This window comes from Glandiceps talaboti, chromosome 4 (genome assembly GCF_964340395.1).
Source record: "Glandiceps talaboti chromosome 4, keGlaTala1.1, whole genome shotgun sequence".
NCBI classification, from domain to species: domain Eukaryota; kingdom Metazoa; phylum Hemichordata; class Enteropneusta; family Spengelidae; genus Glandiceps; species Glandiceps talaboti.
In genome coordinates, this window is record NC_135552.1 from 2,112,320 (window position 1) to 2,184,408 (window position 72,089).

Genomic DNA, 72,089 nt, shown 5'->3' on the forward strand with positions numbered 1-72,089 from the left:
GGACTTTTTTGCCCGACTTGCCATATCATAACGGTACTCGGTATATACCAGTTAATCTAGATGAATGAAATAAATGAAATAAAATATACCATAAGTTCTATAAATAGTCTATACATATAATGACCAACTGAAAGTACTATCGTCTGGCTTTTGTGGCTGTCATTCAAGGCAATTTCTATTACATCTACAAGATATCAAGTGTACATCACCTACATCTGACGGCTTAGAGTGTTAAGTGTCTTCTCTAGGGTACTTACTTTTTATTATTCGTCTACATTTGATCATGATGTGTGATGATGATGAACGTAAGTGTAGTCTGTAATGTACGCCGTGATGGGGCGCCCTCACACTTCAGCCAACCCCTCCCACGCCGGTGAGGGCGGAACGTCAGGACGTATCTTACAGTCTAACGTTAAGTGACACACAAAATTAATATGTATGCGTAAGAGCAAATGACACACATCTTATGGCAAATGACTAGCGTATGGAAATAAATGACACACATAAGGCAAGTAATGCACGTATGACCACAGGGGCGTGTAATATTTCTTAGATTGTTGTTTTCCTGGTCTACAGACTAGATATAACAACCTTTTGACTATATATTCCTACCTGTAAGTAAGGAAAAAACATTTCCGCTACTTTAGAGATTGACACATTTGTAGCAGCAGGATTCGTACGATATTTTCCTAAGAAAACGGCGATCCAGGGCGGCAATCTAAGCAATAATACGTGCCCTGTGCTCGTGACTATAAATGACGCACACACAAGGCGAATGATGCACACATGACAATAAATCTAAATGACACACATGACTACATGAGATGACTACATGCGATATGACTACATGAGGTGACTACATGCGATGTGACTACATGAGGTGACTACATGCGATGTGACTACATGAGATGACTACATGAGATGACTACATACGATATGACTACATGAGGTGACTACATGCGATGTGACTACATGAGATGACTACATGCGATATGACTACATTAGATGACTACATGCAATACTGCGATGCGAGATGATGACATGATATGCGGCGATTTTGTAATGACGTTATGCCATTCGTAGATTATTCAATATGCATAAGGGGTAGACCATTCGATATCCTGGGGGGCTTGGAAGATTGGTGGAGAGTCATTATTTTTTTTCCCACCTGCTTGCCTGAGAATTATTTTTTTCTCCTTTTCCTATGCTGGCAACTTTTTTTTTCTTTGCTTCTTTGAGATATCCGGATTTTTTTTTTACGTCAATGTTGAACACCTACATTTGTTGCCACAATTTTCTGTTGGGTTTTGGCACACGGTAATAGAGAGAGTAAAAAGATGCTGTTCTATCACACACATATTATATTTAAAAAACTACATATTTCATACATGTTTGATTTTCAATTAAATAAGCATGCCATGGTATGGTGACACACTGAAAATACAAATCGGAAACTTGATTGGTGAGCTCAAACATTCAGATAGACCGGTCAGTTTCTCCAGATTGGTGGATGGGGGGGGGTGTCAGTGTTTTTTTTCCATTGGGCCGACAAAAAGTCACTGACCCCCCCCCCCCCCTGAATAAAGTTTCATAGCATCTGACAGTAAGTTGTAGAGGGAAGAGCTTTGAGACTGGGATATGTCCACCTCTTGTGCGAGTGTCTGTGAATGGGGGGGGGGGGGGGTTCTAGCCGGTCTCCCCCTAGAAAACGGCCTGGATGATTTTTACTTCTAAAGGCAATGTTTAGGCTATTCACAGACACTTTCAGACAATAATTTACAAATTTTACAAGACAGCTCTAACATGTAAAAAGCAACTCTGTGAGGTTGAAACATTTTTGAAATAAAGTTTCATAGCATCTTGACAGTAAGAGTTGGAGGAAAGAACTTTGATTTGAGACTGGAACATGTCTACCTCTTACGGGGGGTTCTCGGGGGTCCCCCTAGCAGCCCTCGAGGTTTTTTACTTCTCAAGCAATGTTTAGGCTATTCACAGACACTTTCAGACAATAATTTGCAAGCTTTACAAGACAGCTCTAACATGTAAAAAGCAACTACACATGGTTGAAACATTTTTGAAATAAAATTTCATAGCATCTTGACAGTAAGAGGTGGAGGGAAGAACTTTGATTTGAGGCTTGGACATGTCTACCTCTTATGGGGGGGGGGGGTCCTAGGGGATCTCCCCTAGAAGCTTTTTAAGTTTTTTTTTTACCAATTTTGGTGAATCTTATTGTTGGTTTAACGAATGAGTGGCCTCTGGGGTGATGGAGTCCAAGGCCCCCCCCCCCCCGCCAGATCTGCAGTTTTTTGTTTCTATTTAGGCGATTTTTAGGTTATTCATAGCCTCTGAGATATATATTGCCAAACATCGAAAAGCTAAAGTAAATATAACTTTTTACATAAGTTTTCCATGTTATAAAAGTGGGCCTGTGACATTGGTATAGGGTCATTGATATTGCATTTATAGTAAAGTTACTGATGTGTTAGAGCACTTTAGGAGGTCATACCTAGTGTACAATATAAACTTGAATTTGAGTTGTGGTGTCGATACATGTAGTGTCTGAAATAGGAAGTATAGCATCCCTTTTGACAAATTCATACTGAAGAGACTAGAACAATTTAGATTAAGTTCTTTTATAAACTATCCAATAGTATGAAGGTTACCATTACAAAACCTTCAAGTTCACTTTTGCCCCAAAGTGTAAGATAAGTGAAGCACTGATTGTGAAACAGCCAAACACTTACATGGCATGTTCTGTAACTAGTGTTGTAGCTAGGTAATACATGTATTATATGTATATTTTTTATGTATAGTTATGTTTGAACCCTTACATGAAGTAATATGTAAACCATTTACGAAAGAAACAGAGACAAGAACAAATATTATATGTACCACAGGCTAACGAAACTGACTGGTCCCTGACATGTGTTTGAAACTGTTTGTCATGATTTGACAAGTGTCCTGGTTGGAGAGGTACGAGCAATTTGAACAGTATACTCGAACCTGTGCATCATTTCCCTGCCAAGACATTTTTTTTCTAGCAGCAGTGGTCCATCTTTTTTTTCCATAACCCTCTCATATCCGGATTTTTTTTTCAAGCAAATCAATTTGGCATCTTTTTTCCCCCAAAATCTTCCAAGCCCCCCCCCCAGGATATCAAATGGTCCACCTCTTACCACGTGCAACATGCTGAGGAGTACTCCCTAGCCTGTTTCATATTAATACTCGTATTATGCATATTGAATAATCTACGAATGGCATAACGTCATTACAAAATCGCCGCATATCATGTCATCATCGCAGTATTGCATATAGTCATCTCATGTAGTCATGTCGCATGTAGTCATCTCATGTAGTCATCTCATGTAGTCATATCGCATGTAGTCATCTCATGTAGTCACATCGCATGTAGTCACCTCATGTAGTCATATCGCATGTAGTCACCTCATGTAGTCATATCGCATGTAGTCATCTCATGTAGTCATATCGCATGTAGTCATCTCATGTAGTCATATCGCATGTAGTCATCTCATGTAGTCACATCGCATGCAGTCACCTCATGTAGTCATATCGCATGTAGTCATCTCATGTCATATCGCATGTAGTCATCTCATGTAGTCACATCGCATGTAGTCATATCGCATGTAGTCACCTCATGTAGTCATATCGCATATAGTCATCTCATATAGTCATATCGCATATAGTCATTGCAGTATTGCATATAGTCATTGTAGTATTGCATATAGTCATTGCAGTATTGCATATAGTCATTGCAGTATTGCATATAGTCATTGCAGTATTGTATTTTCGAATATTGGCAGGCATTCTACGCCATACACCACACGTGACCTATTACTCGTAGTTATGAAATCACAGTTTATATGTGTTCTAGAGAAATCAGTTTGTTGGTAGTCAAAATTAGGGGAGAATCATTTGATTTCTGTGGGGGGGTTCGGAAAAAAATTGTCGGCAGGTGAAGGAGAAAAAAAAATATTTGATCCCGTAATGGCTTGAGAAAAAAATTATTCCAAGACAGAAATAAAAAAAATTGTTGCGATGTGCTAAAATTAGCAACATTTGGGAATCCGATTCTTCCATTTTGTAACGTGCGGTTCATAACTATACCTACATGTCACTGGTTCACAACTAACTTGAATTCTGTGTAAGTAGCAATATAAGCAGTAGTTTACAATCCATGCTTCTGCTATTTAAATTTTGTACAAGATATAGTTGGTAAAAATGGTGAGTGACTAACGAAGTCCAAGTTAAATCCTAATCTATCCAGAGATATGATTCGTTTTTTTGACGTAATTTCAAACCATGAATACGTTTTTAAGAATCAACCTTTAGAAATACATGTAATTTTGAAGTTGGTTTTTGGATTCTGATATCGAAATTCGTCGAAAATCAAAACATGAATAATGTTTCACTTTCTTGAGCTGTTAGGGGGCACTTTTTATCGCTACATTATTGCAACATTTGTGCCACTGGCAAAGAGACATTGAAGGGAAGGGAAACGAACAACTAAACGTCTTCGTTAGTATCCCGGGGATGACGTGGCACAACAAATCGATAGAAAACCGGTTTATTGACAAAGGACGTCCATGTGTTAAAATAATAAAAAGACTTTTCTTTTCTGAGGTGAAAGCACATTGTTTTCATAATTTAACATTTGCTCACAGATTTCTATTGGACGGTGTGTGAACGAAACCACGGCCTCGTGGTGCGTCTTTACGTCACAGGCACTTGTTTCCGATCCTAGATATATATGTATCAGAATTTTTCTGTCAGAACAATGTGCAACAAAATATTTCGCGGTGACTGGACTTGCACGATCACAGAAACACGTTGTGTTACCCCTTTCATATACAATTGGCTAAACACGTCAACATTATCGATATTACCAACATTTTATTTATTCTGATAGAAACATGTTGATACATAGCCCGGGTACATACAAATAGTAACTCGGCCTCGGGAAATAAGTGCCTGCGCGTCTTGGACGGTGCCGCAAAAGAGGCTGTGGTTTACGACGATGGCAGTGCATCTTGGACGGTGCCGTAAAAGAGACTATTATGTTTTACAACGATTGATATCTATATATATATATATATATATATATATATATATATATATATATATATATATATATATATATATATATATATATATATATATATATATATATATATATATATATATATACGAACGCTTACAGAAGAACAAACGACGGTAAACATAACCAAAAAAGTGTACAATACATCGGATTTTATTTAACCCCAGATCGGTGCATGTGGACGTGGTCACAGGGGCGTGTAATATTGCATAGATTGTTGTTTTCCAGGTCTACAGACTAAATATAACAACCTTTTGAATATATATTCCTACCTGTATAGGGAAAGAGATATTTATAGTATACGTAGTACTATAGATCGATACATTTGTAGCAGCAAGATTCGTATGATATTTTCCTAAGAAAACGGAAATCTAAGCAATAATACACGCCCCTGTGGACGTGGTACGCACGACCAGCGACCCATTCTATGCAAATTAGGTTATTGTTCAACACAGCCCCGCCTTTCAATATGACTTGAGCCAATGAATCAGGCTTTGGCTGACCTAAATCACATTAATCATTATCAGATTTTGATAACATAGGCCACGTTATCTGCATCTGGCGCATCTGGCCAGACAGGTAATGCGAGTGTGCAGTTAGTGTTGATCACTCTAGTACTCTCGTACCAGTGTTGTATGACATCACCTAATGAATCGACATGTCGATTGTTATCGTGTTTGTAGTATTGGGCTTGTTTCAAGTAACTGATCAGGCTGGCGACGATCTTCAAGTTCACAGTGTCGATCTCTCTCCGCAACATACACGTCTTTTACCGTTACCCGACGTATTTCTCGACAATCTTGTCAATAAGTACGGTACAAACGGTAAGCTATCTATGTACCAACTCCAACAATTACTGGAGAGGCTAAGTCTGAATGGACAACACAATACCAACGCAGTTCTCGAAGATGGCGAACACTTTTCCGTGAACAATATGAAAGCCATGGAGCACCCGAACCATCTAGGAAAGTATGATGTCAAGAGAAGCTATGAAGCCAATACGGGTGAAATTGCCCGTACAGTAGGCGAAACTGTCGTCCAAAGCAGCGTACAAGACATAAGGGAGAACACGGTGAGTTAGGATTTGTATTTTAAAATTTAATATAATATTAATCAAAACGTGTAGTGGTCGAACGCGACTGACCATAGCTCTCTCACCGCTGGGGGCTCTTCTAACGAACCATGTTCCAATTAATTAACTACCACGCGACGGAAGTAACAACGTACATTTCTTCCAAGCATAAAAATAGGCTTTATAGGCCAGAACAAATATTTAAAAAAAGCTGTTGAACCTACGAATATTTTTGGAATTTCAATTTTTTTTTTTGATGATGAGCAATATATCCTCACTGGGGTTTAGCATGTTTGTTTTACTTTGAATGTGACATCTTTTCGGCAACAAAACATGCTGCAACTAGAAAGTACAGTAATTATCAGATATATTGAATCATTATGATAGAGACAGCAGTTCCTTGAGTTAAGGGAAGGAGGTACTGAAGGAAGCTTCAGGAATGTGATTTATGATAGGAATGCTCCATAAAAAGTGCACTTTCAAAAATAATGCATACACTCTTTCAATGTGTGTACATGTTTTGGATATGGCGGAGGAGAAAGCCAAAAAAGTACCAAAAACTAAATTTTCTGACCCTTAATTTGCATAATAATAGCTTTACATACAATAATCAGCGAAAATTCAAAAAAGTATCACCCAAAAATTTGAAATTCCCTCTTTTCAGGACCTACACCTTGAACGAGAGGTCTAAAATGATTCCTTTAGGTTATACCGCAACCTAGTACACCAAGCTTTTGTGGCCGTTGCCATGCACAACAGATCATTGATCAGTGACGAGTACATAATCCTAACGTTCTAATACATATGTCTAAAATTGAATCCTGTCCGGAAATTAATGCAAGGGCTACTTGCACAGTTAGTGCACGGGTGCCAGTGAAGCTTGGTGAGATACAATCGGACTAAAAATAAAATCTGATGTAGTATACACATGTACAAGTCACAATTGTTTTGGCTGTTACTTTTACTGTCATTTGTTATTTTGTGAGTGCTTGTTACATACATCTGACACAATACCATTTGTTTTCCAGAACCCAATTTCATACTTGCGAGATTGCCAACCACAATCCATCTTACAATATAACACTCACTGTTCGAAATTGAAAGAAAGAGAACCACCAAACAATAACGATAACGTCATTGTCTGTGTTCCATACTCATTCTCTTTTTGAACAGAGTGCACTGAAGTACTGTACTCATATGTTTCAACATATTACACATTTTCATTAGTTGAGTGAATTCAATCAGCGATCTTGTGTGGCTTGGGGAAAACCTATGGTATTGTGTCAGATGTATGTAACAAGCACTCACAAAAGAACAAATAGCAGTAAATGTAACAACTAAAAACAAATGGTGATGTGCATACTACGTCAAATTTTAATAATATTTTTAGCTGGTATTGGTGATGGTGGTGATGGTGGTGAATACTGTATTTTTCAAAGTGAACCAACACCAACATAATATAATGTTCACTACTTCATTAAACTCCTGTGAATTAGATTCATATTTCACAGTTCGTATGAAGTTTAAATATGTTTTGCTGGTTTTGTTCTGTAGCGTAATTAAATCAGGAATGCATTGTACATCATGTTTTGTTGTGCTTGGGATGAAAATACCAAAAGGGATATTTTTGAAAGTAACCTCTGCCTCACCATGATGTCAAGTGAAGTTTGTAAGAGTGACACTTCAAGTGATGGTTTGAAAAGATTACCCCCCCCCCCCCACCTAAATGACTGGCCTCTTAAAACTCATATTGACTTTTAATAAAATTACTTTATTTCCAATTTGTGACTTGATTTAATCAACTTTGCTCCATTCAAAGTGTTGTTAAAATGATGAAGTTTTACTGAAAGAGGGCAAAATGAAAATTTAAAGAAGATATGGAAGCGGCCAAGAATAATGCTCAATTGGTAACATTTTTAGCACAACTGAACTGAGGTGCAGTAGTGCAATAGCATGGTGAAATGTGTGCTTGTGCGTGTGGGTTTTTGCATGTGCATACATATAACAATCATTTTTAAATTTCTACATGTACATGTATAGGCATGGTGCAGTGTGTGCGTGCGTACACGTGTGTGTGTGTGTGTGTAAATGACTTCAACATCAAAAAATGCCAGCCCGATGTCTGAAATTTCAGAGAGTACTGCTAATGGTACATTTTGTTGTACAATGTAGATGTGTTTGTCCCCAAGACATCATTTACATACAATGCATTGACAATTTACATGTGTGACATGTAGTACTTGTAAATGTAAACAAAGATAAAAATCAAAACTTGCTAGTCACCAAAATTAAAATTTCATTGACTAATCACAGAATTATAAAAATATTTGTAACTAATTTCTAAAACTTTACAATATCAGCCCCTTTTACAGTTTATATTTTCATGTGCCATTCTTCTAAACAGTGTGTACTCTTAACTTCTAAGCCAATATGACACAACATTGATATGCTTGTCTACATGTAAAGTTAGTGTTCCCTTTTGCCTTGCCATTTGATGACTTACAAGACAAACATTTCAGTTTGACTTACAGCAAAAAATATGTTTTTGTTTGAGGGGAATGTACATTTGTAATTGTAAAGCGCTTTGAGCATGGTGTGGGAAAGCGCTATATAAGAACCAACATTATTATTATTAATATTATTATTTGAACATTGTAATGCACTGTGTGTGTGACCATACATGTACATGTAAACATGCTCATGCATTACTTGTAAAATAAATAAAAAAAAAAAAAAAAAAAAAAAAAATGTTCAGTGTAACAAAGTTCAAGTATGTATTGTGAACTGAATTTATTTTTGCAAAATGTAGAGTCTATAGTTGTCTAATAGAATTAATGTACAATGTAGAGTCTACAGTTGTCTAATAGAATTAATGTACAATGTAGAGTCTACAGTTGTCTAATAGAATTAATGTACAATGTAGAGTCTACAGTTGTCTAATAGAATTAATGTACAATGTAGAATCTACAGTTGTCTAATAGAATTAATGTACAATGTAGAGTCTACAGTTGTCTAATAGAATTAATGTACAATGTAGAGTCTACAGTTGTCTAATAGAATTAATGTACAGTGTAGAGTCTACAGTTGTCTAATAGAATTCATGTACAATGTAGAGTCTACAGTTGTCTAATAGAATTAATGTACAATGTAGAGTCTACAGTTGTCTAATAGAATTAATGTACAATGTAGAGTCTACAGTTGTCTAATAGAATTAATGTACAATGTAGAGTCTACAGTTGTCTAATAGAATTAATGTACAGTGTAGAGTCTACAGTTGTCTAATAGAATTCATGTACAATGTAGAGTCTACAGTTGTCTAATAGAATTAATGTACAATGTAGAGTCTACAGTTGTCTAATAGAATTAATGTACAATGTAGAGTCTATAGTTGTCTAATAGAATTAATGTACAATGTAGAGTCTACAGTTGTCTAATAGAATTAATGTACAATGTAGAGTCTACAGTTGTCTAATAGAATTAATGTACAATGTAGAGTCTACAGTTGTCTAATAGAATTAATGTACAATGTAGAGTCTACAGTTGTCTAATAGAATTAATGTACAATGTAGAGTCTACAGTTGTCTAATAGAATTAATGTACAATATAGAGTCTACAGTTGTCTAATAGAATTAATGTACAATGTAGAGTCTACAGTTGTCTAATAGAATTAATGTACAATGTAGAGTCTACAGTTGTCTAATAGAATTAATGTACAATGTAGAGTCTACAGTTGTCTAATAGAATTAATGTACAATGTAGAGTCTACAGTTGTCTAATAGAATTAATGTACAATGTAGAGTCTACAGTTGTCTAATAGAATTAATGTACAATGTAGAGTCTACAGTTGTCTAATAGAATTAATGTACAATGTAGAGTCTATAGTTGTCTAATAGAATTAATGTACAATGTAGAGTCTACAGTTGTCTAATAGAATTAATGTACAATGTAGAGTCTACAGTTGTCTAATAGAATTAATGTACAATGTAGAGTCTACAGTTGTCTAATAGAATTAATGTACAATATAGAGTGTATAGTTGTCTAATAGAATTAATGTACAATGTAGAGTCTACAGTTGTCTAATAGAATTAATGTACAATGTAGAGTCTACAGTTGTCTAATAGAATTAATGTACAATGTAGAGTCTACAGTTGTCTCATAGAATTAATGTACAATGTAGAGTCTACAGTTGTCTAATAGAATTAATGTACAATGTAGAGTCTACAGTTGTCTAATAGAATTAATGTACAATGTAGAGTCTACACTTTATTACGTAATTACTTCGCTAAAACCAAAACTGCATAGTGGAAGAGCTGAACAACAGAACTAACTTCTACACATTACAAACAAACAAAACAGCAGAGCTATTCTGACCAATAGGTCACTTGTTCACAAACGTGATTCAGTATTTGTTAGTGGTTTAAGACAATCGTTTAAAAAATATTGACATTGAGAGATGTCAATGTCATTGACAAACAAATTTACTGCTCATCAGAGAAACTTGACTAGTGTTTGCTACTACGTAGTAGTGTCGTAGTGCGCACAATGTATGTACTTTGGATCAACTCACTGTCTCCAAAGGCCTGATTGGGAGTATATTCATAGGAGCACATGTGGTGTGATTATATGTTGGCGACAACAAAGACAGTCAAGGCCAATTGTTCTCTCCAAAATGTAATAAATAGTACCAACCTGTGAACCTTTATTCAATAACAGAATCGTGAGAATGGTATGAAACAATCAGTGAATAAGTGTAACACTTGTTACAAGCTGTGACAGCACTATACAAGTACACTTGACACAGATTGTATTTGCCAGGCCATAAACAATAGAGATTTCATTTTACAACAACATCCACTAAAAGTATATGTTAAACCATGCCATGCTGTCCCCACGTGTACATGTATACCAGCCATTCATTAAATCTATGCAAATGTATTGATGGTGATATACAGCCAGTAAGGTATACTGTATATTTATATGGTGAAAGAAACATAGTTTGCAATATGTGAGAAAATAAATTGCAAAAATTGTATGCAGTTGAACCACAGAATGAGTGGTTGGCAAGTACAATTGTATGCCAACTATTAAAGTGATAGTATTAATACTACTGTATGTACCCAAGGTGCAAACAGGCTATATTGTAGGTGTCCATGCTACAGAAGTATTAGGTTTGTGCGGATATGCAACAGAATAACGTTGTTTATCTGGGAGGAGCATTTGACCCAGGTAGTTTATCATCATATAAGCAGTGGTTCACACATATCAGTTACATAGTCTTACAAAACTGTACCTAATCCAAACACAGGGTGCTCTGGCTCAGTTAGTTTTGTTTACAAATACAAACAAACAAAACACAAACAAGTGTAAATCAAACAAATAACTAAACAAACAAACAAAATAAACCGACAAATAAGTAGATACATACATGAGTAAACAACAACAAACCAATGAACAAACAATCACTACTTTGCTGTCAATTTTGCCTCGTAAAAATGTGAGTTCTAAGCATATTTGTTCTAGTGAGGTGGATTTTTGACTGATCTGAAGTGAAGTTATGGCATTTTTTTCAGGATATAAAAATTATAATAGTACTCGCTTTTGGGTATGGATGTTGATCAGTCTCAACCCTTTTGGGTTATTTCCAGATGTGACCATGGGGGGGGGGGCTTAGTGTTTGTTTGTTTGTTCATTGGTTTGTTGTTGTTTACTCATGTATGTATCTACTCATTTGTCGGTTTATTTTGTTTGTTTTTGTTTGTTTGTTTACTGGGGGTAGTGTTTGTTAGTCGTCTGGATGGGGACTTATGAATTGGGTTCCGTCTGTCCGTGCGTCCGTCCATCCGTCCGCAGCCGTTTCTTGGAGATTCCTGGACCGATTTTTTTCAAACTTGGTACAGGGGAACATGCTATGGCATACATATGCACATCAATTTGTTTTATGATACGATCCAATATGGCCACCAAGCAGCCATTTTGTTTGCGAATTTTCCATGGCCAAAGCCATAACTCAGACATGCTTGAACATATCTCATTCAAAGTTGGTATTAGGACAGTGTTCTATGATATACATGTGCATATCCATTTTCATCGTGATACGATCCAATATGGCTGCCTGGCAGCCATTTTGTTTGCGAATTTTCCATGTCCAAAGCCATAACTCAGACATGCTTGAACAGATCTCATTCAAAGTTGGTATTAGGACAGTGTTCTATGACATACATGTGCATATCCATTTTCATCGTGATACGATCCAATATGGCTGCCTGGCAACCATTTTGTTTGCAAATTTTCCATGTCCAAAGCCATAACTCAGATATGCTTGAACAGATCTCATTTAAAGTTGGTATTAGCACAGTGTTCTATGACATACATGTGCATATCCATTTTCGTCATGATATGATCCAATATGGCTGCCTGCAGCCATTTTGTTTGCGAATTTTCCATGTCCAAAGCCATAACTCAGACATGCTTGAACAGATCTCATTCAAAGTTGGTATTAGGACAGTGTTCTATGACATACATGTGCATATCCATTTTCGTCATAATACAATCCAATATGGCTGCCTGGCAGCCATTTTGTTTGTGAATTGTCCATGTCCAAAGCCATAACTCAGACATGCTTGAACAGATCTCATTAAAAGTTGGTATTAGGACAGTGTTCTGTGACATACATGCGCATATCCATTTTCGTCATGATACGATCCAATATGGCTGCCTGGCAGCCATTTTGTTTGTGAATTTACCATGTCTAAAGCCATAACTCAGACATGCTTGAACAGATCACATTCAAAGTTGGTATTAGGACAGTGGTCTATGACATACATGTGCATATCCATTTTCATCGTGATATGATCCTCCATACCCGACCAATCCTTTATTGTTGTAGGCATGTTCCATGTCCAACAAGCACACACAACATATCTAAGTCTGTTTGATTTAGGTTCACAAGTGTTGTTGCGTGATCAGAGTAGTGATAATTCCTTAAAACCCAATCATAGCGGGGACTATGTCATTCTCAATGACTTGTTGAATTGTAAACTGATATTCTTGGTTAGAAACGAACTTCGTCATAATATGTTATTTGTATCATTTGTACAAGGGCTCAGATTTGATGAGAATGTTCTAAAGGGGTAGGTAGATTACGATGTGTTCTTGATATAATGATCTCATCAATGATATGCAAATTAGGACTGAAAGTGTGTCTTTTTTGTCAAAAAAAACTACTGTGCAGATTTGATTGAAATTTGGTGCGAGCATTCTTATCTATAGGGGTGTTTAGCTTAAGAATTGATGACGTGATGATCCCATCAGTGATATTCAAATTTGGGCTAAAATGTGTGTGTGTGTGTGTGTGTGTGTGTGTGTGTGTGTGTGTGTGTGTGTGTGTGTGTGTGTGTGTGTGTGTGTGTGTGTGTGTGTGTGTGTGTGTGTGTGTGTGTGTGTGTGTGTGTGTGTGTGTGTGTGTGTGTGTGTGTGTGTGTGTGTGTGTGTGTGATGAAAGATTTAAAGTCAAAAACTTCTGGACTGATTGGCCTGGCATTTGGTAGGGACATTACTTAAGGTGTGTAGATGGAAAACACTTAAATTCAAAAAACTACTTACTGGGCAGATTGGCGTGAATTTTAGTGGGAACATTCTTAGGGGTAAGTAAATTAAGATTTGTTCATGACATGATGATTCCCTCAGCAATATGCAAATTAGGACTTGAAATGTTTCTTTTTGGTCAAAAACCTATAATTCCAAAACTACTCAGTGGATTGGGCTGAAGTTTAACAGGGATACATCTGTGGGTGTATTGATGAAGAAATATTAAGCATATAATGATCTCATCAGTAATATGCAAATTAGGTGTGAAAATGTGAATTTTGGTCAAAAATATATTTCTCTATAAGTCAGTGAGACTGAAACTTGGCGAGATGTTTCTAGAAGTGTTATTCTGCAGATTTTCTTCACAATGGACCCTAACAACCATAACCATAACCATGCCCTACAACCAAATGGCAGTATATTTTGGTAAAATAACAACATTATCTGGTAGGCAAGTGAGTAAACATTCAAAAAGTGTATGCAAATATCCCTAGCAACCATGACCATGCCCATAACAACAGCAAAATGGTCGTATATTTCACAAAGATAACAGGGATTAATAGACAATTGAATAAACATTCAAAAAATGTATGTAAATTTGCCGAGCAACAAGGCCACGCCCATAGCAACAGCCAAATAATCATGTATATTGCAAAGATAACAGGAATTGAAAGACAAATGAATAAACATTCAAAAAATGTATGCAAATGTGCCTAGCGAGAAGACCACGCCCATAGCCACAACCAAATGATGACATACATGTATATTGCAAAGATAAGAAGAATTGAAAGACAAATGAATAAACATTCAAAACATGTATCAAAATTTGCCTAGCAACAAGACCACACCCATAGCAACAACCAAATGATCACATACATGTATATTGCAAAGATAACAATGGGGATTAACAGACAATTGAATGAAACATTCAAAAATGTATGTAAATTTGCATAGCAACAATACCACGCCCATAGCAACAGCAAAATGATCACATACATAACAAGAGGGTTAATAGACAAATGAAGAAACATTTTAAAATGTATGCAAATGTGCCTAGCAACAAGACCACGCCAATAGCAACAGCCAAATGATCACGTATATTGTAAAGATAATATCAAGAAGCCATACACAAGTGAACAAAAACATTCTAAAATGTATGTAAATATATCTAGCAACATGACCATGCCCATAGCAACAGCCAAATGATCTCGTATGTCGCAAAGATAGCAACATGGTTGGATAGCCAACTAGATAGTCATTCAGCAAATGAACACATTGTTAGTATGGACTAGCATACGGATAAACATTTAAAAAACTGTACAGTTGTGCTACAACGCCATTGGCGGTATTTTTCAAAACATGTTGACACAACTGGCCCTAGCAACCATGGCCATGCCCTTAGCAACAGTGAAGGGATAGGTATCAGTACATCTATTGTGTTGAACTACTGGGATAGGTACCAGTACATGTATTGTGTTGAACTACTGGGATAGGTACCGGTACATGTATTGTGTTGAACTACTGGGATAAGTAGCGGTACATGTATTGTGTTGAACTACTGGGATAGGTATCAGTACATCTATTGTGTTGAACTACTGGGATAGGTACCGGTACATGTATTGTGTTGAACTACTGGGATAGGTACCGGTACATGTATTGTGTTGAACTACTGGGATAGGTACCGGTACATGTATTGTGTTGAACTACTGGGATAGGTACCGGTACATGTATTGTGTTGAACTACTGGGATAAGTACCACTACATGTATTGTGTTGAACTACTGGGATAGGTACCGGTACATGTATTGTGTTGAACTACTGGGATAAGTAGCGGTACATGTATTGTGTTGAACTACTGGGATAGATATCAGTACATGTATTGTGTTGAACTACTGGGATAGGTACCGGTACATGTATTGTGTTGAACTACTGGGATAGGTACCGGTACATGTATTGTGTTGAACTACTGGGATAAGTACCACTACATGTATTGTGTTGAACTACTTGGATAGATACCGGTACATGTATTGTGTTGAACTACTGGGATAAGTAGCGGTACATGTATTGTGTTGAACTACTGGGATAGATACCAGTATATGTATTGTGTTGAACTACTGGGATACAAATGTAGGTACCGGTACATGTATTTTATTGAACTACTGGGATAGGTATCGATACATGTATTTTATTGAACTACTGGGATAGGTATCGATACATGTATTGTGTTGACATAATGTCATTAATATACTTCTATGTATTTCTAATTTCTGTAGTGCTATTCTTTTGTGGAAATGATGCAAATTCACAATCTGGACAGTGGGGCAGAAATCGACAGATACACGTTGTCAGAGATGTGTCCACTGATTCTCCATCAAATTGAGAAAGAGGATTGTACTGTGAAAGATGAAGAAAATGAAGATGCGACTGAGATACTTGAGTTTGAAGAGTTTTGGTCACGAAGAGTTCGTCGTAGTAATTCCAATGACACTGATGATGATGGCCCAACCACTGCCCAAGGTTTGTACATTGTTTATTCAGATTTTATCCCCAATGTCTTCAGTCCCCAACAGGCACCATCCGTATGTCTATACCCAAAGGTCATCTTTCTTTTCAAATCTTGACCTTTCACTTTGATCTCCATAATCAAGGTTAAATCATAAATTGGTCAATAAATTATTAAGTTTTATTTCTAGAGAAACCATTCAAACATGCACAATAACTTTGCCGTATAACATACCAGCTGGAGACTACATGTATGTCTTGACTAGTGACAATAGCCCAATAGGTACTTTCTGATAAGTAGTGACAATAGCCTAATAGGTACTTTCTGATAAGTAGCGACAATACCCTAATAGGTACTTTCTCATAAGTAGTGACAATAGCCTAATAGGTACTTTCTGATAAGTAGCGACAATACCCTAATAGGTACTTTCTCATAAGTAGTGACAATAGCCTAATAGGTACTTTCTGATAAGTAGCGACAATACCCTAATAGGTACTTTCTCATAAGTAGTGACAATAGCCTAATAGGTACTTTCTGATAAGTAGCGACAATACCCTAATAGGTACTTTCTCATAAGTAGTGACAATAGCCCAATAGGTATGACGATAAGTAGTGACAATAGCCCAATAGGTACTTTCTGATAAGTAGCGACAATACCCTAATAGGTACTTTCTCATAAGTAGTGACAATAGCCTAATAGGTACTTTCTCATAAGTAGTGACAATACCCTAATAGGTACTTTCTCATAAGTAGTGACAATAGCCTAATAGGTACTTTCTCATAAGTAGTGACAATAGCCCAATAGGTATGACGATAAGTAGTGACAATAGCCCAATAGGTACTTTCTGATAAGTAGTGACAATAGTCCAATAGGTACTTTCTGATAAGTAGTGACAATAGCCCAATAGGTACTTTCTGATAAGTAGTGACAATAGCCCAATAGGTACTTTCTGATAAGTAGTGACAATAGCCTAATAGGTACTTTCTGATAAGTAGTGACAATAGTCCAATAGGTACTTTCTGATAAGTAGTGACAATAGCCCAATAGGTACTTTCTGATAAGTAGTGACAATAGCCTAATAGGTACTTTCTGATAAGTAGTGACAATAGTCCAATAGGTACTTTCTGATAAGTAGTGACAATAGCCCAATAGGTACTTTCTGATAAGTAGTGACAATAGCCCAATAGGTACTTTCTGATAAGTAGTGACAAAAGCCCAATAGGTACTTTCTGATAAGTAGTGACAATAGCCCAATAGGTACTTTCTGATAAGTAGTGACAATAGCCCAATAGGTACTTTCTGATAAGTAGTGACAATAGCCCAATAGGTACTTTCTGATAAGTAGTGACAATAGCCCAATAGGTACTTTCTGATAAGTAGTGACAATAGCCCAATAGGTACTTTCTGATAAGTAGTGACAATAGCCCAATAGGTACTTTCTGATAAGTAGTGACAATAGTCCAATAGGTACTTTCTGATAAGTAGTGACAATAGCCCAATAGGTACTTTCTGATAAGTAGTGACAATAGCCCAATAGGTACTTTCTGATAAGTAGTGACAATAGCCTAATAGGTACTTTCTGATAAGTAGTGACAATAGCCCAATAGGTACTTTCTGATAAGTAGTGACACTAGCCCAATAGGTACTTTCTGATAAGTAGTGACAATAGCCCAATAGGTACTTTCTGATAAGTAGTGACAATAGCCCAATAGGTACTTTCTGATAAGTAGTGACAATAGCCCAATAGGTACTTTCTGATAAGTAGTGACAATAGCCCAATAGGTACTTTCTGATAAGTAGTGACAATAGCCCAATAGGTACTTTCTGATAAGTAGTGACAATAGTATATAGGTAATTTCTGATAAGTAGTGACTATAGTCCAATAGGTACTTTCTGATAAGTAGTGACAATAGTATATAGGTAATTTCTGATAAGTAGTGACTATAGCCCAATAGGTACTTTCTGATAAGTAGTGACAATAGTATATAGGTAATTTCTGATAAGTAGTGACTATAGCCCAATAGGTACTTTCTGATAAGTAGTGACAATAGTCCAATAGGTACTTTCTGATAAGTAGTGACAATAGTCCAATAGGTACTTTCTGATAAGTAGTGACAATAGTATATAGGTACTTTCTGATAAGTAGCGACAATAGCCCAATAGGTACTTTCTGATAAGTAGTGACAATAGCCCAATAGGTACTTTCTGATAAGTAGCGACAATAGCCCAATAGGTACTTTCTGATAAGTAGTGACTATAGCCCAATAGGTACTTTCTGATAAGTAGTGACAATAGTCCAATAGGTACTTTCTGATAAGTAGTGACAATAGTCCAATAGGTACTTTCTGATAAGTAGTGACAATAGCCCAATAGGTACTTTCTGATAAGTAGTGACAATAGTCCAATAGGTATGACGATAAGTAGTGACAATAGCCCAATAGGTACTTTCTGATAAGTAGTGACAATAGTCCAATAGGTACTTTCTGATAAGTAGTGACAATAGCCCAATAGGTACTTTCTGATAAGTAGTGACAATAGCCCAATAGGTATGACGATAAGTAGTGACAATAGCCCAATCGGTACTTTCTGATAAGTATTTTAAATAGAAAAGGCGCTTTAGAAAATAAATAAACTTAAACTTAAACTTAGTGACAATAGCCCAATAGGTACTTTCTGATAAGTAGTGACAATAGCCCAATAGGTACTTTCTGATAAGTAGTGACAATAGCCCAATAGGTACTTTCTGATAAGTAGTGACAATAGCCTAATAGGTACTTTCTGATAAGTAGTGACAATAGCCCAATAGGTACTTTCTGATAAGTAGTGACAATAGCCCAATAGGTACTTTCTGATAAGTAGTGACAATAGCCCAATAGGTACTTTCTGATAAGTAGTGACAATAGCCCAATAGGTACTTTCTGATAAGTAGTGACAATAGCCCAATAGGTACTTTCTGATAAGTAGTGACAATAGCCCAATAGGTATGACGATAAGTAGTGACAATAGCCCAATAGGTACTTTCTGATAAGTAGTGACAATAGCCCAATAGGTACTTTCTGATAAGTAGTGACAATAGCCCAATAGGTACTTTCTGATAAGTAGTGACAATAGCCCAATAGGTACTTTCTGATAAGTAGTGACAATAGTCCAATAGGTACTTTCTGATAAGTAGTGACAATAGCCCAATAGGTACTTTCTGATAAGTAGTGACAATAGCCCAATAGGTACTTTCTGATAAGTAGTGACAATAGTCCAATAGGTACTTTCTGATAAGTAGTGACAATAGCCCAATAGGTACTTTCTGATAAGTAGTGACAATAGTCCAATAGGTACTTTCTGACTGAATTAAAATTAGAGATTAGATGGTTATTCCTCTGCAAGCATAATTTATGGCAAATAAAAAAAATAATATCAATACTCAATATTTTGAGCTCCATAACACCAGTGCATTGTTAGTCCCTGCCGAACGTAGTCTGGACAGGGACCTATGGATTGGGTTCCGTCTGTCCGTGCGTCCGTGCGTCCGTCTGTCCGTCCAGAGCCGTTTCTTGGAGATGCTTTGACCAATTTTTTTCAAACTTGATACAGGGGCAACATACTATGGCATACATATGCATGTCAATTTGTTTTATGATACGATCCAATATGGCCGCCTAGCAGCCATTTTGTTTGCGAATTTTCCCTGTCCAAAGCCATAACTCAGACATGCTTGAACAGATCTCATTCAAAGTTGGTATTAGGACAGTGTTCTATGACATACATGTGCATATTCATTGTTGTCGTTATATGATCCAATATGGCTGCCTGGCAGCCATTTTGTTTGCGAATTTTCCATGTCCAAAGCCATAACTCAGACATGCTTGAACAGATCTCATTCTAAGTTGGTATTAGCACAGTGTTCTATGACATACATGTACATATCCATTTTCATTGTGATACAATCCGATATGGCTGTCTGGCAGCCATTTTGTTTCACAGTTTTCTATGTCCAAAGCCATAACTGAGACATGCTTGAACAGAGTAGTGATATCAGAAACAACCATATGAGGCCAAACAACATTAACCAGGTTTGAAAATGACAACATAAACTGCCAGTTCCTTAAAACCCAATCATAGTGGGGACTATGTCATTTTCAATGACTTGTTTTGATGTATAAATTATGTACATGTACATGTATGTAGAACAACCAGGGTGTGAATTTCATAGTTTGTGTTCAAACGCATTCAACCTGCAGGCTAGTGTGATGATGTATCATATACATATTACATGTACATGCGAGAAGATAGAGGGCGTTTTCAGTGAAGTACCGTCCATTAATTGCTCCAGTTATAAGTCATATTTTGCTTGTTCCTGTAAAGTTTTTACCCACACAACTTTTCGGAGACTTTTGTAAGTACCATGTCTTTTGACGGCATCACTGCAGCCATGGGAATCTCGTTGGAAGCCTATCGTGCAAGAATCGGTTGCTTTGCTGGGGTCTCGAAAATGGCATGGAGTCCTTTTGTCTCACCTTTACTCATACATATTAATGAACAAGGACTAACAGTGACTCTTCGCCTGATTCTTATGTTGTTGTTTATGAGTGGAAATGTGGAACTGAATTCTGGACCACAAACCCGTTCTCAGGATATCCCTATTACAAAAGATGACATCGATTCAATCCTTAGTTCACTGTCCGTCATTGAAAAAGACTCCAAGGAACTGAAATACCGTTTTGCTGCCCTTGAAGACCGCATGAATAATATTGAAGACACCCTATATGCAATCAGAGAAACCACCCTTTCAAATGCTTGGCGAATTGATGTAGTTGAACATTCTATTGCGGGGATAAAAGTACGTACAGACGAATTGACTGAACTAAGGAAAGAAGTCAAAACGCTACGAAAGCAGAGTGATGACAGAGATAACAGAAGTCGTAGATGTAACCTAGTATTTCGAGGCGTTGACCAAGAAACGCCGTTTGAAGACTTGGAACCGTCAGAGAACACTGTCAAAGATTTAATCAGAGACAAACTAGGTATTGCCAAAGATATACTATTCGAACGGGTGCATAGAATCTCCGGTACGTCAGTTCGGGGATCACCTTTGATTGTTGCAATGTTCTCCTTCTTCAAAGACAAGGACACTGTTTTACGTAATGCATATAAATTGAAAGGTACATCAATCAGCATCGACGAAGACTTCTCCCCAAGGATGAGAGCTATTCGAAGTAAACTGTTGGTAAAGAAGCGTGAAATCCTCCAACTTAATGCTTTCACGAAAGCAAGGCTGAATTATGACAAACTTATTGTCACTTCAGAAGTTGGTAAGAAAGTATATTTCTACGATGAAGAAGGTCACACCTGTAAGGAACTGAAGGATCAACGTCATCGACCTAGCTAGGTCTTTGGCCGGGCCCTGCATAGCAAGACTCCACTAGCCATTCTAGCATGGAACACTCAGGGTTTACAAAAACATTTGAATAATATTGACATTATAGAATTAATAAATAAGTATCCTATTGTATGTGTAAATGAAACTTGGGCAAAGTCTAAAGATGACTTCGACAATGCTATTAGTGGCTTTAAATACTTTTCGTCATTTAATACCAAGCGTAGTCGTTTTGGTAGACACTCTGGTGGTGTATCCATTTTTGTTGCTGAGCACTTAGCTCCTTACATGAAAAGAGTCCTGAAACATGGACAAAATGTTGTCTCGGTTATCTTAGATAAAACAACATTTAGTCTAGATAGAGATATTCTTTTATTTGCAGTGTATGTTCCCCCAGAAAATTCACCAATATATTCACCAGATGCCTTACATGGTATTGATAATTTAGAACATATCATCCTTGATGCATATGCTAAGCTTGATGAATTTTATTTGATCCTTGTTGGTGATTTTAATGCCCGTACCGGTGAATTGCCTGATTATATAGTACAAGACGATGATGCTTTTTTACAGCCAGGTTATCAATCGGACAGTTTTGAGCTGCCACGTACTTCGAAATACAAAAGTATCAACCTATTTGGCAGACAGCTGTTAGAACTATGTAAGCAAGTAGATCTACATATTGTTAATGGGCGTTTCCCAGGTGACAGAGATGGTAATTATACCTGTTTCTCCAACAATGGAGCTAGCGTCATAGATTATGTAATTCTGTCATCAGAGCTATTTCCTTTTGTTGAGGACTTTTCAAGTATACCAATAGATGTCTCAGATCATTTTCCCATATGTTGCAAATTTAGAAATATTTATTATAATTTACCGCAAACTAAATGTGATCCCATAATTAATATCCAACCACGGCATCGTTTCAAATGGAATCCGTCACAGTTGGAAGTATCCGTGCAGAAAATGAATGATGATTGTACTCGTTGTACTCGGCAACTTCTTGTAGGTGCTTCTGAGTATATCGCAAATGACAGTATAGATCAAGCTATACAGACGATCAGTGATATATTTGATTATGCAGCGTCGGGAATGAAATCGTCTAATATACTAAGAAATCATGAATGATCTCAACCAGTATGGTGGGACAAAGACTGTAGAGTAGCCAAGAATGAAAAATATAGACTCCTTAATAAATTTAGACTTTCGAATAATGGAAATGACCTGTTCTTATATAGAGCAGCTAAGAATAATTTCAAAGCTATCTGTCGACGAAAGAAAGTATCATTTGAAGAGAAACAGAAACAAAAAGTATTAGAAGCAAAACATGATCCAGTAAAGTTCTGGGGATTGTTACGTAACTTGAGACGTAATGTCTTCTGGTGATATTACAACTGACCAATGGTATAATTATTTTTGTGGACTGCTTAACAACACTACGTCATCTCACATTGATACTGCGTTTCGTGAAACCGTCACCACGCGAGTTGAGAATCACGATCATCATTGTGACCATTGTGATGAGAATGTTCCCAATGACCTCAATGCAACAATTTCTTTAGATGAAATTATTAAAGCCATTCGCTGTATGCCAAATAACAAAGCACCTGGTTATGACGGGCTAGTTATTGAGTTCTTTAAACAAAGTTTACCTCGACTGAGTACAGTGTTAAACCTCTTATTCAACAGCATTTTCTCTAGCGGTAATTTCCCTGCAAGCTGGAGTAAAGCTATTATTACGCCACTACATAAAAAGGGAAGTCTTAGTGATGTAAATAACTACAGGGGCATTTCCCTTCTTCCAGTAATGAGTAAAATATTCACCAAAATTCTGAATTTCCGTTTGGAAAGTTGGTGCTATCAAAATAAAATCATATCGGAAGCGCAGGGTGGCTTTCGTCGCCGTTACAGTACAGTGGACAATATATTTACGCTTCAAGCTATGGCAGCCAAGTATCTTACTATGAAGAAGGGAAGGTTGTTTATTGTATTTTCATTGACTTTTCAAAGGCATTTGACTCTATTCAACATGATTTATTATGGGACAAACTGATTAGATATGGTATACATGGTAAATTTCTTTCTGTTCTGAGATCAATGTATAGGAGCTTACGGTCTTGTGTAAATACGCCGGCTGGTATTACTGACTATTTTAGGTGTACAATTGGGACGCGTCAAGGCTGTATGCTTAGTCCTGTCTTGTTTTCTTTATTCATTAATGACCTGGTCTCTTACACAAATAAGGTTGGTTGTGAAGGTGTTTATATCGACAAAGAAGTTCAAAACCTCAATATCTTAATGTACATATGTATGCCGATGATGTGGCTGAGGGATCGGACATGCCAATTCACACTGAAAGACAAATTAATCAGCTACAGTTATTTTGTTCTCATTGGGGTGTAAGTGTAAATTTAGACAAAACTCAAATTGTGGTGTTCCGCAGGGGAGGTTGTCTAAAGAAAATTGAAAGATGGTTCTTGGGAAAACGACCAATTAAAGTCGTCCCTCACTACAAGTATTTAGGCCAAATTTTTTCGTCAAGACTTAGTTGGAGCCCAACCAAGAAAAACCAGGCTTCACAAGGAAGGAAGGCCATGTTTCAACTTAAGACTTTGCTAAGGAAGCTGGGTGGAATGTCCATGTCCGACTCTTTCAAACTTTTTGATACTTATGTTACACCTATTTTACTGTATGGTAGTGAAATTTGGGGTTATGAAAATTCCCCCCAGGTTGAACAAGTTCATTATCAGTTCTGTAAATTTCTTTTGAATGTTAGTGGGAAAACAAATGATTTAGCAGCAATAGGAGAGTGTGGTAGATTTCCCATCTGTGTCATGTATTTTAAAAGGTGCGTGAGCTATTGGTTAAAAATATTAGAAATGGACACTGATAGATACCCCTATAAATGCTACATTATGTTGAAAAGATTAGAAGAAGTAAGGAGTATAAAATCAGTCAACTGGGCTTTTAACGTCAAATCTTTAATTTGCCGCCTTGGATTCGGCCATGCATGGTTGAACCAGGGTGTAGGCTCCACTAGTCAGTTTTTGTCTGAATTCACCCAAAGATTAAAAGACTGTGCTAGTCAGATCTGGCACGAAGATATCGAATCATCTCCTAGGCTTCGTTCCTACCACACTTTCAAATCAATGCTTGAACCAGAGAGATATTTAAGTTGTGTTAAAATGTGTAAATTTAGAACAGCACTGTCAAGATTTCGCTGCTCCTCGCATCCTTTGCAAATTGAGAGGGGACGACATGAAAACATTCCTGCTGACCAAAGATTTTGCAAATACTGTATTACACATAATTTGTACTGTATTGAGGACGAGTACCATTTCTTAGCAATTTGTCCGCTCTACAAGGACCTTCGTAAAGAAATGTTACCAAGGTGGTTTTGTTTAAACCCTTCCTATGATAAGTTCCTTTCACTTTTGAATTCAGATAATATAACTTATCTAAATAATTTAGCTTCATTTATTTATTTTGCAATGAAAAATAGAGAGGAATCTCCCTCTATGAACTGAAACGCTTGTATTACTGTTTGCTCTTTGGGCCTGTGGCCTTATTGTTATGAAATAAACTGATTGATTGGTGTACATGTACATGCAGTACAGAATCATTGTAACTTATATTCAGATACAGATTCAGATAGTTTATTGCTATATGTACTGGTAACTGTTCAGGACTTAACAATCTCTATCATTACATTCAGACATCTACAATGCATGAAATGAAAAGACATACATGTACTACAATGTATAGTGTAGGTAATTTACCGATCAGTACAAAGCACAGATACAGACTAGGTCAGGTATAGATTGAATATTTATTTTGGACTCAAATTCACATTCGGATCTAAAGATACGTTATCTCTTTTTATTTACAATATATTGCTTTCATGGCAAATTTCACTGAGTTAGAAGGGTTATGGATATAGTCTTGACCTGCCAATGTCGAGTTAGAAGGGTTATGGGTATAGTCTTGACCTGCCAATGTCATCGAGTTAGAAGGGTTATGGGTATAGTCTTGACCTGCCAATGTCATTGAGTTAGAAGGGTTATGGATATAGTCTTGACTAGTCTTGCTACTAGATGTTTGGGCTTTCTTTCGATGCTATAACTATAAGCGAACGAAGTTCGCATGTGAGGCCTTGCCCGAACAGTCTAGTGAATGTCATTTTCAGACCAGACATTCCATTGAGATTACAATAAGCGGTGGGTTGGGCCATATATGCATATATATACTTTAATATATTCAATCTCTGCACGCAGGTGTTGACAAACACATTTATGTCATTACTATGTCTTATCAGTTTATGGTAATTGTGTTTGATGAGTGTGTAGACGTTGTCATTCACACATTTTAGTTAACGCATTGGTGGTTATTAGTCCCCGCGGACGAAGTCCGGAACGGGGACTTATGGATTGGGTTCCGTCTGTTCGTCCGTGCGTCCGTGCGTGCGTCCGTCCGTCCGTCCGTCCGCAGCCGTTTCTTGGAGATGCCTGGACCGATTTTTTTCAAACTTGGTACAGGGGCAACATGCTATGGCATACATATGCACATCAATTTGTTCTATGATACGATCCAATATGGCCGCCTAGCAACCATTTTGTTTGTGAATTTTCATGTCCAAAGCCATAACTCAGACATGCTTGAACAGATCTCATTCAAAGTTGGTATTAGGACAGTGGTCTATGACATACATGTGCATATCCATTTTCGTCGTGATATGATCCAATATGGCTGCCTGGCAGCCATTTTGTTTGTGAATTTTGCATGTCCAAAGCCATAACTCAGACATGCTTGAACATATCTCATTCAAAGTTGGTATTAGGACAGTGTTCTATGACATACATGTGCATATCCATTTTCGTCGTGATACGATCCAATATGGCTGCCTGGCAGCCATTTTGTTTGTGAATTTTCCATGTCCAAAGCCATTACTAAGACATGCTTGAACAGATCTCATTCAAAGTTGGTATTAGGACAGCGTTCTATGACATATGTATATCCATTTTCGTCGTGATACGATCCAATATGGCTGCGTGGCAGCCATTTTGTTTGTGAATTTTCCATGTCCAAAGCCATAACTCAGACTCCATTTTCATTGTGATATGATCCCCCATACCCAACCAATCCTTTATTGTTGTAGGCATGTTACATGTCCAACAAGCACACACAACATATCTAAGTCTGTTTGTTTTAGGTTCACAAATGTTGTTGCGTGATCACAGTAGTGATAATTCCTTAAAACCCAATTATAGCGGGGCTATGTCATTCTCAATGACTTGTTTTTACAAGCATGGGTCAAAAAATGTGATTTGTGGTCAAAAAGCTTAAACTCCAACAAAAGTACTGGGCAGATTGGCATGAAATTTTATGTGGACATTCTTAGATGTGAGTAAATTAAGATTTGTTCATGACACGATGATTCCCTTAGTGATATGCAAATTAGGGCTAAAAATGTGTCTTTTTGGGCAAAAACCTATAATTCCAAAACTACTCAGCAGATTGGGCTGAAATTTAAGAGGGATGCATCTGTTGGGGTGTAGATGAAGAACTATTAAGCATATAATGATCTCATCATTAAAATGCAAATTAGGTGTAAAAATGTGAATTTTGGTCAAAAATTTATATCTCAAAAAGTACTTGGTCAAGGAGACTTAAATTAGGTGACATGTTTCTAGAAGTGTTATTCTGCAGATTTTCTTCAAAATATTTTGACACAATTGGCCCTAGCAACCATGACCATGCCCTTGGTAACAACAGAGTGGCAGTATATTTTGCTCAAATAATATCATCTGGTAGGCAAGTGAGTAAACATTCAAAAAATGTATGCAAATATCCCTAGCCCATAGCAACAGCCAAATGGTCATGTATTTCACAAAGATAACAACAGGGATTAATAGACAATTGAGCAAACATTCAAAACATGTATGTAAATTTGCCTAGCAACAAGACCACACCCATAGCAACAACCAATTCACATATATTGCAGATAACAGGAATTGAAAGACATGAATAAACATTCAAAATATGTATGTAAATTTGCCTAGCAACAAGACCACGCCCATAGCAACAGTCAAATAATCATGTATATTGCAAAGATAACAGGAATTGAAAGACAAATGAATAAACATTCAATAAATGTATGCAAATGTGCCTAGCAACAAGACGACACCCATAGCAACAGCGAAATGATCACGTATAATGCAAAGATAATATCAGGAATTCATACACAAGTGAACAAAAACATTAAAGAATGTATTCAAATATATCTAACAACATGACCACGCCCATAGCAACAGCCAAATGATAGCGTATATCACAAAGATAGCAACATGGTTGGATAGGCAACTGGATCGTCATTCACCAAACAGACTAGTTAAACACTACAGTTGTGCTACAACGCCATTGGCGGTATTTTGTTTAATGTCTTGTCAATGTGGGATTTTAGTATCATTTCATAATGTTATACATACACAGTATGTACATTTATTTTCTTGCAGTGTGGGGTTTTAGTTTCCTGAGTGTTACCATCATAAACTTGTGTTCACTAGTTGGTGTGGTGATTGTGCCATTCATGGGAAAGAAGATATACCAACATATTCTCATGTTTTTGATCTGTTTGGCGGTAGGAACTCTGTCAGGAAGTGCTCTCCTACATTTGCTTCCAGAGGTAAGAAAGAAGATATGAATAAATGACTCATTGCACACGTCATTATCTGAAAATAGACAATGTATTATTTTAATACGGTTGTAGATAATGGCAATCTGATTAATATCTGTTGAAGGAGAAGGCTGAATTTGCACTGTATTTCATGGCTACATTGCTTGTCTTTCACATTCTGTTTTGTTAATGTTTTTGGTGACTCGCTGCCTTAACAAAGCAAACTGAAACTCTTCCTTAGTCAGATCATAGGTAAAATCTACCAGAATTTCACAATCGCTATTTAAAGGGAGGCAAGGAAGGTATGCTCTCTAAAGCAGGGTATCATGCAGCACTGTCTTGTCATAATCTAGCAACTTTGTGTTATTTTATCCCTTCTTTTATATAGTGGTGATTCAAAAGAAAGAATTTAACATAACAAAGTTTTACTCATTAGTTGCAGAACAACAAATGTTATTTATCATCAGTGGGCACTCTTGTAAGGGTGGAGGGGGTTACCTTATTTTGAGATGAAAACAGGCACTGATCATGTGTTTAGAGAAAAGATATTCCCATGAGTAATCAATATATGTTGTGATATCATTTTCTAACTATTTTAATTTCAAGGCACATGGGATTTTAGTGCTGGACTTGGAGTATTGTCTGAAAAACCTGACAGTCATTGGTGGTATTTATCTTTTCTTTCTTACGGAAAAAATGATGAAGATGTATGTAGTGAAAAGGAAGGTATGGAATCTAATCTTTACCACTAATACATGTATATGGTACAAAGGAAGGTATGGAATCTAATCTTTACCACTAATACATGTATATGGTACAAAGGAAGGTATGGAATCTAATCTTTACCACTAATACATGTACATAGTAAAAAGGAAGGTATGGAATCTAATCTTTACCACTAATACATGTATATAGTAAAAAGGAAGGTATGGAATCTAATCTTTACTACTAATACATGTATATATTAAAAAGGAAGGTATGAAATCTAATCTTTACTACTAATACATGTATATAGTAAAAAGGAAGGTATGGAATCTAATCTTTACCACTAATACATGTATATGGTACAAAGGAAGGTATGGAATCTAATCTTTACCACTAATACATGTATATGGTACAAAGGAAGGTATGAAATCTAATCTTTACCACTAATACATGTATATAGTAAAAAGGAAGGTATGGAATCTAATCTTTACTACTAATACATGTATATGGTACAAAGGAAGGTATGGAATCTAATCTTTACCACTAATACATGTACATAGTAAAAAGGAAGGTATGGAATCTAATCTTTACCACTAATACATGTATATAGTAAAAAGGAAGGTATGGAATCTAATCTTTACTACTAATACATGTATATATTAAAAAGGAAGGTATGGAATCTAATCTTTACCACTAATACATGTACATAGTAAAAAGGAAGGTATGGAATCTAATCTTTACCACTAATACATGTATATAGTAAAAAGGAAGGTATGAAATCTAATCTTTACTACTAATACATGTATATATTAAAAAGGAAGGTATGAAATCTAATCTTTACTACTAATACATGTATATGGTACAAAGGAAGGTATGGAATCTAATCTTTACTACTAATACATGTATATGGTACAAAGGAAGGTATGGAATCTAATCTTTACCACTAATACATGTACATAGTAAAAAGGAAGGTATGAAATCTAATCTTTACCACTAATACATGTATATGGTACAAAGGAAGGTATGGAATCTAATCTTTACTACTAATACATGTATATGGTACAAAGGAAGGTATGGAATCTAATCTTTACCACTAATACATGTATATGGTACAAAGGAAGGTATGGAATCTAATCTTTACCACTAATACATGTATATAGTAAAAAAGGAAGGTATGGAATCTAATCTTTACCACTAATACATGTATATGGTACAAAGGAAGGTATGGAATCTAATCTTTACCACTAATACATGTATATAGTAAAAAAGGAAGGTATGAAATCTAATCTTTACCACTAATACATGTACATAGTAAAAAAGGAAGGTATGGAATCTAATCTTTACCACTAATACATGTATATGGTAAAAAAGGAAGGTATGAAATCTAATCTTTACCACTAATACATGTATATAGTAAAAAGGAAGGTATGGAATCTAATCTTTACCACTAATACATGTATATATTAAAAAGGAAGGTATGGAATCTAATCTTTACCACTAATACATGTACATAGTAAAAAAGGAAGGTATGGAATCTAATCTTTACCACTAATACATGTATATAGTAAAAAGGAAGGTATGGAATCTAATCTTTACCACTAATACATGTACATAGTAAAAAGGAAGGTATGGAATCTAATCTTTACCACTAATACATGTATATGGTACAAAGGAAGGTATGGAATCTAATCTTTACCACTAATACATGTATATAGTAAAAAGGAAGGTATGGAATCTAATCTTTACCACTAATACATGTATATAGTAAAAAGGAAGGTATGGAATCTAATCTTTACTACTAATACATGTATATAGTAAAAAGGAAGGTATGGAATCTAATCTTTACCACTAATACATGTATATATTAAAAAGGAAGGTATGAAATCTAATCTTTACTACTAATACATGTATATATTAAAAAGGAAGGTATGAAATCAAATCTTTACTACTAATACATGTACATAGTAAAAAGGAAGGTATGAAATCTAATCTTTACTACTAATACATGTATATATTAAAAAAGGAAGGTATGGAATCTAATCTTTACTACTAATACATGTATATGGTACAAAGGAAGGTATGGAATCTAATCTTTACCACTAATACATGTATATGGTACAAAGGAAGGTATGGAATCTAATCTTTACCACTAATACATGTATATATTAAAAAAGGAAGGTATGAAATCTAATCTTTACTACTAATACATGTATATGGTACAAAGGAAGGTATGGAATCTAATCTTTACCACTAATACATGTATATGGTACAAAGGAAGGTATGAAATCTAATCTTTACCACTAATACATGTATATGGTACAAAGGAAGGTATGGAATCTAATCTTTACCACTAATACATGTATATAGTAAAAAAGGAAGGTATGGAATCTAATCTTTACCACTAATACATGTATATGGTACAAAGGAAGGTATGGAATCTAATCTTTACCACTAATACATGTATATATTAAAAAGGAAGGTATGGAATCTAATCTTTACCACTAATACATGTATATGGTAAAAAAGGAAGGTATGAAATCAAATCTTTACTACTAATACATGTACATATTAAAAAGGAAGGTATGAAATCTAATCTTTACCACTAATACATGTATATATTAAAAAGGAAGGTATGAAATCTAATCTTTACCACTAATACATGTATATGGTACAAAGGAAGGTATGAAATCAAATCTTTACTACTAATACATGTACATATTAAAAAAGGAAGGTATGAAATCTAATCTTTACTACTAATACATGTATATAGTAAAAAGGAAGGTATGAAATCTAATCTTTACCACTAATACATGTATATAGTAAAAAGGAAGGTATGGAATCTAATCTTTACTACTAATACATGTATATATTAAAAAGGAAGGTATGGAATCTAATCTTTACCACTAATACATGTATATAGTAAAAAGGAAGGTATGGAATCTAATCTTTACCACTAATACATGTATATGGTAAAAAAGGAAGGTATGAAATCTAATCTTTACCACTAATACATGTATATAGTAAAAAGGAAGGTATGGAATCTAATCTTTACCACTAATACATGTATATATTAAAAAAGGAAGGTATGGAATCTAATCTTTACCACTAATACATGTATATATTAAAAAAGGAAGGTATGAAATCTAATCTTTACTACTATAGTAAAAAGGAAAGTATGGAATCTAATCTTTACCACTAATACATATATATAAGGGGCTTCACACTTGGATATTTGGTCCGCTCTAGAGCTGCTCTAACTTTTAGTCTGCTCTAAAAGTACGATAAACGTTTTTAAAAATTGTACAGTTGTGCTACAATGCCATTGGCGGTATTTTTTAGATAACGGAGCAGAAGCAATCCTCCTGACAGTAGTTTAGTAGTCCAGTTATGAATTACGTAACGTTAAATAACACTGTCCTTCAAATAGTTCCCTCTAAGGCTCTATGCTATAGTGATAGTAAGTCTTCAAATAGTTCCCTCTAAAGGCTCTATGCTATAGTGATAGTAAGTCTTCAAATAGTTCCCTCTAAAGGCTCTATGCTATAGTGATAGTAAGTCTTCAAATAGTTCCCTCTATAAGGCTCTATGCTATAGTGATAGTAAGTCTTCAAATAGTTCCCTCTAAGGCTCTATGCTATAGTGATAGTAAGTCTTCAAATAGTTCCCTCTATAAGGCTCTATGCTATAGTGATAGTAAGTCTTCAAATAGTTCCCTCTATAAGGCTCTATGCTATAGTGATAGTAAGTCTTCAAATAGTTCCCTCTATAAGGCTCTATGCTATAGTGATAGTAAGTCTTCAAATAGTTCCCTCTAAGGCTCTATGCTATAGTGATAGTAAGTCTTCAAATAGTTCCCTCTAAGGCTCTATGCTATAGTGATAGTAAGTCTTCAAATAGTTCCCTCTAAGGCTCTATGCTATAGTGATAGTAAGTCTTCAAATAGTTCCCTCTAAGGCTCTATGCTATAGTGATAGTAAGTCTTCAAATAGTTCCCTCTAAGGCTCTATGCTATAGTGATAGTAAGTCTTCAAATAGTTCCCTCTAAGGCTCTATGCTATAGTGATAGTAAGTCTTCAAATAGTTCCCTCTAAGGCTCTATGCTATAGTGATAGTAAGTCTTCAAATAGTTCCCTCTATAAGGCTCTATGCTATAGTAATAGTAAGTCTTCAAATAGTTCCCTCTATAAGGCTCTATGCTATAGTGATAGTAAGTCTTCAAATAGTTCCCTCTATAAGGCTCTATGCTATAGTGATAGTAAGTCTTCAAATAGTTCCCTCTATAAGGCTCTATGCTATAGTGATAGTAAGTCTTCAAATAGTTCCCTCTAAGGCTCTATGCTATAGTGATAGTAAGTCTTCAAATAGTTCCCTCTAAGGCTCTATGCTATAGTGATAGTAAGTCTTCAAATAGTTCCCTCTATAAGGCTCTATGCTATAGTGATAGTAAGTCTTCAAATAGTTCCCTCTATAAGGCTCTATGCTATAGTGATAGTAAGTCTTCAAATAGTTCCCTCTAAGGCTCTATGCTATAGTGATAGTAAGTCTTCAAATAGTTCCCTCTATAAGGCTCTATGCTATAGTGATAGTAAGTCTTCAAATAGTTCCCTCTATAAGGCTCTATGCTATAGTGATAGTAAGTCTTCAAATAGTTCCCTCTAAGGCTCTATGCTATAGTGATAGTAAGTCTTCAAATAGTTCCTCTATAAGGCTCTATGCTATAGTGATAGTAAGTCTTCAAATAGTTCCCTCTATAAGGCTCTATGCTATAGTGATAGTAAGTCTTCAAATAGTTCCCTCTATAAGGCTCTATGCTATAGTGATAGTAAGTCTTCAAATAGTTCCCTCTATAAGGCTCTATGCTATAGTGATAGTAAGTCTTCAAATAGTTCCCTCTATAAGGCTCTATGCTATAGTGATAGTAAGTCTTCAAATAGTTCCCTCTATAAGGCTCTATGCTATAGTGATAGTAAGTCTTCAAATAGTTCCCTCTATAAGGCTCTATGCTATAGTGATAGTAAGTCTTCAAATAGTTCCCTCTATAAGGCTCTATGCTATAGTGATAGTAAGTCTTCAAATAGTTCCCTCTATAAGGCTCTATGCTATAGTAATAGTAAGTCTTCAAATAGTTCCCTCTATAAGGCTCTATGCTATAGTGATAGTAAGTCTTCAAATAGTTCCCTCTATAAGGCTCTATGCTATAGTAATAGTAAGTCTTCAAATAGTTCCCTCTAAGGCTCTATGCTATAGTGATAGTAAGTCTTCAAATAGTTCCCTCTATAAGGCTCTATGCTATAGTGATAGTAAGTCTTCAAATAGTTCCCTCTATAAGGCTCTATTCTATAGTGATAGTAAGTCTTCAAATAGTTCCCTCTATAAGGCTCTATGCTATAGTGATAGTAAGTCTTCAAATAGTTCCCTCTATAAGGCTCTATGCTATAGTGATAGTAAGTCTTCAAATAGTTCCCTCTATGGCTCTATGCTATAGTAATAGTAAGTCTTCAAATAGTTCCCTCTATGGCTCTATGCTATAGTGATAGTAAGTCTTCAAATAGTTCCCTCTATAAGGCTCTATGCTATAGTGATAGTAAGTCTTCAAATAGTTCCCTCTATAAGGCTCTATGCTATAGTGATAGTAAGTCTTCAAATAGTTCCCTCTATAAGGCTCTATGCTATAGTGATAGTAAGTCTTCAAATAGTTCCCTCTATAAGGCTCTATGCTATAGTGATAGTAAGTCTTCAAATAGTTCCCTCTATAAGGCTCTATGCTATAGTAATAGTAAGTCTTCAAATAGTTCCCTCTATAAGGCTCTATGCTATAGTGATAGTAAGTCTTCAAATAGTTCCCTCTATAAGGCTCTATGCTATAGTGATAGTAAGTCTTCAAATAGTTCCCTCTATAAGGCTCTATGCTATAGTAATAGTAAGTCTTCAAATAGTTCCCTCTATAAGGCTCTATGCTATAGTGATAGTAAGTCTTCAAATAGTTCCCTCTATAAGGCTCTATGCTATAGTAATAGTAAGTCTTCAAATAGTTCCCTCTAAGGCTCTATGCTATAGTGATAGTAAGTCTTCAAATAGTTCCCTCTATAAGGCTCTATGCTATAGTGATAGTAAGTCTTCAAATAGTTCCCTCTATAAGGCTCTATTCTATAGTGATAGTAAGTCTTCAAATAGTTCCCTCTATAAGGCTCTATGCTATAGTGATAGTAAGTCTTCAAATAGTTCCCTCTATAAGGCTCTATGCTATAGTGATAGTAAGTCTTCAAATAGTTCCCTCTATGGCTCTATGCTATAGTAATAGTAAGTCTTCAAATAGTTCCCTCTATGGCTCTATGCTATAGTGATAGTAAGTCTTCAAACATCCATAAAGCCATGCAGACTTTGCTCCGTGTTAGATACATCCATGTTTTACGTTACTTTCTGTGTTGCCAAATTGAGCTGATGATGTCATGTCAAAAGCCACGTGGTCTAAAAACCTGAATCTCCATAAATTATTATCAATATGCAATTATTTATCCATGATGTTTAGAATTTTGATTGGTTAATATAGTTACAACGACCCAGTGTGACCCCCACTAATGTCTAGTACCAGTATGCACTATGTCACCAGCCATGGCATTGTTTTTTTAGTCCCCGCGGACGAAGTCCGGAACGGGGACTTATGGATTGGGTTCCGTCTGTCCGTCCGTCCGTCCGTCCGTCCGTCCGCAGCCGTTTCTTGGAGATGCCTGGACCGATTTTTTTCGAACTTGATACAGGGGCAACATGCTATGGCATACATATGCACGTCAATTTGTTTTATGATACGATCCAATATGGCCGCCTAGCAACCATTTTTACCCGTGTAAGGGTGCTAACGTGAGGAAATACGGTATATTGACAGAGTAAAAAAAAAATAAAGAGTTATACATCTGTTACAAGGTGTTTCTCTCTACGTCAAAAGGCGAAAAAAAACATACTTGGTTAGATCATTGGCATTCTTTGTTTTCTGACACTGAAGTAAAATAACAATTATATTATACCAGTATATTGATGGTGCAAATTGAGAGATCTGATTGGTCTAGACATCAAACTAGCACGTCTAAAATGAACAATAATGAACAGTTGGCATGTGTCCAAATTTTAATGTTCACTGTGTGTCGTCTGCCAAGAATGTTGTAGTCCGCAGTGATAGTGAACTCTTGGAATTATCTGAGGAGGATTTTCTCAATAAGACAATAGTTTATGGGAAATTTACAATGAAGGAAATTTTGAAAACAGCCGAGTTACCACATATTTGTGCAAATCATTGCCCCTGTCCTAGAGTATAGTATCAGTCATCAATCTAAGAGGGAAATCCCCTTAAAATCCAAAAGTCTACTCACATAAATACATTGTAAATATCAACTTGCCACCATGTCTATCTTCTCACGAGTTGCAAAGCCGACTGGGCACAAAGCATGCTGTATTCAGTAAACCACTTCAAGTTTATACTTTGAGTCAAATAGGCAGTTTACTCATAACTGTAAGCTATTAATGAGCCAATGAATGTACAGATTGTCACTAGAAACGAGTAGCAGATAAAATAAATCCAGTCACTGCACGACACTCATAGTTGACGTCGACGCTTCCATCACATCAGCTGTCTTGAAACAGTTTCATTGTTATGCAAATTAGTGTAGGGGGTGCAAATGAAACCAGAAAACGTTAGTTCTTATCTTGTTTCTGATTTTTTCAATAAACTGGTATAATATAATATCCATAAACTATCCCCTGGGGATGGTATACCAAGAAGTTTTGACCAGTGAACTAAATGTATGCGCAAGTGATAGCGAGTGCATATATTTCGTTCACTAGTCAAAGCCTCTTGGTATACCATCCCCAAGGGGTTGTTTAATTGCTTAAGGTTCTGTAAACTATTATAAGGGTAAACATTTATATCTCACATCGTTGTATAATTTGCAAACACAATTAAAATGATTCTTATTCTCAATATCACCTGTTTCACACATACTACATTTTCTTGCATGCCTTGGTATTCCATTTCCATGGCCAGATTGATTCTCATAATGAATTCTCAAACAACACTATTGCATTTCTAAATCTCGGGGGCTAATACATCAGAAAGGTATTGTTCAAAACAAAAAACAGTTCTTAAAATCTCTATATGAATCTAACTTAGGAAAACTCTCCAAATGCTACTACTAGCATATTAGGCTGAAGTGTGGTAGGTAGATCCTAAGGGGTGTTTAGTTTAGGTATTTTTCATGAAATGATGATCTCATCAGTGATTTGCAAATTAGGTCTAAAAAATTGTGTCCTGTAGGTCAAAAGTCTATAATTCAAAATTTACTGAGCAGATGTGGCTGAGATGTGGTGGGAACATTCTTAAGGGATGTTTGAATTAAGATGTATTCATGACATGACGATCCCAGCAGTGATATGTAAATTAGGGCTAAAAAATGTGTCTTTTTGGTCAATAAATGTATAATTCCAAAACTACTGAAATTTAATGGGGATGCATATGTATGGAGATGTGTAGATGAAGGCCAATAACATATACTGAAAACCACATGATGAATTTGTTGATGGGTTCTTGAGGTGTTATACTGCTGCTATTGTTCAAAACATTTTGACAAAACTAGCCCTAGCAACCATGGCCATGCCCTTAGCAACAGTGAAATGATACAAAATAACAATAGGCATGGGTAGGTAAGTGTGTAAAGAAAAGTATGTAAATATGCTTAGAAACAAGACCACACCCATAGCAACAGCCAAATGATGGTTTATATTGCAAAGATGAAAACTGGGAAGGGTAGCTAAGTGCAATAAAGATTCCAAAAAAGTATGTAAATATACCTAGCAACAAGACCACGCCCATAGCAAAAGCCAAATGATGGTGTATATCATAAGAATCTTTACTGATTAATAGGCAAGCAAATAAACATTCAAAAATGTATGCAAATATACCCGGCAACAATACCATGATCATAGCAACAGCCAAATGGTGGTTTATATTTCAAAGATAACAACATTCATGGGTAGGCACATGAATAAAGATTCCAGAAATGAATTATTAAAGTAAGTGTACTTAGCAGCAAAACCACACCCATAGCAACAGCCTAATACAGTTGTGCTACAATGCCATTGGTGCTTTTTTTTGTAGAGGCAAGCTAAAGAAAAAGTGAAATTAGCTGAAGAAGGCAGTGAAAATGAAGAGAATGGAGGTATTGGAATGGTCCAAATATGTTCATTCAAAGCTAAACCTGGACACAGTGATCACAGAATCCTAGAACCTGTGGAGACTGCAGCACACATCCATGAAGCACAACATGCTAAATGTCGTGGAGACAATGACATGTCAGATGAAATAGTTCTAGTTGTTGACAGCAATGGTACTCAAGGTATTCCAGAAAAGGTACCCAATGTACGTGTCAGTGTTTGTCTCTCATTCTCATTATAGTCACTGTTTTTGTTAAGGATGGTAAGTAGGTAAAATCTACCTGCTTTCCTCTGCCATTTCACCAAGGTTCCCTATACCACTGTTTTTGTTAAGGATGGTAAGTAGGTAAAATCTACCTGCTTTCCTCTGCCATTTCACCAAGGTTCCGGGCTTCCCTATACCACTGTTTTTTATTACGGATGGTAAGTAGGTAAAATGTACCTGCTGTCTTCTGCCATTTCACCATTGGGTTCCCTCTGCCAGTGTTTTTGTTACGGATGGTAAGTAGGTAAAATCTACCAGCTGTCCTCTGCCATTTCACCATTGGGTTCCTTATACCAGTGTTTTTGTTACGGATGGTAAGTGGGTAAAAACTACCTGCTTTCCTCTGCCATTTCACCATTGGGTTCCCTATACCACTGTTTTTGTTACGAATGGTAAGTGGGTAAAATCTACCTGCTTTCCTCTGCCATTTCACCATTGGGTTCCCTATACCACTGTTTTTGTTACGGATGGTAAGTGGGTAAAATCTACCTGCTTTCCTCTGCCATTTCACCATTGGGTTCCCTATACCACTGTTTTTGTTACGGATGGTAAGTGGGTAAAATCTACCTGCTTTCCTCTGCCATTTCACCATTGGGTTCCCTATACCACTGTTTTTGTTACGGATGGTAAGTGGGTAAAATCTACCTGCTGTCTTCTGCCATTTCACCGAGGTTCCCTATACCACTGTTTTTGTTAAATGTACTAAATCTACCTCATTTCACCAGGCTTCCCAAACAGTGTTTTTGTTTATATAACAGATAGGTGATATCAGGTAATAACCTCGTAATATCTCATAATATGGGTAACTGTATCATCCCATATACCCTCATAATATGAGGTAACTGTATCATCCCATATACCCTCATAATATGGGTAACTGTATCATCCCATATACCCCCATAATATGAGGTAACTATCATCCCATATACCCTCATAATATGAGGTAACTGTATCATCCCATATACCCTCATAATATGGGTAACTGTATCATCCCATATACCCTCATAATATGAGGTAACTGTATCATCCCATATACCCTCATAATATGGGTAACTGTATCATCCCATATACCCTCATAATATGGGTAACTGTATCATCCCATATTCCCTCATAATATGAGGTAACTGTATCATCCCATATTCCCTCATAATATGGGTAACTGTATCATCCCATATTCCCTCATAATATGTGGTAACTGTATCATCCCATATACCCTCATAATATGAGGTAACTGTATCATCCCATATACCCTCATAATATGGGTAACTGTATCATCCCATATACCCTCATAATATGAGGTAACTGTATCATCCCATATACCCTCATAATATGGGTAACTGTATCATCCCATATACCCTCATAATATGGGTAACTGTATCATCCCATATACCCTCATAATATGAGGTAACTGTATCATCCCATATACCCTCATAATATGGGTAACTGTATCATCCCATATACCCTCATAATATGGGTAACTGTATCATCCCATATACCCTCATAATATGGGTAACTGTATCATCCCATATACTCTCATAATATGGGTAATTGTATCATCCCATATTCCCTCATAATATGAGGTAACTGTATCATCCCATATTCCCTCATAATATGGGTAACTGTATCATCCCATATACCCTCATAATATGGGTAACTGTATCATCCCATATACCCTCATAATATGGGTAACTGTATCATCCCATATACCCTCATAATATGGGTAACTGTATCATCCCATATACCCTCATAATATGGGTAACTGTATCATCCCATATACCCTCATAATATGAGGTAACTGTATCATCCCATATACCCTCATAATATGGGTAACTGTATCATCCCATATACCCTCATAATATGGGTAACTGTATCATCCCATATACCCTCATAATATGGGTAACTGTATCATCCCATATACCCTCATAATATGAGGTAACTGTATCATCCCATATACCCTCATAATATGGGTAACTGTATCATCCCATATACCCTCATAATATGGGTAACTGTATCATCCCATATACCCTCATAATATGGGTAACTGTATCATCCCATATACCCTCATAATATGGGTAACTGTATCATCCCATATACCCTCATAATATGGGTAACTGTATCATCCCATATACCCTCATAATATGGGTAACTGTATCATCCCATATACCCTCATAATATGAGGTAACTGTATCATCCCATATACCCTCATAATATGGGTAACTGTATCATCCCATATACCCTCATAATATGGGTAACTGTATCATCCCATATACCCTCATAATATGGGTAACTGTATCATCCCATATACCCTCATAATATGGGTAACTGTATCATCCCATATACCCTCATAATATGGGTAACTGTATCATCCCATATACCCTCATAATATGGGTAACTGTATCATCCCATATACCCTCATAATATGGGTAACTGTATCATCCCATATACCCTCATAATATGGGTAACTGTATCATCCCATATACCCTCATAATATGAGGTAACTGTATCATCCCATATACCCTCATAATATGGGTAACTGTATCATCCCATATACCCTCATAATATGAGGTAACTGTATCATCCCATATACCCTCATAATATGAGGTAACTGTATCATCCCATATACCCTCATAATATGGGTAACTGTATCATCCCATATACCCTCATAATATGGGTAACTGTATCATCCCATATACCCTCATAATATGAGGTAACTGTATCATCCCATATACCCTCATAATATGGGTAACTGTATCATCCCATATACCCTCATAATATGGGTAACTGTATCATCCCATATACCCTCATAATATGGGTAACTGTATCATCCCATATACCCTCATAATATGAGGTAACTGTATCATCCCATATACCCTCATAATATGAGGTAACTGTATAATCCCATATACCCTCATAATATTGGTAACTGTATCATCCCATATACCCTCATAATATGGGGTAACTGTATCATCCCATATACCCTCATAATATGGGTAACTGTATCATCCCATATACCCTCATAATATGGGTAACTGTATCATCCCATATTCCCTCATAATATGGGTAACTGTATCATCCCATATTCCCTCATAATATGGGGTAACTGTATCATCCCATATTCCCTCATAATATGGGGTAACTGTATCATCCCATATACCCTCATAATATGGGTAACTGTATCATCCCATATACCCTCATAATATGAGGAAACTGTATCATCCCATATACCCTCATAATATGGGTAACTGTATCATCCCATATACCCTCATAATATGGGTAACTGTATCATCCCATATACTTTCATAATATGGGTAACTGTATAATCCCATATACCCTCATAATATGAGGTAACTGTATCATCCCATATACCCTCATAATATGGGTAACTGTATCATCCCATATACCCTCATAATATGGGTAACTGTATCATCCCATATACCCTCATAATATGGGTAACTGTATCATCCCATATACCCTCATAATATGGGTAACTGTATCATCCCATATACCCTCATAATATGGGTAACTGCATCATCCCATATTCCCTCATAATATGGGGTAACTGTATCATCCCATATACCCTCATAATATGGGTAACTGTATCATCCCATATACCCTCATAATATGGGTAACTGTATCATCCCATATACCCTCATAATATGAGGTAACTGTATCATCCCATATACCCTCATAATATGGGTAACTGTATCATCCCATATACCCTCATAATATGGGTAACTGTATCATCCCATATACTTTCATAATATGGGTAACTGTATCATCCCATATACCCTCATAATATGGGGTAACTGTATCATCCCATATACCCCCATAATATGGGTAACTGTATCATCCCATATACCCTCATAATATGAGGTAACTGTATCATCCCATATACCCTCATAATATGGGTAACTGTATCATCCCATATACCCTCATAATATGGGTAACTGTATCATCCCATATACCCTCATAATATGGGTAACTGTATCATCCCATATACCCTCATAATATGGGTAACTGTATCATCCCATATACCCTCATAATATGGGTAACTGCATCATCCCATATTCCCTCATAATATGGGGTAACTGTATCATCCCATATACCCTCATAATATGGGTAACTGTATCATCCCATATACCCTCATAATATGGGTAACTGTATCATCCCATATACCCTCATAATATGAGGTAACTGTATCATCCCATATACCCTCATAATATGGGTAACTGTATCATCCCATATACCCTCATAATATGGGTAACTGTATCATCCCATATACTTTCATAATATGGGTAACTGTATCATCCCATATACCCTCATAATATGGGGTAACTGTATCATCCCATATACCCCCATAATATGGGTAACTGTATCATCCCATATACCCTCATAATATGAGGTAACTGTATCATCCCATATACCCTCATAATATGGGTAACTGTATCATCCCATATACCCTCATAATATGAGGTAACTGTATCATCCCATATACCCTCATAATATGGGTAACTGTATCATCCCATATACCCTCATAATATGGGTAACTGTATCATCCCATATACCCTCATAATATGGGTAACTGTATCATCCCATATACCCTCATAATATTGGTAACTGTATCATCCCATATACCCTCATAATATGGGTAACCATATACCCTCATATCTTATGATTCTGTATCATCCAATCATTCACAAGTCCACTCATTGTGCGTCATCGTTAATTGTCATCAATAGAAAGGTTTCACTTTGATGGTACATGTACATTTCCCAAATTGTACTTGTAGATAACATTGAATGTGAACAGGGCATTATTTGTGGTAGTTTGAGTGTCCCCACAGGTCATTTATAATATTTATTCGATGATTGCAAGAAATAAGCTTGTGTGTCTCACTGTTAGTAGTGATATAATCTCAAGCATGCAACACTAAAAAGCATCACCCTTGTAATCTGCAGAATAGAATAGATGAATACTCCAGCAGCAATATCTCTGTGTGGGCAATAAGTCTCAGTAAAGATTCAATTGTAACCACAGACAGCTTGAGTAAGAATGTTGAGGTGTAATGATAAGGTCTCTCTCCTTTGCCATTTTGACAGGACAATGGTGGGACAGACGTACTGCAAGAAAATGGTGAGGTGGCACCAGCTGCTGGACACAAGAAATGTGCTCACACAGAACTTATGCAGGAAGGTCAAGATATAGCAACAGTGGCATACATGGTTATCTTTGGAGATGGTCTGCATAATTTCATTGATGGGCTAACTATTGGGGCAGCCTTTACAATATCAGTCATCAGTGGACTTAGTATATGTATTGCTGTAATCTGTGAAGAGTTTCCACATGAACTAGGTAAGACTCGATTTATGACAAACTTTAGTCTGTGAAGAGTTCCCACATAAACTAGGTAAGAATCAGTATATGTAACACTCTAGTCTGTGAAGAGTTTCCACATGAACTAGGTGAGAATCTGTATATGAAACACTCTAGTCTGTGAAGAGTTCCCACATAAACTAGGTAAGAATCAGTATATGTAACACTCTAGTCTGTGAAGAGTTCCCACATGAACTAGGTAAGAATCAGTATATGTAACACTTTTAGTCTATGAAGAGTTCCCACATGAACTAGGTGAGAATCTGTATATGAAACACTTTTGTCTGTGAAGAGTTTCCACATGAACTAAGTAATCAGTGTAACACTTTAGACTTTGAAGAGTTCCCATGTGAACTAGGGTAAGAATCTGTGTATGTAACACTTTAGTCTGTGAGGAGTTCCCACATAAACTAGGTGAGAATCGGTATATGTAACACATTAGTCTGTGAAGAGTTCCCACATGAACTAGGTAAGAATCAGTATATGTAACACTAGTCTATGAAGAGTTCCCACATGAACTAGGTGACAATCAGTATATGTAACACTTCAATCTGTGAAGAGTTCCCACATGAACTACCGGTAGGTGACACTCAGTATATATAACACATTAGTCTGTGAAGTGTTCCCACATGAACGAGGTGAGGAATTAATCTGTGTGTGTTGTCATCTGTGAGGAGTATCTACATGAATGAGGTACAAAATTATCTTTTATAGCTTGGCTCTGTGAGGAATAATGAACAAAGAATGTATTGTTTAACTCAAGGGTCAGATTTCACTATTTTAGAAATCATATTATTCTTACAGGTGATTTTGCCATCCTGTTGAACTCTGGCATGTCAGTCAAGAAGGCACTTTGTTATAACTTCCTATCAGCCTGCATGTGTTACCTAGGTTTGGTGTGTGGCATCCTTCTGGGAGAGCACACGGAAGGAGCTGAGTGGATCTTTGCCGTAGCAGCTGGAATGTTCCTGTACATATCACTGGTGGATATGGTAAGTTCTTTAACAGGTATAATCATTTTGATCGGAAAGTTGGAGGACCATTTATTTATCTTTGAGAAAATGTTCTGTGCGTGCGTGTAGATGAAGTGCGTGCGTATAGATGAAGTTGCATTGATAACGTGATAATCCCATCAGGGATATGCACATTAGGTCTAAAAATCTCAATTTTGGTCAAAAACTTATATCTTGAAACTACATGGTGAATGGGTTGAAACTTGGTGGGAATGTTTCTAGAGGTATTATTTTGCAGTTATTGTTGAAAACTTTTCGACACAATAGTGAAATGACAATGCATATTACAAAGATAACAGGGATGGGTAGGTCAGTGACTTAAGATTGAAAAAATGTATGCAAATATGCCTAGCAATAGGATCATGCCCATGCCCAAAAAGGAATAGCATATTGCACATGGTCATCCATATGTCAAAGTCAATACATAGTGATTCTCGTCAAGTGTCTCCCTATATAATCATAGTCAATACATAGTGATTCTCTTCAAGTGTCTCCCTATATAATCATAGTCAATACATAGTGATTCTCTTCAAGTGTCTCCCTATATAATCAAAGTCAATACATAGTGATTCTCTTCAAGTGTCTCCCTATATAATCAAAGTCAATACATAGTGATTCTCTTCTAGTGTCTCCCTATATAATCATAGTCAATACATAGTGATTCTCTTCAAGTGTCTCCCTATATAATCAAAGTCAATACATAGTGATTCTCTTCAAGTGTCTCCCTATATAATCAAAGTCAATACATAGTGATTCTCTTCAAGTGTCTCCCTATATAATCAAAGTCAATACATAGTGATTCTCTTCAAGTGTCTCCCTATATAATCATAAGCCATGTTCTCACTAGTGCAACGACGTTGTCGAAATGCAACGTTGTTTGATCGGTAAACACGGACGGATTAACTCTTAATCCGTACTGGCGTCCACACGCAGTCATTTAGGTCTTTGTTTTGGGAGAATCGCCAGCGTAACACGCCCTCTACGGATCAATGTATGTATATGTTACAACGCATGGTAAACAAGAATGGCGGATGTGCAGCATGTACGTAACAGCAGCGTGCCTCTTGTTGCTTCACCTTCATATGCGATCAAGACGTGTCCAACGCTTTAGTTGTCGACTTCTGGATCACGTTCATGAACAAGAGTTGCTTCCTTTGGTCACTAATGGGTATACAAGGAATTTTGAACGACGCCGTAGGCGATCGACCATGCGTTTCATGTTCATGCTGTTTGGCTTTCTGAACAATGCTTTAACGCCAGTGAATAGTGTGTATATGATAATGATAGGAGTCGCATGTTGTTCTGCCATCCGATCTGTATCAGTTGTTGGCCCTGTGAACACTGATCAGAAGTAAAGGTCAGAGGTTATATAGACGAATGTCATCGAGAGAGGGCATTTTCGCCGTCGTCAAAGCGTTCACACGCTACGTTTGGAGGAATTTGCGTCGGCGCACCGTTGCAGGTCCAGCTGTTTACGCCGGCGTTAATCTCCGCCGCTGTAGCAACGTTGTCAACTGTTCTGACACGTTTTTTCCGACGGTGTTGACATAAATTGATATAAACAACGTTGTCGACACCGTCAAAAAGGCTCTAGTGAGAACGACCCTATAGTCAATACACAGTGATTCTCTTCTAGTGTCTCCCTATATAATCACAAGCAAGCTTTCTTGTAAGACTGCCCTTTGACAAGTGACCTTTGACCTTGACTTGACATTGACTTGGTTCAGTTATCAAAATGAAGCTACAGTTTGCATATTGCAGACAGTCTCTAGCATTTACATGTATGTGTGACTGAATTATTTTTTTCAAAATATCTAAAGGTAATGCAGAGCAAGAGAAGTAGAGAAACATGTAATGCATGCATTACTTTTGGTTCTCTCATACCTTTAAACTGAATGGTGGCCATATTTGTAATGTCATGATGTACTGCAGAACTCAACAACTTTAATATACGGAGACTCCATTGAAGTGTCTATCCCTATATTATAATGTGTACTTTGGAGTCATTTACTTTTGACCTTGACTATTGCCTTCAGGCATGTAACAAAGAATTCAAAATCGGAACGGTTGCGGGGCAAAGTGCTAGATCCAGCACTTTAGCGAAAACTGACGAAGTGCTAGATCTAGCACTTTGTTAAAAAGTGGCAAAGTGCTAGATCTAGCACTTCAACAAAGAGTGGCAAAGTGTGGCAAAGTGCTGGGTCATCGGTAAATATGTCATGTTATAACGATAATGGACATGTTATTACTCTCAGTGTAAAATGTTACTTCCCGTGTTTAACGACCTTAGAGTTTGATTTTCCGTATGTTTTTGCCAATGCACAAACAAGTTTCTACTTCGTGTGAACAATTTTATTCGTGTGAACAATTTTAATTTCAGCCCTTCATTGCTGTTAATATTTTGATAGAAATCTATAAATAACCCGTTACTACTGTTTTGTAAATTCCATATACTTGGTACTGCCAACTTCTTGACTGAAAACAACGACAATAAATAATCCATGACTTCGCCAGATCTCAAGTAAATCATCACGACATTACTGTTTAATGAATTTTTTTTGCATTCCTAGACAATCACCAACTTCAATATTGTCCCTTATGTAATTCCTGTTCGCTCAGAAATTATATCCAATGTGGGAAATAATAATAATAGCCATCGGTTATAGTTTGGTTCGGTCCAGAGGAAGTGACTTCATAATGCTACAATTAGCGTAGTGTGACGCAGAGGATTGTGGAGCAGTAATAAACGTCACTTCGTGAACTGGATTGCATATCATTAACAAAAGTAAGAAATACAGATGACGACCATTCGAGAAATAGCGATAGAGAATGGTTTATACGAGAAAGATTGTGGGAGCTCATAGGTAGGGTTGTGATAAGTGGGAACGACTATAGTATGTCTTAAAAGCACATCGCAAGTTAACATAGAATGCATCCTGAAAATAAAGTGCATATTGTCAAACTTATCTTTAGAATCCAGCATGGCTGCCAAATCCTGTATTAACCATATAGGATCCGGGGGAAAGAAAGGGGTGTCGGTTTGTTTAAAAACAAACACAATGACCCCCATATTGATTTTGTCATTTCAGAGAGATCAACAAAATAAAACTATCCGTTCAAACAGTTTGGAGAAATTTTAAAGATTTTTATAGAATAAATGTGTCCCCGGAGGCGGCACTGTACCTCGTGTAAATCACCAGAGTTATGACATGATTTTGCACGATATTCTTGTTCTACTACTTCATAGATTAGAATGAAAATAAGCACACAGGTGATTATACTGAAAGATGGATACTGGATAAAGATTTCAGTGATTTTCAAATTTGTTTCAAGACGTTATGAACTTATGATTAATATATCTTTCCCACTCTAAAATAGACATGGTACAAGAAATACTGAGTGGCTAGTCCTTGTTTACAGAGTAGATTGCAGATTCTGAAGTACAGTCCCTACCACAGGCACTAGTTTCCCGAGATATGTATCAGAATGTTTCTATCAGAATACAATACAATGTTGATAATATCGATGATATTGACATGTTTTAGCCAATTGTATATGAAAGGGGTAAAATAATAACACTTGTTTCTGTGATCGCACAAGTCCATCCACCGCGAGGTATTGACAAGGTATGTCTGTAACAGAACACACAACCCCCGGGACACAACCATACATACGGCAACGTGAACTTTCAATCGGCCATTTTACTTGGCAAACATTTAACAAACTTCAGATAAATCGTGTCGTTATTACAATCGGCCAAAGATAAGTTTTGGAGTCGATCATGCGCCACACGACCACGTACACGGACTACTGACATGTATGTGACGTTTATCGATGCGAACGACCATGTTATATCCAGGCGTTGGAGGCGCTTCGTTGTTTACAGTCCCGCACTTCGTTGTTTTCTGGCGAAGTGCTAGATCTAGCACTTCGGCGAAAACTGATGAAGTGCTAGATCTAGCACTTTGTCAAAAAGTGGCGAAGTACTAGATCTAGCACTTTGCCCCGCAACTGTTCAATTTTGGACCATTTTGCTACCTCCTTCAGGGTCTGCAGTCATCAAAATCCAGCCTTTTCCCCGCATATCACACATGTTAGTATTTATTTGTCACCACAAATAATTTTGAAATCATATCACCATTCAGTTACTTCCCATCACATAGAAGTAAAGTATTTGAGGTGGACTGGGTCTTCTACCAAAACCTTTTTTTCACATTTTGTGTCTTGATTTTTTGTCAACAGTTACCTGAGATCAACACAGTGGAAGAAAATGAGGAGAACACACAGGGTAGCTCACAGGCTAAAATCTTTATTATCCAAAACGCTGGACTTCTACTTGGCTGGGGATGTATGCTTGTGTTAGCTATCTTTGAAAGTGAAATAACAATATGAAAACCAAGTCATAGTCATTCCTATATGTGTTGACATTTTAGGTTGTTTCTTGTCCTGTAAACCCCTCCCCATCACATAATTGTATGTTTTCACTTTTCCAAATGCAAGTGTAAAGTGTTATCTACTGTATTTTGGTGGAATATTCCATTATTTTGCCAGGTGGGCACACAAGTACAATATACAGTAATGAAGTTGTCACTGATTGATATGCAATATAAAGTGTCAAAATTAGCAATAATATCACACATTTTGGATGTAATGAAAGTTTAAGTTGTTTTTGTCTTTTTGTAGTATCATGAATTCTGTAAAATAGCAAATTGTTACTGAAAATACACAAAATGCAGTCTTAATTGTCATTTGGGTATACTCCTATTAAAAGCTACATGCCTGTAGATGTCTAGGTAAGTGTACAATGCAAAGATTTATGGGTATAAAGAAATTAACTCAGTGAAAAAAGTGTACACCAGTTTTATGTTTAAAACTATTTGATGTTCATTGCAAACAGCAATCAAATAATTGTCTAAAGAGTGGGTATTATTGAGTGTTGATGATGAATACATCAATACCGGAGATCAAATTAAAATCCAAGTCTGAGTGCACTATATAAAAGAAAAACATAAATTAACCCTCAAAACACAATATTTTGATTTTTGTTTTGCAACACTGTTTTCACCAGAAACATCTTTCTTTTTCTCCAAGGCTGACTTGGCTCTGTTTATGTGATTACATGTTGACATTATGTGCACATTGTAAGGACAACAATAATTTAAGTCACCATGGTATTGTTAAACAATAGACAGTTGGAGGGCAAATGGTTAAACTAATATCACAACAAATTCATAATTTGGTTTTAGATATTTTTTTCTTTACATTTAATGTATAACTTCAAAGGGAAAATGGGCAAAATGACAAATCGGATATTGTTTTAAATGCAATAAGATATCTTTATCCTTTTATGAAATAGAATATGTGTGTTGTGTGTGTCTGTCTGTCTGTCTGTCTGTCTGTCTGTGTGTGTGTGTGTGTTGTGTGTGTCTGTGTGTGTTGTGTGTCTGTCTGTGTGTTGTGTGTGTCTGTCTGTGTGTGTTGTGTGTGTGTCTGTATGTCTGTCTGTCTGTGTGTGTTGTGTGTGTGTGTCTGTCTGTCTGTGTGTGTTGTGTGTGTGTCTGTCTGTGTTGTGTGTGTGTCTGTGTGTGTCTGTGTGTGTGTTGTGTGTGTGTCTGTGCGTGTGTTGTATCTGTCTGTGTGTGTGTTGAGTCTGTCTGTGTGTTGTGTGTGTGTCTGTATGTGTTGTGTGTGTGTCTCTGTCTGTGTGTGTTGTGTGTGTCTGTCTGTCTGTGTGTGTGTGTGTGTGTGTTGTGTGTAGTGTTATAAGGTTATACACAACAGTGTGAAGACAGTCTAAAAAAAAGTTGTGTATTTTGTTCTATAGCATGAAAAGAAGAATTGATTGCGTAAGCTGTCTATTGTTTGCGATTGTTGCAGTACGTACGTTGTTACCCGATTTCTCTGTCACAAATGATTCTTGAAATTTTGAGTCTATTTATTGATGCTTTTTATCACATTTTAATACTTTAGGCTGTTTTCAATGATCAGGTGGAGGGTCTGTGGTTTAACACAGCTTACATCAAATCTGTAATCCTTGTGATTTTAATGAGAGGATATAGGGACATGATGGACACTGTGTGTAACACTGCAGGACACAATTGTATCTAATCCATGATGGACACTGTGTGTAACACTGCAGGACACAATTGTATCTAATCCATGATGGACACTGTGTGTAACACTGCAGGACACAATTGTATCTAATCCATGATGGACACTGTGTGTAACACTGCAGGACACAATTGTATCTAATCCATGATGGACACTGTGTGTAACACTGCAGGACACAATTGTATCTAATCCATGGCTATGATACTGTCTAGTCAGCACTCTTTTTCAGTCAACTCTGACAAGATTTTATTATCAGTATTAAAACACAAGATCAAGACAATATAAATATTAAACTATTTTATCATAGACTGCATCAGATCAAATATAACAAAGTTTAGTATAGCAGTTTTTATTGTGTAAACTTTGTCTCTGAGTTCTTGTTGATTTTATCTGTGAAATTGTCCAACCATGGATTTACTGCAAACATACAACCCATTCATTTCCAATTTAGTTTAAACCAACATTACCTTTCTACCAAAATGTGACTTGACTCATTCCATTTTAACATGCATTCATTATAATTTCTTTTCTGTGATATAATTCTTCACTGAGCATTGTGAGTACACATTTTTTAGACCTATGAAACAACTTAAAATTTGTCGGCAACATAAACAGTAAAAAATATCATAAAGTGATCTCAAGAAAGGGTCAAAGGTCAATGACCCACAATAGGTATATGGTCTTCTTTTGATCTCTTTTAATATTGAAATGAAAAAAAAAAGAAAAAGAAAAACAATTATGATATCACAGCTCAGACAAGTTGAGTTTTATAACTGAAACAGGACAAACAAAATTTGGTTAATTTTTATAGGATGGTTGTGGGTTTAGTTGCTGTCAGCTTACCTTTTTCAAGCTGTGCAGTCAAGTTCAGTGCAATTTACTGCCATTTACATATTTTCTGTCAGAAGCAAGTGTTTTATGAAATGATTTGACTGTCAAAAATACAGGGGAAAATTAGAGTATTTTCCTTACTAAATGATGGCATGCATGCTTAATGACTTAATTTGCTACTTACCACTAGAGAGGCTAAGCAGAACTTACTAGAATTTTGATGTTTGTTAGGGAGTCCACCACACAATTCTGACCCATGTTATTAGTTGATGTATGTTAGTGCATGTTAAATGTGTCTTCCATATCTGGTGTATGTTAGGGGGTCCACCATGTACCACACAATTCTGTCTAGTGCATGTTAAATGTGTCTTCCATATCTGGTGTATGTTAGGGGGTCTACAGTATTCATTTTATGGCAGTGTATCTATCATACAATTTTTGCAAGTGTTGTTTATAGTAGAGGGGTCTACCATTTTAATGTCCCTCTTCTATAAACTTACCCATATTCCAGTGTATGATAACTGCTACCATCTTATCATCAGTTTTGGAAGCAGATTTAGCTCTTTCATCCAATTAATTAGTATATTACTTTGTATGATTTGTCAACCACATTACAAAGTCACCATTTGTAACATTCTTGAAAAATACTGCCATTTCGACCTGTTATAGATAATACATGCATGTAACAGTCAAATTCTGTGCAATTTACTGCCATTTACACGTAAGAAAAAAAAATCAGAATTTGACAAATAACACTGTAATAATAGTAGGTATCATATGAATAATTTCAATGACAAACTTCTACAACATGTTAACAGCCACATGACATTGCTGCTAGAAATGACAATCTAACAGTCATGTGACATTGCTGCTAGAAATGACAATCTAACAGTCACATGACATTGCTGCTAGAAATGACAATCTAACAGTCACATGACATTGCTGCTAGAAATGACAATCTAACAGTCATCTTGTAGTCAATACTTACATTATGGTAAGTTGTAATATTTACTAATTTTATCATTTGGGAAGTTTATTGTATCAAAGTAGTTTTTTTACTTATAATTTTTCAGATAATCTAGATTTTTAGGGTACAGTATAAATTTCTATGTATGCTCATTATTAATTTCACTGAATTTATTTCATTTTTAGCTCCGCTGTCAGTGACAGCTGAGCAGAGCTAAGGGTTAGGTTGATTCTCCGTCATCGTCCCTCTGTCAACTTGTGTTATTTTCATCTTCTCTGAAACTGAGTCAGAATACTTTGATATTTGGTATGTCCCTTTGTTGGAGGCTATTCAGATTTGTTCATGCCAAGTTGATCTGTGTCATTTTCAGGTTTTTTCTGCATTTTTATCAAAAATAATATTTTCAACTTCTTCTCAAATACTACTTGTCAGATTGTTGGTTGAGTTGTAACACTGTTCAGAGTGGAGGAATTTTCTTTTGATTTGAAGGAAAATATCTTGACAGGATTTCTGATCGTACTGTTATGTCAGCATACTACCTGTTTCAAAATGCTGCATGCGTTGCTACTTTTGCCGATTTTGACTGGATTGGGGTACCTCTGAACGTTCTTTGGGTCGTGAAAGCTCTGGGACGGGAACTTATGGATTGGGTTCCGTACGTACGTACGTGCGTGCGTGCGTCCATCCATCCGTCCATCCAGAGCCATTTCTTGGAGATGCCTGGACCGATTTTTTTCAAACTTGGTACAGGGGCAACTTACTATGGCATACATATGCACATCAATTTGTTTAATGATACAATCCAATATGGCAGCCTAACAACCATTTTGTTTGTTTATGAATTTTCCCTGTCCAAAGCCATAACTCAGACATGTTTGAACAGATCTCATTCAAAGTTGGTATTAGGACTGTGTTCTATGACATACATGTGCATATTCATTGTTGTCGTGATACGATCCAATATGGCTGCCTGGCAGCCATTTTGTTTGCGAATTTTCCATGTCCAAAGCCATAACTCGGACATGCTTGAACAGATCTCATTCAAAGTTGGTATTAGCACAGTGTTCTATGACATACATGTGCATATCCATTTTTGTCATGATACAATCCCATATGGCTGCCTGGCAGCAATTTTGTTCCATGTCCAACTAGTAGACACAACATATCTAAGTCTGTTTGATTTTGGTTCACAAGTGTTGTTGCGTGATCAGAGTAGTTATATCAAGAAATCAAATTGTAATTTTATGTGTATCAAACTAATTGTATCATCGTTGGGTGCAATGTCTTTACTTGAGATAAGAAGCACAGGGACTCCATACCAATCCTCACCCTAAAAACAACCATATGAGGCCAAACAACATTAACCAGGTTTGAAAATGACAACATAAACTGCCAGTTCCTTAAAGCCCAATCATAGCGGGGAGTATGTCATTCTCAGTGACTTGTTAATGTTGGAGTTAGGAAATGTCCAATTTTTTGGTAGGTAACACGTAATGTAGCGGGAAAAATTCACCCAACTTTGTGATTAAGATCTGAGTCGGCAGCATTTGCTTCCAGTTAAACATCAGAACGAAAAATAGCACAAAAACAGAAGAAAAACCCCTCAAAATAACAACAAATGATACAATTATAATTGCAGCTATGCTGGCCTGTGTAGGTTGACAACGTTGTAAAGTGAATACCCTCAGAGCTATGCTGGCCTGTATAGGTTGACAACATTGTAAAGTGAATACCCTCAGAGCTATGCTGGTCTGTATAGGTTGACAACATTGTAAAGTGAATACCCTCAGAGCTATGCTGGCCTGTATTGGTTGACAACATTGTAAAGTGAATACCCTCTGAGCTATGCTGGTCTGTGTAGGTTGACAACATTGTAAAGTGAATACCCTCAGAGCTATGCTGGTCTGTATTGGTTGACAACATTGTAAAGTGAATACCCTCAGAGCTATGCTGGTCTGTGTAGGTTGACAACATTGTAAAGTGAATACCCTCAGAGCTATGCTGGTCTGTGTAGGTTGACAACATTGTAAAGTGAATACCCTCTGAGCTATGCTGGTCTGTGTAGGTTGACAACATTGTAAAGTGAATACCCTCTGAGCTATGCTGGTCTGTATTGGTTGACAACATTGTAAAGTGAATACCCTCTGAGCTATGCTGGTCTGTGTAGGTTGACAACATTGTAAAGTGAATACCCTCTGAGCTATGCTGGTCTGTGTAGGTTGACAACATTGTAAAGTGAATACCCTCAGAGCTATGCTGGTCTGTATTGGTTGACAACATTGTAAAGTGAATACCCTCAGAGCTATGCTGGTCTGTGTAGGTTGACAACATTGTAAAGTGAATACCCTCAGAACTATGCTGGTCTGTATTGGTTGACAACATTGTAAAGTGAATACCCTCAGAGCTATGCTGGTCTGTGTAGGTTGACAACATTGTAAAGTGAATACCCTCAGAGCTATGCTGGTCTGTATAGGTTGACAACATTGTAAAGTGAATACCCTCAGAGCTATGCTGGTCTGTGTAGGTTGACAACATTGTAAAGTGAATACCCTCAGAGCTATGCTGGCCTGTATTGGTTGACAACATTGTAAAGTGAATACCCTCTGAGCTATGCTGGTCTGTGTAGGTTGACAACATTGTAAAGTGAATACCCTCTGAGCTATGCTGGTCTGTATTGGTTGACAACATTGTAAAGTGAATACCCTCTGAGCTATGCTGGTCTGTGTAGGTTGACAACATTGTAAAGTGAATACCCTCTGAGCTATGCTGGTCTGTGTAGGTTGACAACATTGTAAAGTGAATACCCTCAGAGCTATGCTGGTCTGTATTGGTTGACAACATTGTAAAGTGAATACCCTCTGAGCTATGCTGGTCTGTGTAGGTTGACAACATTGTAAAGTGAATACCCTCTGAGCTATGCTGGTCTGTGTAGGTTGACAACATTGTAAAGTGAATACCCTCAGAGCTATGCTGGTCTGTATTGGTTGACAACATTGTAAAGTGAATACCCTCAGAGCTATGCTGGTCTGTGTAGGTTGACAACATTGTAAAGTGAATACCCTCAGAACTATGCTGGTCTGTATTGGTTGACAACATTGTAAAGTGAATACCCTCAGAGCTATGCTGGTCTGTGTAGGTTGACAACATTGTAAAGTGAATACCCTCAGAGCTATGCTGGTCTGTATAGGTTGACAACATTGTAAAGTGAATACCCTCAGAGCTATGCTGGTCTGTGTAGGTTGACAACATTGTAAAGTGAATACCCTCAGAGCTATGCTGGCCTGTATTGGTTGACAACATTGTAAAGTGAATACCCTCTGAGCTATGCTGGTCTGTGTAGGTTGACAACATTGTAAAGTGAATACCCTCAGAGCTATGCTGGTCTGTGTAGGTTGACAACATTGTAAAGTGAATACCCTCTGAGCTATGCTGGTCTGTGTAGGTTGACAACATTGTAAAGTGAATACCCTCTGAGCTATGCTGGTCTGTATTGGTTGACAACATTGTAAAGTGAATACCCTCTGAGCTATGCTGGTCTGTGTAGGTTGACAACATTGTAAAGTGAATACCCTCTGAGCTATGCTGGTCTGTGTAGGTTGACAACATTGTAAAGTGAATACCCTCAGAGCTATGCTGGTCTGTATTGGTTGACAACATTGTAAAGTGAATACCCTCAGAGCTATGCTGGTCTGTGTAGGTTGACAACATTGTAAAGTGAATACCCTCAGAGCTATGCTGGTCTGTATTGGTTGACAACATTGTAAAGTGAATACCCTCAGAGCTATGCTGGTCTGTGTAGGTTGACAACATTGTAAAGTGAATACCCTCAGAGCTATGCTGGTCTGTATTGGTTGACAACATTGTAAAGTGAATACCCTCAGAGCTATGCTGGTCTGTATTGGTTGACAACATTGTAAAGTGAATACCCTCAAAGTCCAAATTAGGGGTAAAAGAATTTTTTATAAAGTGGTTATAATATATAAGTACATTATTTTCCCAACTTTCTGTGTGAAATGTGTTCTATAGTGTGTGTAAGTCATCATATGAAACCACTAACCACTTTATTACTTTGCTAAAACAAAACTACATAGTGAAAATACTGAAAAGCAGAACTACTTTTACATGTTACAAAAAACAAACACAGTAGAGCTATTCTGACCAATAGGTTGCTTGTTTTTCAATTGTTTTGTTTTTTGTAACAAATCTGTTTTATGACAGTGGTAGTGAGTCTTTAGTTTCATTGTGATAAGTATAATAATACTTAGTAGCTGCTCTATGACAGGTCGGTCACACTGGAGTTTACTATACAATAAGTTATTCTTCAGGTATATGTATATGCAATTATTTTTCAGTGCAAGTGAAATTTTGAAATTCTAAAATTTCACAAAGTTATCATTTTCAATTTGTATCTATGTTACGAATTGTGTTCAAAGGTATGTACAATGACCATTATGCAAAAGAAAATGAACCAGTGTAGATTCCATCAACAACTTTGAAAGATAGAAACGACATTTTATAATATGGGTAATTTCATCCGTACAGTATCAACAAACTGTTGAATCACAAACCCTCAGTAACAGCACCTTCTATCAGGAGATTGACTTCATTCAGTGCTGGCATAGTTTGGTCAATTGACTTCATTCAGTGTTGGCATAGTTTGGTCAACCTTATACACTAGGGCTCTAATGGGAGTAAATTATGTCATTTTCTATGAAAACGTGAGAAGGTTAATAAATGGTGACTTTATGAAACCTTTTATGTGGGATGTAACAAGCTGAGTTTATGCACTTTTCAGGGTAATTTTTGCTGAATACCAGTGATATTCTAAGTAATTGAATATCACTTACTATTTTCATAATTTAAAACGTGTATTCAGGTATAATATAATATATGTAATTTGATGATATAATTTAGTATACATGCCATGTACTAAAATATCATGAAATTATGTTATGACATCACCTGTGTACATATTGTCAATTGACAATTTCAACACATAGAAGACATACATCAACATTAACATTGTACAATAGTTTAATCAAAGTTTTGTGCAACTTATTCCTCCTGAGTAAAAAAAAAAAGCTTATAAACTCAGGTGGTGGCACTTTACATACTATCTTGTTACCTGAATATTGATTCCAAGTTATTAAGTTGAAGATGTGAGTTGTAAATTTTGTGAAATTTAGATTTGTAAATGTCCAGAAAAAAACTAAAAAGTGCCTTATAAACACATTTACGTTGGATCCATATATTGCAATTGAATATTCAGAATATACTGTGATAAACTTCAAAGTTAATGATATGCAAAATATGTGTACAAAGGTTAAAGTTTAGGAGAAGATTATTGAGAATTTTCAGAAACACAGGTACGTTGTTAAGGGTCTTTAAACAAATGACAACGGTGTGTATTCAACATTTTGTATGACAAATTATATGTTTTAGATGAACTCATACTGGTAGAAATGTTGAAAGAGTCAAACTCAGGGAAGTTTACTAAACTGACATCAGTTGGATTTTTTTTCAAAATCTTATGTGACCAAAAAAGGAACTCAAGGGATATTTTTATTTTTTTTAGATATTGTGTGGAAATAATTTATACCCCCACTGAGTCAAACTCTGATTATTTATCAAACAGACTTTTTTTAGCATATGGCAATTTTCAAACGGAGTGAAACTCTGAAGTTTACTGTGTCAGTGTTGTGTCATGCAACTTGTAAACCAGTGATTGATTGATTGATTGATTGACTGATTGATTGATTGATTGATTGATAATTGAATTATTTCTACATTAGTAGTTTTAACAGAGTCAAACTCAGTGAAGTTTACACCAATTCTTTTGTTGGTTTATATTATTTTATTAAATTTGTGAAAAAGTGTGCAAGAGTTGTAATAAAGTGGTCACTGTCAGTTGTTGATTATGTGATCTGTAGTCAAGTTTACATGTGATCATTTTTGTAACGATTTTTTGAACACATTGTTAGAAAAGAAGGACAATGTCATTTCCAGAAACTGTCCTAGCCAAATGTGACCCACAATTTCTGATCAATCCTGAAATGTTGTTTATAAACCTCATAACAGTCAAACTCAGTGAAGTTTACTTTAATACCAACTTTTGTTATGTTTTATTCCCATTACTCGACTTTTAATGATATAAGTGAAATGTCAATTAGTTCAAATTCTGTTTGTAGTTATTACCAGTACAAGTGTAGGACAACAAAGTTATTGTCATTGATCCAATAAGTCCTAGTCTAGTTACAGCTAGTGAATGTTTCTATAACCTAATTACAGCTAGTGCAGGTTTAATTTTTCATACTCCAGTACTTTTGGAGACTTTTTCGGATGATTTTGTAGTAGTTCTTGTGATGCAAGGAGATGTAGATAAATTTGAAAGTCTTTGTGATTTAGTAATGTTTTGTGGTATCTGCAGCCTATTTGTATTAATAGCCTCCACATATAGCATTGCTACATGAATACTGAACTGTATTGAATCATTTGATTCTCTTAGCTTTTCAGACGTTATTAACTCTTGTCTTTTGTTGGTTATTCTGAGGTACTGGGTAAACTTTTCTGGGTTATATGATATACATAGCTTTGAGATATAGTGTGGGTTTTCCACCTATCAGATTTGAGATATAGTGTGGGTTTTCCACCTATCAGCTTTGAGATATAGTGTGGGTTTTCCACCTCTCAGCTTTGAGATATAGTGTGGGTTTTCCACCTATCAGCTTTGAGATATAGTGTGGGTTTTCCACCTATCAGCTTTGAGATATAGTGTGGGTTTTCCACCTATCAGCTTTGAGATATAGTGTGGGTTTTCCACCTCTCAGCTTTGAGATATAGTGTGGGTTTTCCACCTATCAGCTTTGAGATATAGTGTGGGTTTTCCACCTATCAGCTTGTATTGTAATCAATTATTGTCAATAAATAAAGTATTTAATCAAATATTGTCTGTATCTATTTATGTAGAATGGCAATAGGAATGTGATGAGAAAAGAATGTCTTAATAAATTGTATGTCATTGGACAAAAAACAAACTCAGAATGATAAATTGTATGTCATTGGACAAAAAACAAACTCAGAATGATAAATTGTATGTCATTGGACAAAAAACAAACTCAGAATGATAAATTGTATGTCATTGGACAAAAAACAAACTCAGAATGATAAATTGTATGTCATTGGACAAAAAACAAACTCAGAATGATAAATTGTGTGTCATTGGACCAAAAAAAACACAAACTCAAGATGAGATCATAGCTGGGATTTGTCTGGGCAATACATGTATTAGTATCGACTGTAAGATACGTTGACATGTGAGAGATAAGGCCGGTGTGGGCACCGTTCTTAACATGATACCGGTATACGAGTATCTAGATACGTTGACATGTGAGAGATAAGGCCGATGAGGGCACCGTTCTTAACACGGTATATCTAGATACGTTGACATGTGAGAGATAAGGCCGATGAGGGCACCGTTCTTAACACGGTATATCTAGATACGTTGACATGTGAGAGATAAGGCCGGTGTGGGCACCGTTCTTAACATGATACCGGTATATCTAGATACGTTGACATGTGAGAGATAAGGCCGATGAGGGCACCGTTCTTAACACGGTATATCTAGATACGTTGACATGTGAGAGATAAGGCCGGTGGGGGCACCGTTCTTAACACGGTATATCTAGATACGTTGACATGTGAGAGATAAGGCCGGTGGGGGCACCGTTCTTAACACGGTATATCTAGATACGTTGACATGTGAGAGATAAGGCCGGTGAGGGCACCGTTCTTAACACGGTATATCTAGATACGTTGACATGTGAGAGATAAGGCCGATGAGAGCACCGTTCTTAACACGGTATATCTAGATACGTTGACATGTGAGAGATAAGGCCGGTGAGGGCACCGTTCTTAACACGGTATATCTAGATACGTTGACATGTGAGAGATAAGGCCGGTGTGGGCACCGTTCTTAACATGATACCGGTATACGAGTATCTAGATACGTTGACATGTGAGAGATAAGGCCGATGAGGGCACCGTTCTTAACACGGTATATCTAGATACGTTGACATGTGAGAGATAAGGCCGATGAGGGCACCGTTCTTAACACGGTATATCTAGATACGTTGACATGTGAGAGATAAGGCCGGTGTGGGCACCGTTCTTAACATGATACCGGTATATCTAGATACGTTGACATGTGAGAGATAAGGCCGATGAGGGCACCGTTCTTAACACGGTATATCTAGATACGTTGACATGTGAGAGATAAGGCCGATGAGGGCACCGTTCTTAACATGATACCGGTATATCTAGATACGTTGACATGTGAGAGATAAGGCCGGTGGGGGCACCGTTCTTAACACGGTATATCTAGATACGTTGACATGTGAGAGATAAGGCCGGTGGGGGCACCGTTCTTAACACGGTATATCTAGATACGTTGACATGTGAGAGATAAGGCCGGTGAGGGCACCGTTCTTAACACGGTATATCTAGATACGTTGACATGTGAGAGATAAGGCCGATGAGAGCACCGTTCTTAACACGGTATATCTAGATACGTTGACATGTGAGAGATAAGGCCGGTGAGGGCACCGTTCTTAACACGGTATATCTAGATACGTTGACATGTGAGAGATAAGGCCGATGAGGGCACCGTTCTTAACACGGTATATCTAGATACGTTGACATGTGAGAGATAAGGCCGACAAGGACACCGTTCTTAACACAGTATATCTAGATACGTTGACATGTGAGAGATAAGGCCGATGAGGGCACCGTTCTTAACATATGGTACCGGTATATCTTACAGACTCCCTAACTCACAGACTGGATATCTTGTTTACCAATAGTTCCTTCATATTCTTCAGTAATTTTCATGCAAAACTTCAGATCATTTGGAAACAATCATCAAATCTGACTAAAACATGTCAAAGAATTGCCAAGGAATTCACTAACCTGTCCAAACAGGTTGAAGAGTTTCCAAATTTATATTGGGTAACTTACTAACTAGTTGCCAAGTTCCCAGAAACAAAACAATAAAAATCATACCAATTACATGTATCAATATTGTATTCTTTACAAACAAAATTTCCCATACCCACAATTTCAAAACAGTCAACCATGGCATTTTGAAAGTACAAAAAATAAACTTTTGAAAATATTTACAAAATGACATTGTTTTCATTGAAAATCACTGAGAACTGTTAACTTTCTGGTGGTTGTTCTTCTATTGTTGATACAATCCAGTATGGTCACTGTGAACGTTTTTAGCACAACTGAACTGATAAGGTTCAGTAGTGCCATAGGCATGGCAAACTGTATGTGTGTGTGTGTGTGTGTGTGTGTGTGTCTGTGTGTGTCTGTGTGTGTGTGTGTGTGTGTGTGTGTGTGTGTGTGTGTATGTAAACAACTTAAAAGTCAAAAACCGTTGGACTGATTGCCATGATATTACAGGAATTCTTAGACAAGTGAACAAACATTCAACAGGTGTATGCAAATTTGCCTAGCAACAAGACCACGCCCATGTCAACAGCCAAATGATCACATATATATTGTAAAGATAGCAACAGGATTAATAGACAAGTGAATAAACATTCAAAAAATGTATGCAAATATACCTAGCAATAAGACCCATAGCAACAGCCAAATGATCACGTATATGTTGTATATTGCAAAGACGACAACAGGGTTGGATCAAATATAATAGTTATTATCGAAATATCAAATATAATACAGTTATCAAAATATCAAATATAATAGTTATTATCAAAATATCAAATATAATACAGTTATCAAAATATCAAATATAATAGTTATTATCAAAATATCAAATATAATACAGTTATTATCAAAATATCAAATATAATACAGTTATTATCAAAATATCAATTATAATAGTTACTATCAATCTATTATTGTCAGCAATGACATTGACTGTCACTGTTTGTTAGCTTCACTGAATTATCAATATTTTACACCAAATTTTATCAAATAGCTGTATCAGTGATAGAAGTACCATTGTTAGCAAAACTGAACTGAGGTTCAGTAGTGCTATACTGGCATGGTGAAATATATATATATATTTGTGTATGTATGTGTGTGTGTGTGTGTGTGTGTGTGTGTGTGTGTGTGTGTGTGTGTGTGTGTGTGTCTGTCTGTCTGTCTCAAAATCTACTTGATGGATGGGGCTGAAATTTGAAGGATCCGATGTTTCTAAGGGAGTGATCATTAAATACAGTTGGGGTGGGCTGACAATCATTATTTGTTTGCTGCAAAAACATGACCCATCATCTCTTTGGAAAACAGTCTGAAGAATATATCTTGGCAGAATTATATATATAATAGGCAAGGCTGTATGCTAAGTCCATTACTTTTTGTAATATTCATTAGTGAGCTAAAAAAGTTCAGTTATAGAAAACGTATTAGAGTTAGGACGAATACTGCAAGATACGCTGTGCTTGGGGAATGTGGTAGTGTCCCCCTCCATGTATAATGTGCCAAACGTTGTGCCAAATATTGGCTAAAGTTTATCCATATGGACTGTTCCATGCTCTGTACAACCGACATTTGTAATAATTATCGACATTCAATGTGTATAAACCTGCCGAAATCTGTAATAAAAAAAGTTAAGGATGTTCTTCCCTGGCTCTCAGAGAAATTGAGTCAATCAATCAATCAATCAACCAACCAACCAACCAACCAACCAACCATCAACCAACCAACCAACCAACCAACCAACCAACCAACCAACCAACCATCCATCCATCCATCCATCCATCCATCCATCCATCCATCCATCCACCAACCAACCAACCAACCAACCAACCAATCATCAATCAATCAATCAATCAATCAATCAATCAATCAATCAATCAATCAATCAATCAATCAATCAATCAATCAATCAATCAATCAATCAACCAACCAACCAACCAACCAACCAACCAACCAACCAACCAACCACTCGTGACATGGAGTCACAACATTAAACAATAAACAATGGTTATAAATATACGTTCAAATATAATATAAACTCTTTGTCTCTTGATACATCCCAAGCATATGACATGGTGACATAACATTGCACCTTTTAAGCAACAGTTTTGTTAGAAATGACTTCTCAATATTGCATGCCATGAGTTGCATTGTGTCATCATGTGGTATAAAAACTTGCATGTGTAGCTGTACACGTAACACATAAGAAATGAAATACCTTAAAATTTACAGGACTCTAAAATCTGTGCATCCATTGACTTGTTTAATTGCACACAAAACACAGCCAATCTAGGGTGAGACACACTTACAATTACTGTAAACGTAACATGTAAAATTAAATATGCAGTGTGTGGTATTATGCTTTGAGAATAGTGTCTTGCAAGAACAAGAATAATGTCTTGTCAACAGATTGGGGGGGGGGGGTCAGTGTGGTTTTTTTTATTTGTCAGAGGGGGTTGTTTTGTGGATGAATTGCAGGGGGTCACTCTTTTTAAGTACAACACGAACAAAAAATCACCGGCCATAAAAACTGATCGCTCCCTTATGGAGACAAACTAAGTTTCTTTAGAAACAAACTAAACGTGCTAGCTAGTATCGTAATCGTTTGGCATGCGTTCAGATTTAATTATTCATAACCCGAGATATGTAAAATTATTAGAATATGACGTAAGTAATAAACGCTAAAGGAAGAACTAGAAAGCAGGTTGGGATGAATATAGAACTAGTGTGGTACTGATGAACACAGCGGAACACCAGTAGTCTAAGATCTGAGCCCGACTTTTGCTTAACTTTGCTTAAACAAAAGTTGACGGTGCTCAGTGCACAGTCACTTGTGAACTAAATATTCATCGTTCGTCCAGCCACCATTTAGCTGAAGTAGCATTATTAGCATTTTTTTATTACAAATTTCGGCAGGTTTATACACATTGAGTGTCGATAATTATTACAAATGTCGGTTGTACAGAGCATGGAACAGTCCATATGGATAAACTTTAGCCAATATTTGGCACAACGTTTGGCACATTGAACATGCGGAGGGGGACACTACCACATTCCCCAAGCACAGCGTATCTTGCAGTATTCGTCCTAACTCTAATACGTTTTCTATAACTGAACTTTTTTAGCTCACTAATGAATATTACAAAAAGTAATGGACTTAGCATACAGCCTTGCCTATTATATATATAATTCTGCCAAGATACAGACTGTTTTCCAAAGAGATGACGGGTCATGTTTTTGCAGCAAACAAATAATGATTGTCAGCCCACCCCAACTGTATTTAATGATCACTCCCTTAGAAACATCGGATCCTTCAAATTTCAGCCCCATCCATCAAGTAGATTTTGAGACAGACACACACACACACACACACACACATTTGGCTGTTGCTATGGGTCTTATTGTTATGTATATTTGCATACATTTTTTGAATGTTTATTCACTTGTCTATTAATCCTGTTGCTATCTTTACAATATATATGTGATCATTTGGCTGTTGACATGGGCGTGGTCTTGTTGCTAGGCAAATTTGCATACACCTGTTGAATGTTTGTTCACTTGTCTAAGAATTCCTGTAATATCATGGCAATCAGTCCAACGGTTTTTGACTTTTAAGTTGTTTACATACATACACACACACACACACACACACACAGACACACACACACACACACACACACACACACACACACACACACACACACACACATACAGTTTGCCATGCATATGGCACTACTGAACCTTATCAGTTCAGTTGTGCTAAAAACGTTCACAGTGACCATACTGGATTGTATCAACAATAGAAGAACAACCCCCAGAAAGTTAACAGTTCTCAGTGATTTTCAATGAAAACGATGTCATTTTGTAAATATTTTCAAAAGTTTATTTTTTGTACTTTCAAAATGCCGTGGTTGACTGTTTTGAAATTGTGGGTATGGGAAATTTTGTTTGTAAAGAATACAATATTGATACATGTAATTGGTATGATTTTTATTGTTTTGTTTCTGGGAACTTGGCAACTAGTTAGTAAGTTACCCAATATAAATTTGGAAACTCTTCAACCTGTTTGGACAGGTTAGTGAATTCCTTGGCAATTCTTTGACATGTTTTAGTCAGATTTGATGATTGTTTCCAAATGATCTGAAGTTTTGCATGAAAATTACTGAAGAATATGAAGGAACTATTGGTAAACAAGATATCCAGTCTGTGAGTGAGGAAGTCTGTAAGATATACCGGCACCATGTTAAGAACGGTGCCCTCATCGGCCTTATCTCTCACATGTCAACGTATCTAGATATACTGTGTTAAGAACGGTGTCCTTGTCGGCCTTATCTCTCACATGTCAACGTATCTAGATATACCGTGTTAAGAACGGTGCCCTCATCGGCCTTATCTCTCACATGTCAACGTATCTAGATATACCGGTATCATGTTAAGAACGGTGCCCTCATCGGCCTTATCTCTCTCACATGTCAACGTATCTAGCATGTTAAGATGGTGCCCTCACCGGCCTTATCTCTCACATCTCAACGTATCTAGATATACCGTGTTAAGAACACTGTAAACAGTGTTGCATCATTTGTGCGTAAAAATGTTTATTTTTGTAGTTGTATACATGATAAATCAAATCAAATTGATTTTAGGGCCCATGCCTCAAGATTAGTGCCCTCAACGGCGATCACGATTTCAACCTGCTTCTGTACTGCTAATGGATACTATAGATCACTGATTAACATAATACTTGTACAGTGTCAATAATTGGCATTTTAACAATCTTCAGTGAATATATTTTGGTTGTATAATCAAAAAATGATACTCCATTTACTACTAACACGGTGACAGATTCAAAGCCAGGCTTTCGCTCAAGAATTAAACTTGCCTCTACAGACTACCTATGGATAATATTGATGACAAGATCTAGATGCAATGTCTGTTTATAAGTACTTGACCAGGTTTTAGTCAATATATCTTTTGGTTATTTGATGAAAATAAATGTCTCAGTTGCAGGTAGTGCAGGTTTAATACAACTCTTTCCATCAAAATTGGTTTGAAAGCACCATAAACACATTTCAAATAAGGGAACGAGCAGAATTTACAGCGGGGCGCACCAGTGGGCCAGACAAAATAATACTTTTTTTCAAAAATTGTTTTGGTACCCCCCCCCCCCCCCCACACGCTCTCAGAAAGTTTCATGCCCCCCCCCTCAATAAACTAACAAATATATGTGGGCTTTGTAATTCAAGGAGGTGCTCTCTCTCTCTCTCTCTCTCTCTCTCTCTCTCTCTCTCTCTCTCTCTCTCTCTCTCTCTCTCTCTCTCTCTCTCTCTCTCTCTCTCTCTCTCTCTCTCTCTCTCTCTAATATTTTCTATAAAGTGAACTTTGACATCATGCAAATAAGGTGGTGGTAAGCATCCGGGAGGGGTGAGAATTTACATGTTCATACTGACTGGGACATGACACATCTTGTTTGACAACAAACACATAGTTAATCCACATGTGTTTCGGATGGTTATTGAATGAACAATTTTTGTACGTACAATAATGTACAATGCAAGACATAATAATTCTTAAAGAGAATATTGTTGTAGGGAATAGTGAAAGTGGAAAAAAATGGCAGTGAGGACACCATCAAATCAGTTCTCAAAATTTAATCTTAGATTGTCTGTAGATGTGACTACAGAATAACATGTACATAGCTTAAGTAATTTAAAAAACAAAACAATAAAAACCTCTTTTATCTATTGACTTTAGGTTGTAGTGAAATCCAGATACAAATGTACATGTAGCTCTCACTTCTTAATGTGATACTTTAGGTTGTAATCAGGATTGAGAACTCCAAGTGGTTTTAACAAGCTAAGTATGGTGTACATATACTATGTCACATTATCAAATCAACAGTGACCCTCTCTCAGTCAACATTTGCCATTGCAAAGTGATGCTCATGTTTTGAATCAAATAAGCAATTTATCACATGTTGGTCTTCAAATTGGTTTCCTACTTTAGTCAAAATGTCAGCTTACTTTGATGCAAAATAACAATTTGAGGTCTTTGAAGAACAAATATGCACTTTACAACATGTGACTCTTTTATTGAAATTTTCACTCAACATTTGTTATGTATGATCACAGAGGGTACACTGCACCATTAATTTGAACTCTACATGTAAAACAAAACTACAGAAGTATTAAGTGTAATAAATATTTACAAAGATGTAGAATAAAATGCCAGTTTGAAACCAGACTTGAAAATGTCGCACATGCTTGTGAAAAAATACAGCATGATAAACTGATAGCAGTAATCCAATGTGAAAAAGGGAACAAAATAGTAGTAATTGAGATTATAACAAATGTAAGAACATTATCAATTTCAAATGTCTGGGAAAAAGTTCCTTTAAAAAATGACAAAATAAAAATACATACACATGTAACTGTGGAAATAAATTCACTTTGTCATCGTACTATTTAAGAGAGGAATTTGAGAAAAGAAATGTTGAGAAAATTTATCAACAAATGGCAGTGAAATATAATGGCTGCCGACTACTAAATAACTACAATTCCATCACAACTTCCCATCTATCAACATGCTTTAATTAAAAAGTGACAACCATCTAACTTTATATATGTCAAAATTACTGAAATAAACATTGCTTGTGAAAAGAGATTTCACACTGGTGAAGTACATAGTTTTGTGGACCTAATATATGGTCATATCATTTATGCATTATTCCATAATTTTACCAATAAAATGTATTTACAATAACATCAAGTCATGTCAAATCCAGTTAATCATGGATATCAACACAAAATATTTCACACTGGAAAATGTTGCAGTGATAATACAGGAACAAATTACAATGTACCAACTTTGAAATAATGAATTTGTGGTAATTTTTTTAACAGTTTATTAAGATGCATATTAAATACTATCTAGAGAAGCAACTATTTGCTATAATTTATGACTTTTAACTGTGTAATTCAGATAAGTTCAGGTTACTGGGAACACTTGAATTTTAAGATTCACATTCTTTTCAGTTTTTCAACAATATTTACATAGTTTGCCATATTGCTCTCACAGACTGTTCAGTTTCTTGTTGGGTGATGACATGTTGAACTATTGGTACAGACTGTATTTGGGTTTGTTGCTGTTGTTGTACCGGTTGGACAACTGTATGAGTTGGGTAGGATGAGGCCACCTGGAAAGTTTGCTGTGGTTCTTCTGTGTATGCTATTGTGACTTGGGTTGGACCAGTTGCAGCAGTCTGTACCTTGCCTCTTCTTACCACACCAGCTTCAGCCTGTTTCAAATGGGTCTGTTTGTGGACATTGAGAGCACTGCGACGCTTTGCAGCATAACTGCAGAGATCACATTTAAATGGACGCTCACCCGTATGTCTGCGCATATGGATAGTGAGACCCTTCTTATCAACACATGCAAAAGAACAGAGCTGGCATTTAAACGGTCTGATATTAGAGTGTTTGGCCATGACATGCTTTTTCAGGGTGCTTCCATCAGCACTGGCATAATCACACTGGTTACACTTGTATGGTTTCTCACCAGTGTGCTTACGCATATGAACTAAGAAGTTGTCCTTCTTCTTTGTGCTGTATCCACAGTGCTCACAAATGATAGGATTGACTGCATTTTTATGCATTGGTGTTTTGTAGTGGGCTTCTAGCTTTTCTTTACTCACATATGTGCGGTTACATAAATCACAGCGGTAGTCGGAGCCATGCTTTCCCATGTGGATCTTCAAACGTGAACTAAATTTAGTAACATAGTCACACTTATCACACTGTAATATTTCTTTGATATCAGCATGCTTTCTCCTAACATGATGCTTCACACTGGCTCGTGTAGATAATTTTTCACCACAGATCTCACATAAAAATTTCTTAGATCTGTTATGTTTCTTCTGTATGTGTTTGTCCAGTTCGTCTTGGGTCTTGTACCTCATTTTACATTTTTCACATTGAAACTTTCGTTGCCCTATGTACTCCTTCTTTTGGAATGGCGATATTATTCCCAATGATTCCCTTGTTGGGATAATGGCATCACTTTTTCTGCTTCTCTTGAAGTGCTTGTCACTCAACATATGTGTTTCCCCGGCTGGAGTTTGTACTTGCCCTTGAATCTGGCCATCATGTGTCAGGATGGTGATGGTGGTTGTGCCTGAATCTGCTGGTGTTGTTTTCAGAGCTTGGGTGTCAACGGTTTGCAGCTGTTCAACTTGTCCTTCTTGTTGCTGCTCCTGTGCTGGTTGTTCTTGTTGTACATTTCCAGCGGCGGTGGTTGGGTCTTGCTCTTGAACTTGTATGGTTGCTTGTTGTTGCTGCGACTCTGTGCCTTCTGGCTGTGCCATCGTGTTCTCGGCGCTCCTTGCAGCATCCGCCGCGCACTCTGCACCAAGGCCCATCAACACTTCTAAAGCATTAGAGAGCGAGACTGCGTCATTCTGTTGTGTTGTTAAATCGCCCAAATTCACAGGAGCTTGTTGTTGTGATTCCGTGGATTCCTGGCCTTCTCTCTGCATCGACTGAGTGACATTAGTATTCGCCTGGTTGTTGTAATTTGGGAAGTGTGTTTCCTTCATATGCTCTGCTATGTTCACCTTCACCGCACTGTTGTATTTACAGAGTTTGCAGCGATAAACCTCCACTAGGAAAACCTCGATATATTCCTTGAAAGCTTCATAATCGCTGAGCTGTCGTTGATGTTGTTCTTGTTGTTGTTGCTGCTGGTGAACGGTTTGTACCGAAGCCGTAGCTGGAATTGTCACTTCAACGTAAGTTGGTGCAGCCATTTTGGTTTTTCAATTTTCCCAGGTCAAAATTGTACCCCTAGTTTGCTCTAAAAATTCGCTGGTAAATTGTGTCAATAATGAGACAATTTTGGTACCAGAATATCCAGGAATTTCTACAGAAACGCGATGAGTAGACACTGAATAGTCTAAAACAAATCTTGCTGCGATATTTCAGCGAAATTTAACTCAAACCACCACAAAGGCTTAGGGGGACCAACGCCATGACGGTGACGCGCCATCTGAGATGCATCATGGGAAAAGTCTGCATTTATATGCAAATACATGAATCTACAAATAAATCTGAGAGACAACAAAATGTACGCCAGGATAATTATACATTATCATAACTTTCATGTGCAAGATAAAAAATATGATTTTCGAAGGATATACCTAACCAACATAATGAATTCTGAGGGCATTACTAAAACAATAGCCTTAGAAGTCTCACCCTTTTCAATTTCACCCATTCTTTTTCTTTTGAAAAATATAATACGAGTTCTACATCATAGACCACCGCACCGCAGTGCTGGCGGGTTGAATCAAGGTATTATGAACAATACGCTTTCAAGTATAGTAAGTGTTGCTAGCATTGAATAAAAATGTGATTGCTTTGCTTGCCAAAATACAAATACTTTTCATTTGAAAAGTAGGTTAGTAATATTTTTGTAAAGTCACTATTTCAAGTCAGGTGTATTTTCTCGCAATAAGTAAGTAATGTATTATCTTAGTAACACGGGGTATGCATAAATAGGCTATAGTCACAAAAAATAAAATAAACGGAAAACCTCCTAGCCATTGGACTTTATCACTTACAAAAATGAATTGATACACCATTGCATTTGTTAAAGATGTTTCTTTATCAAGACTATAGCGTTTTTCCAAGGTTTGCTAAAGTACAGTAATAACGTAATATTATACTACATGCACATCCAAATTCCAGGGGAAAGCTTACGTCACCAAGTTGGGAGGTTGGTAGACATGTTAAGTAGCTGAAATGCGGATATACCGAAAGTAACCATATCATTACTGACTGTCCCTTTCAAGTGGCACAAGTTGAGTTTATAAACGACTCCTCGATTAAACTATTTTAACGTCAATGCATGCTTTCTATGCCTTCTGACATTGTTAAAACAGTTGATTACATAGTAGAATTTCCTGGACATTATATTTTTGATACGTATGATAAATTACGTAATCGGGTCGTTTATGAATTATATCTTGATACCAGGTTACATGTAATTGTAAGTGGTGGCTAAGTGTGCTCCAGTAAGTACACTACTGAAAGTACCTTATAAATATACATCATAAACTACTCCCAAACACACATTGTGTCCCTTTAGTTTTATGATATCATGTATTTCAGATGTCTTGTATTAAATGCGGGTTCAAAATCACTCGTCATGTCGTCTCAAGTTGGGTATACACTGTTGTTAGGCTAAGGTTGAAAACAACGCGGCTTTGAAAGGATTTTGACAGTTTCCTCGTTTATCTATCA

At 36.6% G+C, this 72,089-nt stretch overlaps 1 protein-coding gene across 1 annotated transcript; it reads left to right on the forward strand.

Moving 5' to 3' along the window:
* Positions 1-5,845: 5,845 nt before the first annotated feature.
* On the forward strand, positions 5,846-50,166 carry LOC144434520 (metal cation symporter ZIP14-like). The gene is made up of 8 exons (XM_078122981.1): positions 5,846-6,191; positions 16,051-16,294; positions 28,165-28,334; positions 28,932-29,051; positions 38,176-38,436; positions 43,596-43,848; positions 44,674-44,861; positions 49,125-50,166. The coding sequence occupies exons 1-8, from the start codon at positions 5,955-5,957 to the stop codon at positions 49,272-49,274; spliced, it is 1,623 nt and encodes a 540-aa protein (XP_077979107.1). The 5' UTR covers positions 5,846-5,954; the 3' UTR covers positions 49,275-50,166.
* The last annotated feature ends 21,923 nt before the right edge of the window (positions 50,167-72,089 follow it).

Bases quoted from the DNA above. Each gene is read 5' to 3' on its own strand.
- LOC144434520 (XM_078122981.1), top strand. From the start codon at position 5,955: ATGTACCAACTCCAACAATTACTGGAGAGGCTAAGTCTGAATGGACAA. The intron at 43,849-44,673 runs GTAAGACTCGAT...TTATTCTTACAG, and splicing joins AGAGTTTCCACATGAACTAG to GTGATTTTGCCATCCTGTTG. The intron at 44,862-49,124 runs GTAAGTTCTTTA...TTTTGTCAACAG, and splicing joins ACATATCACTGGTGGATATG to TTACCTGAGATCAACACAGT.